General features: G+C 39.9%; 1 protein-coding gene, 2 long non-coding RNA genes and 1 other non-coding gene across 4 annotated transcripts in view; all 4 read right to left on the bottom strand.

Moving 5' to 3' along the window:
* Window positions 1-37,106: 37,106 nt before the first annotated feature.
* LOC112799422 (small nucleolar RNA R71) lies at window positions 37,107-37,210 on the bottom strand. Its single transcript, XR_003201004.1, has one exon. It is a non-coding gene; the product is annotated as a small nucleolar RNA R71 (small nucleolar RNA).
* A 23,141-nt stretch (window positions 37,211-60,351) lies between these two features.
* LOC112796979 (uncharacterized) lies at window positions 60,352-62,669 on the bottom strand. The gene is made up of 4 exons (XR_003199535.3): window positions 62,648-62,669; window positions 62,499-62,554; window positions 62,289-62,420; window positions 60,352-60,504 (listed from the first exon to the last, which is right to left on the bottom strand). It is a non-coding gene; the product is annotated as an uncharacterized lncRNA (long non-coding RNA).
* A 1,666-nt stretch (window positions 62,670-64,335) lies between these two features.
* Window positions 64,336-67,726, bottom strand: LOC140184168 (uncharacterized). The gene is made up of 7 exons (XM_072234463.1): window positions 67,325-67,726; window positions 66,973-67,171; window positions 66,628-66,774; window positions 66,062-66,546; window positions 65,704-65,772; window positions 65,173-65,580; window positions 64,336-64,863 (listed from the first exon to the last, which is right to left on the bottom strand). Exons 1-7 carry the CDS (start codon window positions 67,724-67,726, stop codon window positions 64,336-64,338), a joined length of 2,238 nt encoding a protein of 745 aa, XP_072090564.1.
* A 4,294-nt stretch (window positions 67,727-72,020) lies between these two features.
* Window positions 72,021-72,089, bottom strand: part of LOC112796978 (uncharacterized) — a 377-nt gene continuing 308 nt past the window's right edge. The window contains exon 3 of the long non-coding RNA XR_003199534.3: window positions 72,021-72,089. This exon is cut by the window's right edge and continues 57 nt beyond it. This is a non-coding gene — a long non-coding RNA (uncharacterized lncRNA).

The raw sequence follows: 72,089 nt of genomic DNA, 5'->3' as shown, positions 1-72,089 counted from the left end.
TAGAACGGACATGGTTGTCAATCACGCGCATTCATAAGTGAGAATGATAATGAGGGTAATCTGACTCATCGCATTCATCATGTTCTTGGGTACGAATGAATATCTTGGAATAAGAATAAGAGAGATTTGAATAAAAGAAGATAGAATTTCATTAATACTTGAGGTACAGCAGAGCTCCACACCCTTAATCTATGGTGTGCAGAAACTCCACCGTTGAAAATACATAAGCAAAGAGTTCAGGCATGGCCGACTGGCCAGCCTCTCTAACGTGATCAATGATCCCCTAAGATGAAGAATAAAACAAAACTGAGATCAAAGATGAGATCAAAGATGTCTAATACAATAGATAAATGTCCTATATATACTAGACTAGCTACTAGGGTTTACATGAGTAAGTAATTGATGCATAAATCCACTTCCGGGGCCCACTTGGTGTATGTTTGGGCTGAGCTTGATCATTCCACGAGCTAAGGCATTTCTTGGCGTCAAACTTCAGGTTATGACGTGTTTTGGGTGTTCAACTCCGGATAATGACGTTTTTCTGGCGTTTAACTCCAGACAGCAGCGTGTACTTGGCGTTCAACGCCAAGTTACGTCGTCATTCTTCGAATAAAGTATGGACTATTATATATTTCTGGAAAGCCCTGGATGTCTACTTTCCAACGCCGTTGAGAGCGCGCCAATTGGAGTTCTGTAGCTCCAGAAAATCCATTTCGAGTGCAGGGAGGTCAGATTCCAACAGCATCAGCAGTCCTTTTGTCAGCCTTCTTCAGAGTTTTGCTCAAATCCCTCAATTTCAGTCAGAATTTACCTGAAATCACAGAAAAACACACAAACTCATAGTAAAGTCCAGAAATGTGAATTTAGCATAAAAACTAATGAAAACATCCCTAAAAGTAGCTTAAACTTACTAAAAACTATATGAAAACAATGCCAAAAAGCGTATAAATTATCCGCTCATCACGGGGCGTTAGTGACAGACGCAAAAGAATCGATGGATTCTATTCCGGCCTGACCGAGAACCGACAGCTGAATTCCGCGTGCTGTGACAGAGCATATGCAATCGTTTCCACTGAGAGGATGGGAGGTAGCCATTGACAACGGTGAAACCCTACATAAGCTTGCCATGGAAAGGAGTAAGAAGGATTGGATGAAGACTGTAGGAAAGCAGAGAGACGGAAGGGAAGGCATCTTCATGCGCTTATCTGAAGTTCCTACCAATGAATTACATAAGTACCTCTATCTTTATCTTATTGTTATTTTCGTTCATCATCATATCAATTGAGTTTGCCTGACTAAGATTTACAAGATGACCATAGCTTGCTTCATACTAACAATCTCCGTGGGATCGACCCTTACTCGCGTAAGGTTTATTACATGGACGACCCAGTGCACTTGCTGGTTAGTTGTGCGAAGTTGTGTAATGCCATGGTATTGAACACCAAGTTTTTGGGGTTCATGACCGGGGATTATGAGAGTTGTGAAAAGTATTGTTCACAATTTCGCGCACCAGCGTCCCGAGAAGAAAAAGGCAAAAAGTCAAAAGAAAGTCATCAAAAAACCATCATCTCTATTGAAGAACAGTCATCAACCAGTATAGCAAAATCATCAATGAAGCAAATAAAGTTATCAAAAGAGCAACTTTTTTCGAAACAGCAGTTCGGAAATCAACCCTAAAAAGAAGCTAGTACCAGGAAAATCACCCAAAGCATACATAAGGACGAAAGAAGACCAGAAAATAGGCATCACAACAATAAACCAAGTACAAAAACTAAGGAAAATGTTCAAACCTTTTGAAACATACAAAATCAGAGCGTCATCAAAGAATCAAAAATAGAACCAACCTGGAAGAAGGAGAAAAGCTTTGAAAGGAAAAAGCTGAAGAGCAGAGCAGCAAGGATCGACCACGAAGCAGAAGCACCGGCGAATGCCAAAACATTACAGGAAGAAAAACAAAGAAAAGCAGAACAGGAAACTGCGAAAAAGAAGGGAAGTTACGGGAAAAGGAAAACCGTCTCTTGGATACAAAATTTGAAATAAAGGAAACCAAGAGAAAATAGGGGCATTAAAAACCAATTAATGAGGGCATTAAAACTCTAACACATTCCCAAGGCTAGGACGCTAATACAAAAGCGCACGCTCTCAGAGGAAGCGAAACGTTCCGCATTTGAAGGAACTCTGCAAAAGACGAAGTCGACAAAATGCTCGAGTTCGGCTCCATCCGAGAAGGTTCGAAGACCTAAAAACTAAGACTCTACCTCCAAAGGAAGACCGAGCTCGAGCAGGGGCACTGTTCATACCCGGGGTCAAGCTATCCGACCCGGGATGTTCTACAGACAAAGCGACCGACCTGTTCAGGTAAGGACAAACCGACCTCTTCTCAAAGAGCTCGGCCAAATAACAGGAAAGCCCAAAAAAGGGCCCAAATAGAGGAACACGCCCCAAATCCTACGGCAACCCAAGCCTACAAAGAGAAAGGCGGTTCCCCAGAAGATAAGATGACCTCACTCAAAGATAAGATAAAGATAAGATAACTAACTTATGTTATCTAAGAAGGTCATTCCACGCCATTATAAATACACTGGAGTACCCAGGTATAACTCATACTTTGATTCTACTCAATACCTGCTTAATACCCTTGCTAACTTAAGCATCGGAGTCCCTTGCAGGTACCCTCCACTCTCCGGGGACAAAGAAATCAGCACCTCCATCAAGTCCTACAAATCGGATACCTCTGTTCTGACCAGTACAGAAGATCTCGTCTGAGATCGACCTACAGTTTTAGGTAACCCTCGGAACACCTTCCGAACCTCCTCAATCCCAGTAGAAAACACAGGTAATATACAATGCAAGTAAAGCACAAGTAGAAGCATATAAGGAAAATAGTTCAGATAGCAAGTAAGCATGGTATTCAATTAGGCAAACCATTATAAGTAAACAAGTCATACAAACAGATAGAAAATGCATATGATGAATGCCTGCCCTACTGGCTGTGATATCACATTGTCGGTTCAACTGCCAACCCGACACATCTCAATGGAGATGTTGCCCTTCGGAATCATTTTATGGGAACCCCTAAGATATAGTTCCCGGATCACTATCCAGGTACTGGTGCCTGTACGCCCTAATTATTCGAAGGGATGCGAGCGGGATACTCTTTCCACAGCCCTCACATCTAAGCGCAAGCGGGACGAACCACCGCCCTTACGTGCAGGCGAGATTAACCACCATCCCTGCCGAGCGCATAGCATCTCATAATCAAAGTAAAAACAACATATCGGTGGTTTTAGAAAATATTTTGAGTATACATGGATCCATCATCTCAATCTGAGTCCCTTACTCATCTCAACCACTGCCCATTTATAACTCAGTTTCCAAATATCAAAATTTCATCATTCCTCATCTCATACATCACTCATCCTTTATATAACGTCAAACCATTCTCAGCATGCTAGAAACATAGGCCTCCATTTTCTAATTTATCATAAAATCATGTACTAGAACCCTTAAGTTATATCCCATATTCTAACACTCAAAACTAGGCCCAAAATTCTTAAAATGGTGTTATGGAAGCTTACAACCTTGTTGGAAAGGTAGAATAGTTGAAAACAAGTAAATTTGACAAACAGGGCATGTGCGGCCACACAGGGGCCTGTGCGTGCGCACGCCCATAAATATTAAAAATGGGTGCGTACGCATGGCAAAACTTACAAAATCTTTTCACTCGCACAACCTATGCCAGTGCCCCCAACAGAATGACCTTCCCAACGTGTGCGTTCGCACATGTTGCAATATTCCCTTAGATATGTGCGCGCACAAGCTGTACTAGCACGGCAAACAGAACGCACTTCCCTGCCTGTGCGTGTGCACAGGTGTATGCGTCCGCACAGGTCAAAATTTTCGCAGGGTGTGCGCCCGCTCAAAGGGGTGCGTCCGCACATATCAGAAATCATGAAATTCTGCAACTTTGTAGAATTTCAGATTTTTAACACCAACTTTGAATGATCATAACTTCCTTTACAAAATTCCAAATTTTGAAAACTTTATATCAATTTAAAGAGTTTTCAAAGATCTTTATTTCTAAACAAATTTAAATCAATTTCAAAAACCGAGACAAATGTTATGATCGAACAAAGTTCACCAAAAATCCAATTTTACCAAACTTCACAATTTACACCATTTCTTACCATACACAATCCAAGTCATATCAAAACCATTCAAAACCTCACCTTTGATCAAAATTAACCTGTTGTATCTTAATACACCAACATTACCACATTTTCATTCACATTTCATCATATTCAACATCAACACCAACATATCACACTTTTACAACCATAATGCCAAATCATCCAATTCAACATCACTTATATCATCATTATGCCTTTTTAAGTTACACAATCAATCATCATCATCAAATTACCATCATTCATCACCCTCAACCCAACAATCATTAATTCATCATAAATCACCACATATCATTATTCAATAACTCATCAACCATTTAAATTCAAACCTATCCTATGGGTCACTAGCCTATGTGTCCATGAATATTACATACTACATAGAGAAAACCGAAACCATACCTTGGTCGATCCCCAATATGCACTAAAACCTTAAATTGAGCCCAAGACAAGCTTTCAAGCACAATCTATACCACCAAGAATCTCCAACAAGCATCAATAAGCTCCAAACATCACTATAAACAAGCTATATGTACATAAACCATCATAAATCAACCTAGGTCTCATTATAATTAAAATTTCACAAGCGTTTCAATGCCTCTTACCTTTCCCAATAGTCTTAGAAGCCAAAATCAACATCAATCAAAGGCTAGAGTGTACCTAAACACCCAAAAATCACAAAACATCACTTAGCCAAAACCCTAAAAACTCGAAACTTTGAAGAGAGGAACTGGGAAAATTTCGTGATTACCTCAAGATTTTCTTGGATGGGTTTTGTAGAGCTCTTCACAAAGAATGCGTAGCCGCAAACGGTGCGGCGATCGGAGCTCTGTAGCTCAAGATATGAGCTTGAAAAGCTCTATGTGAATAGTGTTAATGGAGTCTCCCTTCTCCTTCTCTTCTCAGTTGGTGGTGTGTGTTAGTGAGTGTGTTATGGATGATGGGTTCACTTAATGAACCCTTTTATATGTTGGGCTTGGGCCCAACTTGGGTCCGGTCCAACCCGTAAGCGTTTTTAGCCCGTTTGGCCCAACTTCGAGCCAAACCTTTAAAATTAATGCCCAATTTTTCATATATAATACTTTTCTGTGGTTTTCGGCTGTTTTTACTTCTTCTCGCGCAGCACCGAGCAGACTTGAACCGGTTCAACTGGTTTGACTACCGATTCGTGGTTTTTCACGGGTTTTTGCAGAAAACACATTTTCTGAATCAGAAAAACCTATTGAGTCCAAAAATCATATTTAAATCCCCAAATTCTCATTCTAACTTTTTGGAATTTAATTTGGGCCATAAAATAATTTTATCTGTGAAAAATCTATTTCTTACAACTAAGGTTGGTGGAGACTTCTAAAGAAGAAGCTCAATTGATTTGGCTACAAGAGGTACAGTTTAAGTTTTATTTAAGTACCATGTAGTGTGATGAGAATTCCTAGGCTAGATGCCCCTAGGATTAAGTTTGGATTGTGTAAATGGTTGCTGCTAATAGCATAGTTGATATGTAATGTGAATTAATGATTGAGTTGAGGATTGTGTGGCCTTATATGTTTGGTGTGTTGAGAATTTGATAAATTGGATAATGAGTATCGATTTGTGAAATATGCATTTAAATTGTAAATTTGGGCTGGAGGCCGTGAATTTTGGGCCAGAGGCCGTGACTTTTGGGCCAGAGGCCAGAAAGAGGTAAGGAAGGTAAGTTTATGTGTGTATTGTGTGATGATATAAGTGATTGGATGGATTTTAGATATTGAATGTGTGAATATTTGGTGTGGTTATTGAATAATAAGGTTTGAGGAATTGAAATGTGGAGTTTGTTGGGTGAAATTGTATAGATGAGGTAGATTTGGTTTTGGTTGAGGTAAATTATGTGGTCATATATGTAATTATGAATATTGATGTTTTGATGGTATGATGCATGAGAGATATGCATGCTTGATATATGTTTGATGATTGGTTGAAGTTGAGTAGTGGATAAAACCATGTTGATGGTGAGAATGATATCGATTGTATATGTTGATGGTTGATTGGAAATGATATTATTGGAAATTGGGGTGAGGAGATATATATAATGTGATATTGTGTTTGAAATTGAGGTAATTGATTGAGATTAGTTAAAATGGTGGATTGGTGGCTTGTGTTTTGATAAAAGGGGTAATGTATGAGTTGAGGAGGCTAGAGGTTGGTTTTGGTATGTTTGGGTTGATTTCGAAAAGGGTTGGAAATTGGTTTGTTTTGAAAATGGCACTTTGTTGTTTTATATGAAAATGTGGTTTTTGGGCATCCTTTGACGGAGCAGAACTTGGACTCCGGATCCCCGATTTGTGCCAAATTTATTTAGAATTGAAATTGGATCCGGGATGTTTATACCGTTCGAAGAACGGGCGAAAAATGATTTATAACGGAGAAGTTATGCCCGTCGGAAGATTGGGGTTTGAAATTGGGAACTCTGTAGCTTTCAACTTAGAAAATTTTTTGGCAGAAACGCATATCCACACGTAGGCGAGGCCAACGCATACGCGTCATTTTCAAAATTATACCACCTACGCGTACGCGTGGGCGATGCGTACGCGTCGATGCACTGCACCAATTTTCCAGCATGCTACCTGAGAGTTGTGCGAGAAATGTGCCAGTTTTGTGCGTGGGGAACAAACCACACCCACGCGTACGCGTGGCTGACGCGTAGATGTCACTTGGCTGTTTTCCCATCCACGCGTGCGCGTGGGCGACGCATACGCGTCGATGGACTTTTTGGCGTTCCACGCGTGCGTGTGGGTGATGCGTAGGTGTGACCCGGTTTTCATTCCAAAGTTGATTTTTGGGTTTTCAAAGCAAAATTTCATACTTCTAAGCCTCTGATCTCACCCCTTGTGTATTAAATCATTATGATATGCCTAGCAATGAAGATGGAGCTAGGGGATGTGATAACTTGTGAATGGAGCAAGGGAAAAATTTATGATCAATGATGATCAAGGATGATTGTATGAGATATCGAGGATGGCGGTGGAAGTACGTTATGTGGCATGAGCCGAAGGGCTGTATATGTTGATAAATTGGCTAGTTTTGGATTGAACTGTGAGCCGAATGGCTGAGTTATTGTCGGGTTACGGCGGAGCCATTATTGATTATGGCTGAGTATAAATGCATATATGCTATTGAATGAAATGTGAATGTTGCACTTCCACTATCTGAGATACGAGTTTCCTTGGATGAAGGTAGTGGCTAGCCACCACGTGCTCCAGGTGGAGACCCGATACTCTGCTGACCCTATGTCGTAAGTATGGCCGAATACTGTGAAAGTTCCGGATAAGCTCGCCCCCGTGGATAAACACCAGTGTGGGTGTTGTATAGTTGCACACCAGTGTTGGTGTTGTATGATTATGATTATAATCATGATGATGATCGAGAATAACTCAAACTGGGGATGCACGACAGAGGGACAGTCCAATGGTTAGCTACCAGGATTTGTCGGGTTGGCTATATAACCGACAAATGATATCATCAGCCATAGGACATGCATACATCATTTGCATATGTTTGAATTGTTTGGGTTTTCCTACTTGTTTTGAATTGCTATATTACTTGATTATGTGCTACTTGTTCTACTTGTACCCTAATTGTGCATTACTTGTCTGTATTGCTTGTGTTTGTACAATTAAGAGGTCCCTCATGTTGCTGTCGGTGGATGCTGAGGGCTGTTCTTGATGAGATGAATTGATGATGTGATTGATTAACGATGATGATTATTGAATGAGATAATTTGAGGTACTTGGGTAGACGTAGTGAAGTGAATTCACTTGCTCTAGGTGAGGATATGATGTATTGTTATAGAATTCCTTAAACAGAATAACTGGTGATGGTTTTGTTTATGATTCTGATTCTAGTTAGTGGGAGAGTTAGAAATTTGGGAAGCATGAGACATACGAGTTAGATTTAGCTTTCCCTTATGACAGTTGTCTATTCATGGATTAGCGAGAACATAGGATGGATACTTGGTGAAAAGGAAGTTTAGGATGCTTAGTGAGTTTTTATTGCAGTGCATTGTATTTATTTGGCACCTTTACCGTACTGGGAACCCATGGGTCGAGGGTTCTCATTCCGTATATATCTCTTGTTTTTCAGATACAGGTCCAGGTGCTCAGAAGTGAGCTGTGGTTCATCTGAGAGACGGCAAAGATCTTTATATTCTCCAGTTTATATTTTGCCTAGAATTTCTCCACCTTTATTTTGAAGAACTTATATTATGTATTGAACTCTTTTGAACTTGTCTATAGAGGCTCTTATGTTTTGATTGGAAGAGATTAGGAGATTCTGTTGTCAACTACTATATACTGTACCCTAGCCGACCTAAACTTCGCGGGTCGTGACTAGTGGCTATTTACTTATCTTATATATCTCTATATTGCCCTTCTCTTGCTCTCCTTTATGTCTTTATCCTTATATTGCTTTCGACTTCACGCTTTATCTTTTAGTCGTTGAAACGTGAGTGATATGCCTTCGCAATTTTATTTTACTCCATTTTCAGGCTTCTCGATTAATACTCCTTTCGAAATTACCTATATTTATATAATAAAAATCTCGCTGAGAGTCGTACCACCGTAATATCTTTGACTTATGACTCGAGCATAAGGATTTGAGTATTAGGGTGTTACAACAAATGGATCACGTGCTTCTAGCTAGCATAAATATATAATATTAACTTCAGTCATGGAAACTTATACCCACAAATGTCTATAAGTTTCTAATCTTTACAAAACCCCTCCTTTTCAACATTCCCAAAAAATGAATAAACACAATACATCACCAAAAACTACAACAAACTCTCTCCCAAAAGAGTTAATCATTGAGATTTTGTGCCGAACTAATCCTCTTACTATTGGGAGGTGCAGACTGTTGTCAATAGAGTGGATGGAAACACTATCAACTTTTGAATTCTAATCGCAACATTATATGTTTCATTCAAAGAATGAATGCTCAATTCTAATTCAAGCTTCCTTTTTTCAATGGACAGGTCAGAAAAATTTGATGATTAGAGTCAACCCAAATAAAGGTAACATATTGTATTCACTCTTGCCACCAATATTAAGTCAGTCTCTAACCTTTAACATCATTGGAGTTGAAAATGGTAAAATTTATTTTTCATATAAGACGAACGAACATACACATTTTCTGTTGGTATTTAGTATATTAACTCGAAAAACCAAAGAGATTCCAATGTACAACAAATTTGATTCCGTAATCTCAATGAATAATATCTTAGCTTTTGTATATCTTCCAAGAGAGACTCAGTATTGTATTTTCCATGGTTTTAAAAAAATCCTAAAATGATAAACATATTCTATATAAGATATATTCTTCCGAAACTCTAGAATGGACAAGAATGCATGGTTCTCATGGTGTTATAGGAAAAATTAGTCTTTAATATCTCTCACTTGATAGTCATTTGTATTGGATCAATTGTTTAGCTGACCAATCCTAGTACCAGAGTCAATTGTGATTTTCTTGATTGTTAGGAGAGAATTCAATATTTTGCCTATACTGGTACAATTTCGATCACATTGTCATAAGATATTAACTTATCAGGAAAAGGTTTGTTTCATCTTTAACCCTGGAAGTGTAGATAACTGTCGTGTATCCATGTGGAGCATTGAACAAAGAATGAATGATACTTTCTCACGGAAGGGAAGACTCAAGTTACAAGGTGTAAAGATATGCAACCATCCTAGATTATTTATAGACAAAGATCTCATTACATTAACGGATGAGAGAATACATGCAGGAAGACCTTCCAATGAAATTGTACTGTCATGATTCAAATATTCTAAAGGATATTTAAGACACCATCTTCAATGTGGAGCATGGTGGCATCCGACTGAAGTCAATTTTATTAACCAACCTTGTCTAGAGCTATTCCCAGTTGAGCAGGATTGTAAAAAACAAATTATTTGTATTATTCCTTTCTACAGAAAATGAGTCAATCAAGTTGAACGCTTTTTTTGAAGTAATATTTCAAAAAAAGCTATTATTGTTGACCAAATTCCCTGTAATTTAATTTGTATAAGTCAATAAAAATAGTATTTCACCTTATATGAATAAAATATTCAAGGAAAGAATTCATATCATACCAGAAATGATAAGTATAAATATATCAATTAGAGAATTACAAGTAAAAATATTGTGAATGCAACATCTATTTTAATCAATAAGGGTTTTTTTAGGATTAAGTACGATTTGGTCCCTAACGTAGAGGCCAAAAATTTATTTCGTCCTCGGCCTTTTTTTCGATACAAAATGGTCCCGAAGGTTTCAGTTTTTTTTAAATCATCCTTTGGACATTTATACCCTCTCCCCTATCACAGTTTCATCATCTCTTCTCTTGCTCTATTTCTTCATCTTCTTCATCCATCCGTAGTGATTTCCATAAACTTGTTTTCAAGGTAATTCCTCAGATTTGAGTTGGGATCACATTCAAACTCGTTTACAAAACTTACAGATTATAAAAAATGGACAAGATACTTAAACAATAATCAATAAATTCAGCAACATCCAATATTCCATATTCAAGCCAAACCAGAAGTAGGAATTCACCCAATCAACAGAGTATGACATTCCAGCAACATCAACAAATCAGAATGTACATCAAGCAAAAAATTCAGATATTCATCAGACAACAATTTGAAAATAGATCTATGAGCAGAAAATTCTACAACAAATTTTGATTAAGTAAGACAAACAAGAAATCCAATTCACATAGAAGAAGAAGAAGAAGGATCGAATTTCGATTTACTAGTTCAACCAAAGTAGCTACAAGCAACGTCAACAGAAATTATAAATCAAGCCACAATTCAGTACGAGCGGTGGGGGTTGTGGAGCAGCAGCAAGAACGCGGGAAGCAATGACGAGTGGTGATGTGTGGAAAACGATCCAACACAAAACTCACCGGCAAGTGTACCGGGTCGCATCAAGTAATAATAACTCACATGAGTGAGGTCGATCCCACAGGGATTGAAGGATTGAGCAATTTTAGTTTAGTGGGTGATTTAGTCAAGCGAATCAAGCTTTGGTTGAGTGATTTGTGTTTAACAGGAAGTAAATGACAGTAAATGTAAAGGGGGAGGGGAGAAGTGCTGTAAATTGAAGAACAGAATTGTAAATGTGCAGAATCTTAAAGAGCAAGAAAGTAAATGACTGAAACTTAAAGTGCAAGAAACTTAAATTGCAGTAACTTAAATGGCAAGAAAGGTAAATGGCTTGAATATAAAAGGGAATTGAGGAATGGGATTGCAAGATCAAAACAAAGCAAAAGTAAATTGCAGCAAGAGATTGAGCAGAAAGTAAATTAGAGGCAAGAAGCATTCAAACAGAAATGAAATAAAACTCTGCAAAGGTTCACAGAAGAACCAAGAGTGAATTATGATCTCAGGATCCCAAGGGCTTAGGTAGCAGAGCCTAAAACCCAATTTCCTTCCCAGATCTGAATTATCTAAGCAATTGACAGAAGATTAAAGAAGAAGCAAGAGAAGAACAGAATTTGGATTGAATTATGCAGAAAATTTAATGCAAAGAGCTTGAATGGGAATTGGGACAGAATTTCCCCAATTTCACACACCCAATACTCAGAAAACAGAAGAGTAGAATTGCCCAAGGGAAATGAGGAAGAAGATCTGCCAATTCTTCCTTGATTCTCTTAGTGCTCGGTCAATTCTCTCAAGAAAGCTCAAAGGCAAAATTCCAAAGCTCAAAATGAAAGCAAAAATTCAAAAGCTTCAAGTAAAGGTAGCTAAAGGGTCCTAATTACATCAAACTAACTCCTATTTATACACTTTCTATTCTTGGATTTTGGGATTTGGATGGGCTTTTGGATTGGTGAAGAAATGAGTTCAAAATAATTTTTAATTTGAATTTTGGCCCAAAAACCACTTCCAGGAGGCTGCCCTGCCCTTGTAGAGGGCAGGGCAGAAAATTGATGCTTGGTGCTTGGAGTTGGTGCGGCCATGGTGCGTCTTGGTGCTGCGTGGTGCGCGTCTGGCATGAGATTGGTGCGCCAGAGGCTGCCCTGCCCGCGCCAAGGGCAGGGCGGGAAGGTTGGTGCGCTAGAACGTGAAGCTTGCGTGCGCTTGGTGCTGCCAGATGAGGAGTGCGCGCGTACGCGCGATGCACGTTGGTGCGTGGGACACTGCCCTGCCCGCGCCAAGGGCAGGGCAGGAACGGGTTGATGCGCCAGGGAGCGTTGAGCGCTCGGATGGTGCTGCCAGGGGGCGTTTGGTGCGTGCGGTTGGTGCTTCTTGATGCGCACACTCACCATTCTGCCCTGCCCGCGCCAAGGGCAGGGCAATGATCCTTCCTTCATGGCCCGTGTTCGAAACTGGGCGGAGGCATGCACGCTAATTATTTTCTTGGTTTCTTGGCACGCTAGTGTGTCTCAAGGCTTGGCTTCCTCATGGTTCTTGGTTCGAACCTTATGGCATGCATGGGAGCTATTTTTCCTTGGATTTCTTTCCTTGAGGTGCCCGATCCTGCTCTCCACAAGGGCAGGGCAGAGTTTGCTTCTCTTGGCTCCAAGGCACCATTTTGTGCTCTGCCCTTAGAGTGGGCAGGGCAGGGTTGCCTATGCTTGCTTGGTTACTTGATGCTGCCCTCCTGGAGAGCAGTCTGCCCTTGTGGAGGGCAAGGTTGCTTCTCCATTGTAATGCGGCACGCTTCCCTTTCCTTTGGCCACGCTTTCCTTTTCTTGTGTCACGCTTCTTAGGCCACGCTTTTCATTTTCTTTTCTTTTCTTCACCTAAAATAAACCAAACAACCACTCAAAGTATCACTAAATTCAAGAGGCTTATAAATCAATTAAAATGCAATTAAAATTAGCTTAAACCTCATGATTTAACATTAATTTCATGGTGGTTGCTTGATTTAGAGAAGTTGTGCATTTTTACTCCAAATCCTTTACTTAGGATGCAAGAAAGTGCATAAATGCTAACAAAACAAGTGAAATTAGCTTGAAAAATGGGTATATGATGACTTGTCATCACAACACCAAACTTAAACCTTGCTTGTCCCCAAGCAAGCATCAAAATGAAGAGAAAATGGAATGAATAAGACAAGTGTATATATCCTTATTTATGCAGATAGCAGAACTTGGTTTATGGAGCATTTATGCAGACAATGACACTCATTTATTGTTGCTGCTGCATAATACACATTTTGCATCAAAAGTTTGCTAGACTTGCTGTTATAAGACTCACTTTTCACTCAGTCCCTTGATAACTTTTCTTAGCTTACAAAGCTTAAACAAGCTTATTACTCTTTTATAGGTTGGGTGTCAAATGCTGCAGCATAGCCTTTGGCTTTATTTTCTTTTCTTTTGCTCAACATCCTTCCACCACAGACACTTAGCTCATTAATTCTTCCTAGGATCATTGATGCCCAGCATCTCTTTGGATCACTAAGTGCTTTGTATCTAAGTTGCTCTTTATTGTGGATTTTCAATTGGCCATCCCAAATCAGTTGATCTAAGTGACCGGGTTTCAAAATACCCCTTAGAATTTACTCATCCAAGCAGATCTCAATACAAGAACACCACAGACATTTGTCCTAAGGTTCAAGCCATTGGTGTCCAACCTTTATTCTTTGTTTTTCTTGCCATTTTGGCTTTTTCTTTCTTTTTCTTTCTGCTTTTTTGTTACCAAGGGTGTTTCATTCTTAATAGGAATCTCTACAACAGCAAGCTAACTTACAATTGGATGAAAATGATATTATGCAACACTTATTTCATGAGTTATGCATTTAATCAGACACATGTGCCACCACCAACTTTCATTCATACTTCAAGCAACATTGGATATTTTACTTTTTCAATTCAAACCAAACTCTTTTATTTAAGCAATTGGGAAACAAAGCAACAGATTTATCGTTTTTCTAGCTATTTATTAACTAACTAAAATGAAAAGCAAAGAACAGACAATGCATAAAGTAAAGGAAATAACTGATGGAGGCATATCATGTTTCAGACATGCATCTCCTTATGAGAGACATGAAAGAGGAAGTATGAAAGAACTTTGCCACCTTCTAATGGTCATGGCTGCTGCTTGATTCTCCCTTCTTCTTCTTTCTCTTCCCTGTCTTGGAGTAGTCTTGGATCTCTTCTCCAGGACATCTTCTAGCCCAAACAGAATCTATGAGTCCTTTGAGCCCAAAAGTTTCCAATGTGTTAAAGGTTGAATCAGTGTATTGACGAGATTTTGCTTGTTGCTTGGCTAGGAATTCAGGGCATTGCTCAAATGGCTTGATCTCAGGATTGAGTGTTGGCAAATTGTGGGTCAAGTACTCCAACCTTGCTTGCATGTTTTCATCATACTCCATTCTTTGTACGTGTCTGACTTCTCCCAAGGTATGATGAACATTCTTCCATTGATACAGGTTGTGACTATATTCCGATGCTTTAGCTTGACTGAAATACAGCTTATCATATGATTCCTTGAATTCTTTGTATTGCTCTTTCTGTCCTTCAAGGATTTGTGCTTGAAATTCTTGCTGCTGAGTCATCATTTGTTGTTGCCATCTCTCTTGTTTCTCCTCCATTTGATGCTGCCAGGCTTCTCGTGCTTCTTTATCTTTCAAAAACTGCTCCATGAACTCAGGATGGGGCTCTAGATATTTCTCTTGGCCCTCTTGATTTTGGCCTTGTTCGGCCTGCATAAGTTGATTTTGACCTTGTTGAGCCTGCATGAGCTGCTGAGATAATTCATCAATTGATCTTTGCAGTTGGCTCATATCAATGGCTTCATAAGCTTGATTTCGTCCTTCCTCTCTTTGTGATCTCCTTTGTCTAGGAGCTACTACCCCCTCTTGATCTTCTTCTTCATTAATTCCCTCCATGCTCTTCTTGGTAATCCATTTTCCTACCTTCACTTTTGTTGCGTCCTCATCTTCAAAGATGACATGAGCTCTGTTACATAGCCTTAGGATGGTGCTTGGATGCCCAAGGCCTTTTGATTTGCTTGTGCTATCTGCCATATCTTGAATGCTGTCAGCTATGAGTTGTGCAACATTGATCTCACCCCCATGCAAGATGCAGTGTGTCAAGAGAGCTCTTTTGATTGTAACCCAAGAGGCATTTCCAGTAGGAAGAATAGATCTCCTCACTATTTCAAACCATCCTTTAGCCACTGGGGTGAGATTTACCCTCCTTATATGACTTGGAATCCCCTTTGAATCTCTCTCCCAATCTGTATTTTCCATGCATATCCCTTGCAGGATCTCATCAGGGTTGTTTTCCCGTTGCAATCTAGCCTCATAGCTAAGCTCTGGATAGGTGATGGTTCTCAACTTGAGAGCTCTTGTGATAGCAGCAGGGCTAAAACTCACTTCAACCCCTCTAACATAGCTTGTGTAAGGAGCACTATTTTTGTTTTCTTTGGCAGCATTTGCATAGAACTCCTTGATCATTACTGCACTGATGTCAGTCAGAGGAGCACACAAGAGTTCCCACCTTCTTTCTCTAGTAATTTGCTTCATGATAGGGTAGTCTCCTTCCCTCAAATCAAAGCCTTTCTCATAAATGATACTCTTTGCCACCATGAACCTATGATATCTCCCTTCATGAAATTGGGATCTAAATTTGGTTGCATCAAAGGTTGGGGGTTCGGTTATCATAGGCTCTTTTCCCGGCCTTCTTTGTGAGCTTGAGGAGGCCATTAGAATTAAAGTGGAAAGAAGGAAGAAGTGAGAGTAGAAGAAGAGATATGTGTTGTATTTGGGGTGAACTTTGGTTCTGTTTAGATATGTGAGGAAAGGAAATTAAGTTGGTTTTGAAAGTGGAAGAGAATATGGTTTTAATGTGAAAATGGCTTGAATAAAGGAGAGTGTATGCCGTGTGAGTGCAACGGCTATTTATAGGTCATGTTTCCAAGCCTTTCAACAAAACCACAATGAATGAATGAGGAGGGGACCGTGAGTGTTCATGAAGGGCTGAGATTGGTTTGCTCATTCAAAGAATGCATGGGATGGACGGCTTGCATGCATGGTTGAGGCTTGACAAGGATTCACCTCCCATTGGTTGCATGTATTTAAGTGTCCAAGAATGCATGCATGCAGATTTTTTTCCCCATGAACGCGTTCTCCTAGGCACATGTGACCTCCCTCACATGGTTCCTCCTAGCCGTGGCCCTTCCTTGAGTTTTGTCTTAATCTTCTTCTCCTGCAAGAATCAAGATAGCTAGCCTTAGATCATTAATATGGCCGTTGGCAATTAATGTGCATTAAAAGAAATATTAATTGTTTATTATTATGAAAAATATTTTTGTGGTCAATTGTGTCCCTTAATTAAAGATGTCAGAGGTTGGTGAATACCAAACTTATCTTTTATTTAGGGGATGGCTTAAACCTTTCTCACAATTGATGCATTTTTAAAACAAATTGATGTATGATCCCTTGTCTGTATGGTTTTGAGTCCATGAATTAAAAATGATCCTCTGATTATGCAGACACCAAACTTAGTGTTTGGTCACATGCTTTATCAAAAGATTTATGCATATGCTCTGAAAGACAATCCTCTTCTCTGAACAATGAACTTGGGTGTGCCTTAAGGCACACCAAACTTAGAAGTTTGCCATATGCTTCAAAATGACATGTGCATTTGCCAGGCATGAAAATTCAAAACCATATTTTGAAGAGTCATAGCTTATTAAAGAAAAGACAGAAATCTTAAACCATGGGTTGCCTCCCATGAAGCGCTCTTTTATTGTCATTAGCTTGACATTAACCTCCCTTTAAGGTGGTTGATGTTGGTGATGTCTCAGCTTGTCACCTCTCACTGTCAGCTTTCTCTGAGTGCTTTGATGCTCAATTTCCATATGCTCAAGAGAAAGAATTTGGTTGACAGTGTAATAATCTTCTGCACCCTGCTGTTGGTATATTAATTGCACCTTATCACCCTTATAGAATCCTTCAGTTGGGATTTTCTTGTTCCTCCACCCTCTGTGAGCTTTCTTCTTATTCTTCGTCTTTTTCTTGCTTGTTGTTCTTCCTTTCTTGGCAGTTACTTGAGTGGTGATGCTTTCCTTTTTGTTGATCACCCCTGCTTCCTTGTGAATCCCATTTTCTTCTTGTATCTGTTTATTTATCTGTTCTTCCTCCTGTTCAGTTGATTGCTTTGGAAGGGGATCATTACTCATTTTGCTTGTTTCTTCACCCTTTTGTGCTTCTGGGAAGACTTTCAGGATGATGCTCTCCTCATGCATCCTGAGGGTTAATTCTCCTTGCTCTATGTCCACAATGGCTCTGGCAGTGGCCAAAAACGGTCGACCAAGTATTATAGAGTCATTTCCATTTTCTGAAGAATCTAGGATCACAAAATCTGCTGGATAGATGAACTTGCCAACCTTAACTAAAAGGTTCTCAATCAGCCCCTTAGGATAGATTATTGATTGATCCACCAATTCCAAAGTCATCTCTGTTGGTTTCATCTCCTCTATGCCAAGCTTTTTCACTAGAGAATATGGGATTAGATTTATGCTTGCTCCTAAATCGCACATCCCTTTGTCAATGAACAGGTTTCCAATGGTGCATGGTAGGAAGAAACCTCCAGGGTCCTCAAGCTTGGGAGGGAGTCCCTTTTTGATGAGTGCACTGCATTCTTCACTAAGCATCACCGTTTCCTTCTCATTCCAATTTCTTTTCTTGTTGATGAGCTCTTTTAGGAACTTAGCATACAAGGGCATTTGCTCCAAAGCCTCTGCTAAAGGTATGTTAATCTCCAACTTCTTGAAAGTCTCAAGAAATTTGTGGAAGTGCTGGTCCTTTGTTTCCTTGTGAAATCTTTGTGGGTAAGGCAGTGGTGGTGTTGAGCTCTTCACCACTTGCTGTTTTAGAATTGGTTCCTCCATGATTTGCTTGCCTTTCTTTAAATTCTGTGACGTGTTGTCTTCCTCTGTGACCTCTTCAGAAGCGCTCTTGCTTATCTTGTCTTGGTTGATGGTTTCATCATTCTTTGTTGGCTCAGTGTCATTCTCCATAAGCTTCTTTGTTGCTCCTTGGTCACCATCTGTCAACACCCTTCCGCTTCTTAGTTGCACAACCTTGCATTCTTCCTTTGGGTTGGGAATGGTGTCACTAGGTAGGGAACTTGATGGCTTCTCAACAGAGATCTTCTTAGAGATTTGTCCAATCTGCCTCTCTAGGTTCTTCATGGAGGCTTCTTGATTTTTGTTTGTCAATTCTTGGCTCTTCATTAGTTTCTCCATGAGTAACTCTAGATTGGTGATTCTCTGTGAATCTTGTGTGATGGGTTGGTTTTGGGGTGTTGATGGATGAGGATAAGTGTTTTGGTTAGTAGGGTGGTTATTGGTTGAGTATTGGTTAGAATTTGGGTAGTTGTTTTGTGGTTTTCTGTAGGAGTTTTGGTTAGTGTTTGGCTGAGGGTTATGGTTTGTGTTTTTCCAATTGTTTTGGCCAGTATTTCTTTGCCATGGTTGTTGGTTTTGAGTATGGTTGTCTCCCCATCTAAGATTAGGATGGTTCTTCCAAGATGGATTGTAGGTATCCCCATAGACTTCATTTGTTCCAGGATTTTGGTTGTGCATGTATTGGACTTGCTCTTGCTGTTGCTCTTCTTGAGTTTCTTCACTTTGCACCCAAGTGGTTGGAGGTTGGCTTGTGGTCACTGCTGCCACTTGCAAACCATCAATTCTCTTAGCCATTTGTTCAAATTGTTGTTGAATCTGCTGTTGCATCATCTTATTTTGAGCTAAGATTGAATCAACTCCTTCCAACTCCATGACTCCTCTTCTCTGTGATGGTTGGCGTTGTCTTTGATGAGCAAAGAAATATTGGTTGTTGGCCACCATCTCAATAAGGTTTTGAGCTTCCTCTGTGGTCTTCATGAGTTGTAAAGAGCCTCCGGCAGAGTGATCAAGAGCTTCTTGAGCTTTAAGAGTGAGTCCCTCATAGAAGTTTTGCAACTTATCCCACTCAGTGAACATCTCTGGTGGACACTTCCTCAATAGAGCCTTATATCTCTCACATGCTTCATATAAGTTCTCGGCCTCCATTTGAGTGAATGTTTGAACTTCTGTTTTCAACCTTAGAACTCTTTGAGGGGGGTAGAATTTGGCAAGAAACTTGCTCACTAAGTCATCCCAAGTGTTGATGCTTTCTTTTGGAAAGGTCTCTAGCCATTGAGTTGCTTTGTCCCTGAGAGAGAATGGGAAGAGTAGCAGCTTGTAGCTATCAGGGGGTACACCATTTGTCTTCACTGTGTCACAGATTCTCAAGAACGTGGACAAATGTTGGTTTGGATCTTCCAAAGGCCCTCCTCCAAAAGAACAATTGTTTTGCACTAGAGTGATGAGCTGTGGCTTGAGTTCAAAGTTGTTTGCATTGACATTGGGAGGAAGAATGCTACTCCCACAATGCTTGGCATTTGCAAATGTGTATGAAGCCAAGACTCTTCTCGGTTGGTTATTGTTAGTTCCTCCTCCTGGTTGACTAGTATCTCCTTCCATATCTTGGAATTCTTCCTCGGATTCTTCTTCTTCCCCAACAATGAACTTCCCTCTTTCAGCTCTTCTTATTCTCCGAAGAGTCCTTGGATCAATTTCAGAGATGATAGGAGAGGATCTCCCTATACCTGACATACAAACACACAGCAATAAACACACAAACCCAGAAAGCCAATGAAACTTCAATCTATAGCTAGAATGAAGGTTCAGTTAGTTTAAGCAAAAATTCAAACAGTTAGTGTGTTAGTGAGAGTTAGAATAACAAAAAAAGAAAAAGTGCTTAATCTAGACCTCCACTTCACTTAATCATTGTCAATCTATTTCAATCCCCGGCAACGGCGCCAAAAACTTGATGTGTGGAAAACGATCCAACACAAAACTCACCGGCAAGTGTACCGGGTCGCATCAAGTAATAATAACTCACATGAGTGAGGTCGATCCCACAGGGATTGAAGGATTGAGCAATTTTAGTTTAGTGGGTGATTTAGTCAAGCGAATCAAGCTTTGGTTGAGTGATTTGTGTTTAACAGGAAGTAAATGACAGTAAATGTAAAGGGGGAGGGGAGAAGTGCTGTAAATTGAAGAACAGAATTGTAAATGTGCAGAATCTTAAAGAGCAAGAAAGTAAATGACTGAAACTTAAAGTGCAAGAAACTTAAATTGCAGTAACTTAAATGGCAAGAAAGGTAAATGGCTTGAATATAAAAGGGAATTGAGGAATGGGATTGCAAGATCTAAACAAAGCAAAAGTAAATTGCAGCAAGAGATTGAGCAGAAAGTAAATTAGAGGCAAGAAGCATTCAAACAGAAATGAAATAAAACTCTGCAAAGGTTCACAGAAGAACCAAGAGTGAATTATGATCTCAGGATCCCAAGGGCTTAGGTAGCAGAGCCTAAAACCCAATTTCCTTCCCAGATCTGAATTATCTAAGCAATTGACAGAAGATTAAAGAAGAAGCAAGAGAAGAACAGAATTTGGATTGAATTATGCAGAAAATTTAATGCAAAGAGCTTGAATGGGAATTGGGACAGAATTTCCCCAATTTCACACACCCAATACTCAGAAAACAGAAGAGTAGAATTGCCCAAGGGAAATGAGGAAGAAGATCTGCCAATTCTTCCTTGATTCTCTTAGTGCTCGGTCAATTCTCTCAAGAAAGCTCAAAGGCAAAATTCCAAAGCTCAAAATGAAAGCAAAAATTCAAAAGCTTCAAGTAAAGGTAGCTAAAGGGTCCTAATTACATCAAACTAACTCCTATTTATACACTTTCTATTCTTGGATTTTGGGATTTGGATGGGCTTTTGGATTGGTGAAGAAATGAGTTCAAAATAATTTTTAATTTGAATTTTGGCCCAAAAACCACTTCCAGGAGGCTGCCCTGCCCTTGTAGAGGGCAGGGCAGAAAATTGATGCTTGGTGCTTGGAGTTGGTGCGGCCATGGTGCGTCTTGGTGCTGCGTGGTGCGCGTCTGGCATGAGATTGGTGCGCCAGAGGCTGCCCTGCCAGATGAGGAGTGCGCGCGTACGCGCCAGAACGTGAAGCTTGCGTGCGCTTGGTGCTGCCAGATGAGGAGTGCGCGCGTACGCGCGATGCACGTTGGTGCGTGGGACACTGCCCTGCCCGCGCCAAGGGCAGGGCAGGAACGGGTTGATGCGCCAGGGAGCGTTGAGCGCTCGGATGGTGCTGCCAGGGGGCGTTTGGTGCGTGCGGTTGGTGCTTCTTGATGCGCACACTCACCATTCTGCCCTGCCCGCGCCAAGGGCAGGGCAATGATCCTTCCTTCATGGCCCGTGTTCGAAACTGGGCGGAGGCATGCACGCTAATTATTTTCTTGGTTTCTTGGCACGCTAGTGTGTCTCAAGGCTTGGCTTCCTCATGGTTCTTGGTTCGAACCTTGTGGCATGCATGGGAGCTATTTTTCCTTGGATTTCTTTACTTGAGGTGCCCGATCCTGCTCTCCACAAGGGCAGGGCAGAGTTTGCTTCTCTTGGCTCCAAGGCACCATTTTGTGCTCTGCCCTTAGAGTGGGCAGGGCAGGGTTGCCTATGCTTGCTTGGTTACTTGATGCTGCCCTCCTGGAGAGCAGTCTGCCCTTGTGGAGGGCAAGGTTGCTTCTCCATTGTAATGCGGCACGCTTCCCTTTCCTTTGGCCACGCTTTCCTTTTCTTGTGTCACACTTCTTAGGCCACGCTTTTCATTTTCTTTTCTTTTCTTCACCTAAAATAAACCAAACAACCACTCAAAGTATCACTAAATTCAAGAGGCTTATAAATCAATTAAAATGCAATTAAAATTAGCTTAAACCTCATGATTTAACATTAATTTCATGGTGGTTGCTTGATTTAGAGAAGTTGTGCATTTTTACTCCAAATCCTTTACTTAGGATGCAAGAAAGTGCATAAATGCTAACAAAACAAGTGAAATTAGCTTGAAAAATGGGTATATGATGAATTGTCATCAAGTGGCAAGGGGAGCGGCGAGTAGGGAGGAACAATAACGAGTGGTGAGGGGCAAAGACTAGAAGCAGCAGCAAGAACCAGAAGCACTGTTGGCAGTAGCGGCAGTGAAAGACGCGAATCCCTCTCTCTCTCTCTTCGTGGTCACCGACGGTGCCTCAACGGCAGCAATGAGCGCAGTACGACGACTGATAAACCCCAATTTGTGGTTTATCTTGTGCTTAATTTAGGGGATTTTGTCAAATTTTCTCACATTTATTCAATGAAATAGCATGGTTTCGTAATTCTCCATTAATTTGTGCTTAAGTGTAAACATGCTTTTTAGGCCTTTAATTTTCTAGTTTTAATTCACCTTTGATTGCATTAAATGCCTTGATGTGTTTGTTAGTGAATTGAGGTTGAAAAGGCTAGGAATGGATCAAAAGAGTGAAGTGAAAAGCATGCAAGGTGGAGAATTCATGGAAAATAAAGGATTTGGAGTGCATACATCGACGCGCACGCATGGAGATGAAGTCGCCAGGCGACGCGTACGCGTGACATGACGTGTACACATGACCCATGCATACGCGTCGTAGCTCGCATGTGACCTCATTAAAGTGAAAATGCTGGGGGCGATTTCTGAGCTTCCCAAGCCCAAATCCAACAAATTTCAGAGACTATTTCATGCATAATTGAAGAGGGGTCAAGGGGGGAGCACTTAGATTAGTTATTGATGACACCCAATTGTACAAGTTGGGATTTCTCAAAATAGGACTAACGTTGCAAGTATAGACCCAAAACCAACAATCGATTGCCGACCAATTTGGAAATTCACAAGATGTGTCACAACTCAAAACCAATTTAAAAACCGAGAGTAATTGACTCCCGGGTCGTCTCCCAAGGAATCACCAAAGGAAAATGAGTGTGTGAATTCTGATTGTAGTGATCAAGGGTTGTCAATGAAGAAATAAACATATAAAGCAACAAAAGAACATGCAAAATTGCAATGATTGAACTAATGAAGAAATTAAAGAACCGACTATGTAATATAAATAAGTAAAGTATAAAAGAGATTAACATAGCAAGGTATGGAAAATTGAAAGCATAAAAAGGGGTCTTGGCTTGGAGTGAGCTAAGGGTCCTTTCCTTGTTGGAACCACAACTATGACAATTATGTCGGATTAGTCTCACTTGATCAACCCTCACATCGGAAGGTAAGTTAAATGAGCATAAGTGTTCTTAACCCATAAATCCTAAATTGCTTGTTAATTGCCTTAGCAACAACTTAGCATTAGTAGGAACAAGAACAATTAACAACCCAAAATTTGACACTAAATGTTGGACATTCTAACTCTAGGCACCCAAGTGCTCACTTTACCCAAGTCAAGAGACAAAAATTTAGCCTAAAATTATGTTTGACATTTTATCAAACACTTGGTGGGCAAAAAGCTTAAACATGAGAAAAATAAGAAAAGACTTGAAATTAAAAGCAACAATTGATCTCAATCAACAAGGATAGCATAAGAAAGCATAGAACAAACACCAAACATCAAACTCATCAACAAGAAAGTGAAATTGCAAAAGAGAAGCAAAATTGAACTATAACTTGAATAAGAAGAAAGAGTAAAGACAATATAACTATGAAGAGTAATAACAAGAGAATACTTACAATGAGATTAGCAAAATCCAATGATCAAAAATGGAAATGGCACTTGGAATGTAAAACCCTAATGAAACCCTACTAGAGAAGATGAGAAAACTTAGAGAAAACTAAATCTAAAAACCTTCTATTCTACTCCTCAAACTATACTAATGCTATGCTATGTTATCTCCTTCATTTCCCCCTCTAATATGAGCTAAAATACTTTAGAAATGAGCATCCAAAGCCCCCAAATCGTGAGTCACGTGCCTTTCTAATGAAGTCATGCGCGGACACCTGTGCGGGCGCACAGCCGTGTGTGTCCGCACACTCTGCGAAAATTTCCTCCTGTGCGTACGTATGAGTATCTGTGCACATGTACACTAGTCGATGCTTGGTGGGACGCGCGATGCGCTTGAATTAATCCACGCACTCTGCTTAGGCTCCTGTGCGGACGCACAAGAGGCTTTGCGCAGACACACATCTCTGAGCTCACCTCCTTTGATTCTTCATGTTTCCTCCACTTTGCAAGCTCTTCTTCCATTTTCTCCAACCCATTCCTACCTTATACACCTGAAATCACTCACAAACACATCAAGGCATCGAATGGAAGGCAAGTGGAGTAAAACTAGATCAAACTAAGCACAAAAGACCATATTTTCATAATCAAGGACAATTTGGGAGGAAAGTTCAAAAGCATGCTATTCAAGGGAATAAGTGTGAGTTTATGTGATAAAATCCATTCAAATCTAACAAAAAATCATCATCAATTATGGATCCATAAATTCCCCCACACTTAAACACTAGCATGTCCTCATACTAAACATACTCAAAGGAGATAGATGAAAAGGGAAAATGTCTTATGCTATATACTATTTAAATGCATGCAACTATCCTAAGGCTAATAGCCAATATGTTCTACGATGAGAGTTGGTAGAAACAAACCATGATATTCCAATCCATCACATGAAAGCTTAAGGGCCAATGTAAAGAGTTCATGCATTAAGATCAATGTCCAAAGAACTTAATTGAATTTTTCAAAATTACTCAATTAAACAACTTGCAAGAAGATACAATGTAAGGCGCAAGAACATAGAATTGATCAATCGAACCCTTCATCGGATGTCCACTCAATTCGCTCAGTGTTTAGGGTTTAACCACTCAATTCTCCTTTTATCATGCTTTTCAAAGATTTGTAAGTCATCTAACAATCAACTAGTATTTAATGCATGAATAACAAATATCATGAGGTCTTTAAAGGGATGTAATGGGGCTAGGGTTCAGGTAGGATGAAATATGGCTAAGTGGACTTAAAGAATTAGCTCTTTGATTAGCTTGAGTGACCACCTATTCCTTTATCACCTATATACACATAACAATATAACCTATCTACCCATTTCCTTTTCTTTTTCCATCTCACCTCACTCATGCATTTTCTTTTCAAACATGGCATATTCATCCTTTATTTAACTCTTTATTTCATACTTTGTTATGTACAAAAATTATATATATATATATATATATATATATATATATATATTTGAACTATGAATGCATATGTCTTCATTAATGAAATGCATGAGCATTACCTAATTGCCAAAAATTTCTCACAATAAGCTTATGCCTCCATCACCAATGTTTTCCAAAATTCCCCCCACACTTAGAATTTACACACTGGTCCACCCAAGCTAATCAAAGAGTAATTCAGGGACATCAATGGTTTTCCGCTTAAGGGGAGTAATGTGCTATCATCAGAACAAAAGGGGATTCATAGGCTCAAGGGGGTTCACAAAGGTGCATGCAAGGGTTGGCCGCATAGGTTATCATAAAAAAATGGCCTCAATCATGCTAAATGCATTCAAACACAAATACAGGACATACAGAATCATGCAAATCAATTATCACAATCAAAAAGGAGTTATAATCACACACAAGAATAACATCATGGTTGAAAAGATGCAACCATCTATTAAGGCTCAATACTCACAAGGTATGTTGTTCGAGCTCTTTTCCATGTTCTACAAACAATCTACTTCAAGCAAGTTGACAAACATAATATTTCCTTCAATTCAATAAATGGTACGTCCTAGAAAAAGGCTTCATGAAAATTCCTTGGTGTTTCACCAACTTATTCATTCTATCATGCAACATTCAAATACTAACTACTAAATATCCATAAATGATAAAGAAATTTTACAAGCAACCAAACAAGATAAAATAGACATAAAACTACTCAAAATAAAGAAAAATTACTACAAGAAACAATGCAAAATGCCTAGAAGAGAGAAATTTTACCCCCTTTAGAATCATCGATCCTTCACCACACTTAGTCTGTGCACGGTCCTCCGTGCATGCTTACGCTCCGGGAGGATGAAGAAGGGGCACCTTCAGCTGGTGGACTCAGAAGTGGCTTGGTCAACTGCATCATACTCCTCCCCAGCTATCTTGGATGAAGTTCTAGGAAGCGGGCCGGGGTCTCAAATTTCATGCTTGATTATTTTTCAACATCGAAATAGCACAAAACATAATAATAAAATAAAGGAAGAAAAAATAAAAAGTCATAACATATGCATTTGCACCAAATTCCACTTTCACAAATTTCCATGAGTACATAGCCTTTAACCACATTCCTTAGTTTTTTTCCTATGATAAAAAAAAATCACAACATTATAGAAAATTAGAAATTCACAAAACGTATATGGGAACAATAAACAAATAGTACAAGACAAATTGTACATATAAAGGCAAATAGAGAACATGCATAGTTTATTAGACAATGCACACATCAAGTCACTCTTAGTGGGATTCTATTTTAACATTATCAGGAAAGTATTTTACTCCCAAGAATATTAATAAAAAAAACCTAAATCTGAGTTGTAGATTGGTTCTCTATGTAGTGTATATAGAAAGAGTACAAAACTATCTAACCAAGAACAAGGATAAGTAGGTCACAACAAACCTTTTTTTAATCTGTCTTAGACTTTCACATAGCTTTTTGTTTTAACACATGCGTCTTCATAAATAAACACTTCTAATTCACAACTTTTAATAGAGATCATTCACCTGATACATATGCATTGATTTTATGCAAAGCACACAACTGTTTTGATTCTCCCTCTGTAATAGTTTGTAATTTTCCTTTACAAAAGAAGAAAATGAAACACATACAATGCTTAGTTTCACAACCTAAGCCTCCATCGATACAATGCCTTTTTTAGTCTTATTTCCAGAGATATGTCAACAATTTTGCTGAAGATTTCCAAGGATGGATTTATATAAAGCAAAACACGCAAGAAAACAGAGATACGCTATTGTTGTTGGGAAGAAGCAAAAATTATATCACCGAACACATGAAGGTTATATCAATTGTTTAATTTTACTATTAATCTGAGTATGGCATTATACTCTTCTTATTTGTGATGAGCGGATAATTTATACGCTTTTTGGCATTGTTTATAGGTAGTTTTTAGTAAGATAAAGCTACTTTTAGGGATGTTTTCATTAGTTTTTATGTTAAATTCACATTTATGGACTTTACTATGTGTTTGTGTGTTTTTTTGTGATTTTAGGTAATTTCTGGCTGAAATTTAGGGACTTGAGCAAAACTCTGAAAGGAGGTTGACAAAGGACTGCTAATGCTGTTGGATTCTGACCTCCCTGCACTCGAAATGGATTTTCTGGAGTTACAGAATTTCAAATGGCGCGCTCTCAACGGCGTTGGAAAGTAGACATCCAGAGCTTTCCAGCAATATATAATAGTCTATACTTTATTCGGGAATTGATGACGTAAAGTGGCGCTCAACGCCAAGTACATGCTGCTGTCTGGAGTCAAACGCCAGAAACACGTCACGACCCGGAGTTGAACGCCAGAAACACGCTATAACTCGGCGTTCAACTCCAATAAAAGCCTCAGCTCGTGGATAGATCAAGCTCAGCCCAAACATACACCAAGTGGGCCCTAGAAGTGGATTTATGCATCAATTACTTACTCCTGTAAACCCTAGTAGCTAGTTTATTATAAATAGGACTTTTTACTAGTGTATTAGATATCTCTGGACGCCTAGTCCTTAGACCATGGGGGCTGGCCTCTCAGCCATGCCTGAACCTTTCACTTATGTATTTTCAACGGTGGAGTTTCTACACACTATAGATTAAGGGTGTGGAGCTCTGTTGTACCTCAAGTTTCAATACAATTATTATTACTTTTTATTCAATTCTCTTTTATTCTTATTCCAAGATATACGTTGCACTTCAACTTGATGAATGTGATGATCCGTGACACTCATCATCATTCTCACCTATGAACGCGCGTGACTGACAACCACTTCCGTTCTACCTTAGGCCGGGTGCATATCTCTTAGATTCACCAATAGAATCTTCATGGTATAAGCTAGATAGATGGCGGCATTCATGGGAATCCAGAAAGTCTAACCTTGTCTATGGTATTCCGAGTAGGATTTCGGGAATCCGGAAAGTCTAACCTTGTCCGTGGTATTCCGAGTAGGATTCCGGTATTGAATGACTGTGACGAGCTTCAAACTCCTGAAGGCTGGGCGTTAGTGACAGACACAAAAGAATCAAGGGATTCTATTCCAACCTGATTGAGAACCGACAGATGATTAGCCGTGCTGTGACAGAGCATAGGACCATTTTCACTGAGAGGATGGGATGTAGCCATTGACAACGGTGATGCCCTACATACAGCTTGCCATGGAAAGGAGTAAGAAGGATTGGATGAATGTAATAAGAAAGTAGAAATACAAGAGGAGCACAGCATCTCTATACGCCTATCTGAAATTCCCACTATTGATTTACATAAGTATTTCTATCCTATTTTATTTTCTGTTTTTTATTAATTTTTGAACTTATCATAAACCAATTTAATCTGCCTGACTGAGATTTACAAGGTGACCATAGCTTGCTTCATACCAACAATCTCCGTGGGATCGACCCTTACTCACGTAAGGTATTACTTGGACGACCCAGTGCACTTGCTGGTTAGTTTAATGGAGTTGTGATCACACGTGCCATTACCAGGGATCATTGAAGATCCCAATTCATCATACCATGATCTCTTTGGTGTATTTTTGAAAGAGCCATTAAATAAATCTCATGCAAATACCAAGAGGGAGTACAACTTTAAGGATCACAATTTCGTCCACCAATTTGAATGTTACACTTTTTTGTTAGTTTCTACTTGTATATTTTCCCTTTTCTAATTATGTTTGAAATACATAAAGTGTTGGACATTGCATTGCAGAGAATCAAAGAACAGATTCCTCACAATGTCACACATTCAAAGAAGATTATTCCGTTGTTAGGCGACCTCTTGCTGAAATACAATCAGGCAAGTTGATCTTTAATGTCTAAGTAAAATAAGTCAATTATATTTAAGAAAAATATTTACACAAAAAGAATTAAAGTTTTAAGCACAAAATCTGTCTATCTTTTCCTATAAACTAAATATTATTAAGCAAAAGCATGACAAAGATTAGTAAACATCCATATGTGTCTTTCTTTTTTATTTATCTAATATGATTCTAGATATCATACCTGGTAATAAGTTTAATAAGTAATATACTTATTCATGCTATTAATTTGGCAGTAATGAATCCATGAAACTAAAAGGTAATACTTATATGTATGTATGCCTTTTATGACAGACAATTAAAATTGATAACAAAATATAATTTCATAAAATCAGTTTCAGTGCATCTCATTTGTGCCAAACACTGTGTAAGTCTAAAAACTGTTTTGTTTTCAAGGATGTACTACACGGGAGAGTATTGTTAGGGAAATAAACAAAAGTTCCCAAATTCAGAAAAATTCTGCCAGAAATCGTGACACTTCCCGACGAATAGATGTAACACCAAAACATGCAACTCAAACAGGAGAACATCTTCGGAAGACTTCCTCAGGAATTCAACCAGGTTTCTTCTTATTTTGGACTAAATTTAGTTACCCAATATCTAAAGTGTATACAATTAGCTTACTGGAAAAAATTCTTTAAACAATTTGGTCATTCTTGATTTGAGTTTTCGCAATATCATTATTTTATGACATATGTCAAAAGATGAAACTATTAGCTACTTATTATACACAAGGTTGTGTTAGTCAAAATAAGATCACTTAAATTACAAATACGGTAGTTGAAAATGAGATAGGTTCAAACGGATTCATTGTTCAACAAAGTATTAGTAATGTTATGCACAATATCCATCTAATCATAAAATGTAGGGACATTTGACTTGAACATAAATAGATATTTCAGATAGATAATGACAGTAGGTTTTCTAAGTTTGTGAGAATCCAACTAATAAGTGACTGATTCAATTGTTCAATTGTGTAACTGTGCTTCAACCGGAGTTCAACAGGTTTACTTAAATATAAAATAAAATTATTCAAAATTGAATATATAATTTCAAAGTTTTTAATTAAATTATTTCTAAATTAGTAAAATTTAATATCTCACAATTTCACAAAATAACTTGACTATAATTTATCAATAAAATATCACAGACAACTTTAAACATCTAAAAAACATTAACAAATTTTCAACCAAACCCACAACTTATGACAAATCATCAAGAACAAATTACATAAAGCAAAATAAAATGTCATCCATAAAAAATACACATTCAAATTCTTTAGAAGTTATTATGAAACAAATTATCTTAAAAAAAGGCTTCATGTGGTTATTGGCATCAATGTCTAATTGGATTTTTCATGATCAACAAAATTATTCCAAAAAATTTTAGAAATTTCCATCTACAGTCAACAAAATTATTCCAAAATTAAAAGAACAAAAGCAATGAAACAAGCAGCAACCAGATTCTATTATGTTAATCAACAAAGTTAATCAAAAGAAAATTATCACTACTATTGGCAATTACGACTAACAGAATCCAAAATCTTAAAACACCAATTCAGGATCATTATAATCAACCAAATAAAAAAAACAGATTGAGCTAGAGAATAAGTAAAGAGAGAGAGAATAACATAATCAAACTGTATGATTTTGACGGCAGCAGAGACAGACGGCGAATAGTCCACGACGATAGAAGTGTCCACGGCGACAGAGTAAGACATGATGGCACTTGGCCGTGAGCTTGATAGAAAGAGAGGGATCAATGTCAAAGACAGGCGAAGACAACTAGGACAGCGCCACGAGTCCAGCACGGCCGCTGAAGATGACTACAGATGTGGGCTTGACGACACCACGAGGACACAAACCACGACGGCAACACCAGCTCTGAGCAGACCATCTGGTAATGCGAGGCTAACGGATCCAGGCGAAGAGGGGTTGGCCGACAACAACGATGAAAGTTCTGGCCTTGACGACACAATAAGGACAGAGAGAGAGGGTATTCAGTTAGGGTTTTCCTTCTTAAGAGAGACAAAGAGGGGATGGGGGTATTCATTAAATTGACTTTTTTTAAAACTAGGTAGTTATTGAGGTTCTTATAATGGTAGCGTATTTTAATGGTTTTACAATGGCCGTTAATTGATATAATACAAAATCAATTAAACAAGAAAAAACTGTAATGCCACAAATTTTGTTATCATGTGTATTCTTGAATATTACATTATCTAAATTCAATGTTTACTGCCATTGTTTAAAAATTTTTCTAATTCGTTAGTTCTTAAATGAAATATGCTAAATGATCATTGACATTATCTACTCAGTCTTTAATTTCAATTGATAAGTCAACCTCTAATTTAGTGTATCTGTATTTAAGAAAATCTTTTATTTTAACAGCTTACGAATCACTATTAAATGGCAGGGAGGCTAGAAGATAGTTATAAATTCTCTCTATACACTTTTACTCCAATTGGCATGTAGAACAATAGATGTCTTTATTCATTAAGTTGTCTTTTTTTTAGTGGTTAGTTATTGAGGTTTCTATAATGATACTGTATTTTAGTAGTTTTATAATGGCCGTCAATTGATAAAATATAAAATCAATTGAACAAACAAATTCTAACGCCACAAATTTTGTTATTAGGTGTATTCTTGAAAATTACATCATTTAAATTCAATGCTCAGTGCCATTTTTAAAAACTTTTTCTAATTCGTTACTTCCAGAATAAAATAAGTTAAATAATCATTTACATTATGTACTCAGCCTTTAATTTTAATTGATAAATGCTACCTCTATTGTAGTGTATTTGTAATTAAGGAATTCTCCAATATTAATAGCTTACGAATCACTATTGAATGGCAAGGAGGCTAAGAGAGAGAATAAAATCTATCTATACACTTTTAACTCCAATTGGCATGTAGAATAATAGATGTCTTCAGTCATTATGTTGACTATTTTTAGGTGGTTTTATAATGCCCGTGAATTAATAAAATATAAAATCAATTGAACAAACAAATTGTAATGCCACAAATTTTGTTATCGGGTGTATTCCAAATTCAATGCTCAGTGTCATTTTGTAAAAAAAATTCTTGACTGTTAGCTCCTAAGTAAAATAAGTTAAATGATTATTTACATTATGTACTCAGTCTTTAATTTTAATTGATAAGTGCAACCTCTAATTCAGTGTATCTGTATTTAACAAATTCTCCAATTTTAACAGCTTAAGAATTACTGTTGAATGGTAGGCACGATAGAAGAGGACAATTCTAATTGTGACAATCACGATGAAACACATGAAGACCATGGTATGTTGTACATTTCATATAACCAAATTAATATCTAAAGAAGCACATGTAAAGCTTCATTTTCTAATAGGAAAGTCATCTAATTAACGCATAAATGTTTATTCATGTGTTTTAGAATATGCTGTTGTTATTACACGAGTTTGCTAAATTTTTATGTCTTTATTGTACAGTTGAAGAACCACATAATTTACAGCCGGACATTATCTTGCAAAATAAAAGAGAAGGTAGTACATTGAAATATGAATCATTCCTTTTAGAGCCTATTTAACATTCAAACTGATTTTTAAAAAGAACCCATATTGGCCATCTGCAAATCAGTTTGTTATCCAGATTTAGTTATTATATTTACTTGCAATCCACAATGGGAAGAAATCAAACATTATTGCAAAGAGACCAACTTGAAGCCTGAAGATAGACCCGATGTAATTTGCAGACTATTCAAAGCAAAGTTGGAGAAGCTCATCAAAGACATTCATAGAAATAGAATTTTGGTGTTTCCAAGGCAGGTAAAAAAAATATTATTATTTAATCATTTCAAAAAAAACTACAGTATGAACAAGTCAATTGATTAGTGCGTATAACAATCCTTTGTTGCAGTGATATATACCATCAAGTTTCAAAAACGTGGATTGTCACATGCACATATATTACTATTTCTTGTAGAAAAATATAAATATCCTTCTCCAAAAGATATTGACAAAATCATATCCGCTAAGATTCCAGATTGATGAGCGGATAATTTATACGCTTTTTGGTATTATTTTTAGATAGTTTTTAGTAGGATCTAGTTACTTTTAGGGAAGTTTTCATTAGTTTTTATGCTAAATTCATATTTCTGGACTTTACTATGAGTTTGTGTGTTTTTCTATGATTTCAGGTAATTTCTGGCTGAAATTGAGGGACCTGAGCAAAACTCTGATAAAAGGCTGACAAAGGACTGCTGATGCTGTTGGATTCTGACCTCCCTGCACTCGAAATGGATTTTCTGGAGCTACCGAACTCTAAATGATGTTCTCTTAATGGCGTTGGAAAGTAGACATCCAGAGCTTTCCAGAAATATATAATAGTCCACACTTTATTTGAGATTAGCTGACGCAAACTGGCACTCAACTCCAGTTCGATGTTGCATTCTGGAGTCAAATGCCAGAAATACGTCACGAACCAGAGTTGAACGCCAAAAACACGTTACAACTTGGCGTTCAACTCCAAAAGAAGCCTCTGCACGTGTAAAGCTCAAGCTCAGCCCAAGAACACACCAAGTTGGCCCCGGAAGTGGATTTCTGCATCAATTACTTACTTTTGTAAACCCTAGTAGCTAGTTTAGTATAAATAGGACATTTTACTATTGTACTAGGTGTCTCTGACCATTCGGTCTTTTGACCACATAACATCTTTGGTCTCAGTTTTAATCTATTATTCATCTTAGGAGACTATTGATCACGTTCATGGGGGCTGGCCATTCGGCCATGCCTGGACCACCACTTATGTATTTTCAACGGTGGAGTTTCTACACACCATAGATTAAGGGTATGGAGCTCTGCTGTACCTCGAGTTTTAATGCAATTACTACTATTTTCTATTCAATTTAGTTTGTTCCTATTCTAACATATTCGTTGCACTTCAACATGATGAATGTGATGATCCGTGACACTCATCATCATTCTCACCTATGAACGCGTGACTGACAACCACTTCCGTTCTACCTTAGACCGGGCGCATATCTCTTGGATTCCTTGATCAGAATCTTCATGGTATAAGCTAGAATTGATGGCGGCATTCATGAGAATCCGGAAAGTCTAAACCTTGTCTGTGGTATTCCGAGTAGGATTCAGGGATTGAATGACTGTGACGAGCTTCAAACTCGCGATTGTTGGGCGTGATGACAAGCGCAAAAGAATCAATGGATTCTATTTCGACATGATTGAGAACCGACAGATGATTAGCCGTGCTGTGACAGAGTATTTGGACCATTTTCATTGAGAGGATGGGATGTAGCCATTGACAACGGTGATGCCCTACATACAGCTTTCCATGGAAAGGAGTAAGAAGGATTGGATGAAGGCAGTAGGAAAGCAGAGATTCAAAAGGAGCACAGCATCTTCATACGCCTATCTGAAATTCTCACCATTGAATTACATGAGTAACTCTATCTTTATTTTATGTTTAATTATTATTATTATTCGAAAACTCTATACTTATTTATTATTCGCCTAACTGAGTTTTACAAGATGACCATAGCTTGCTTCATACCAACAATCTCCGTGGGATCGACCCTTACTCACGTAAGGTTTATTACTTGGACGACCCAGTGCACTTGCTGGTTAGTTGTGCGAAGTTGTGAAGAAAGTGCTGAGTTATAAACGTGCATACCAAGTTGAATGCCATTATTAGAGATCACAATTTTGTGCACCAAGTTTTTGGCGCCATTGCCGGGGATTGTTCAAGTTTGGACAACTGATGGTTCATCTTGTTGCTCAGATTAGGTAATTTTCTTTTCATTTATTTTCAAAAAAAATTTTCAAAAATCTTTCAAAAAATATTTTCCCTTTTGTTTTCGAAAATTATTCTAAATTTTTTAAGAATGAATTCTAGAGTTTCATGGAAGCATGTTGAAGCCTGGCTGGCTGTAAACCCATGTTTAATTCTTTTGTACTGAGGCTTCCAATCATCAGCATAGAGGCAAGTTAATTGAAATTTCAGCTGTTGCATGCCTGATTTATATCCTAAAGCTGACTGGCTATTAAGCCATGTCCAACCCTTGAATTGGAGCTTTAGGCTAACATTGAAAGATTCCTGGAATTCTTCTTAAAAAAATTTTTGAATTTTTTATTTTCTTTTTCCTATATGTTTTTCAAAAAAATAAAAAAAATACAAAAAAATCATAAAATCATAAAAACCAAAAATATTTTGTGATTCTTGTTTGACTCTTGTGCCATGTTTTAAGTTTGGTGTCAATTGCATATTCATTTTGTTCTTGCATTTTTCGAAAATTCATACATTCATAGTGTTCTTCATGATCTTCAAGTTGTTCTTGGTAAGTCTTCTTGTTTGATCTTTAAATTTTTTTTATGTCTTTTGTTGTTTTTCATGTGCATTTTTGCATTCATAGTGTTCTTGGTGTTCATCTTGACATTCATAGTGTTCTTGCATGCATCATGTGTTTTGATCCAAAATTTTCATGTTTTGGGTCATAATTGTATTTTTCTTTCTCATCATTAAAAATTCAAAAATAAAAAAAATATCTTTTTCTTATTTCTCTCAAAAATTTCGAAAATTTGAGTTGACTTAGTCAAAAATTTTCAATTTTAAATTTTCAATTTTAAGTCAAGTCAAATTTTCAATTTTAAAAATCTTATCTTTTCAAAACTTTTTCAAAAATTAATTCTTTTTTCATTTCTCTTACTATTTTTTTCGAAAATTTTTAATTTGAATTTTAAAATCTTTTTCTTATCTTTAATTCATGATTTTCGAAACTTAACTAACAAGTAATGTGATTGATTCAAAAATTTGAAGTGTTACTTTCTTGTTAAGAAAGGTTCAATCTTTAAATTCTAGAATCATATCTTTTAGTTTCTTGTTAGTCAAGTAATTGATTTTAATTTTAAAAATTAAATCTTTATTAACTATATCTTTTTAATCATATCTTTTCTATCATATCTTTTTCAAAATTTTATCCTTTTCAAAAATTTGATTTCAAAATATCTTCCAAACTTCTTATCTTTTCAAAATTAAATTTCAAACCTTTTTCAACTAACTATTTGACTTTTTGTTTATCCCTTATCTTTTTCAAAACCACCTAACAACTTTTCTCTTTCTAATTTTTGAAAATACCTCCCTCTTTTTCAAAAATTCTTTCTAATTAATTAATTGTTTTAATTTTTAATTTTAATTTTATTTCCCCTTTAATTTTCGAAAATCATTAACTCCTTTTCAAAATTTATTTTCGAAAACTTATCTCTCTCGTCTTATTTTATTTATTTCTTTATTTACTAACACTTCTCTTCATCTCAAGAATCTGAACATATCCTCACCCTTGTGTTTGGATTCTTCATTCTTCCTCACTCTTATTCCCTTTCTTCTTCTACTAACATAAATGAATCTCTATACTGTGACATAGAGGATTCCTCTTCCTTTTCTGTTCTCTTCTTTCTCATATGAGCAGGAACAAGAAAAAAGGCATTCTTGTTGAAGCTGATCCGGAACCTGAAAGGACTCTGAAGAGGAAACTAAGAGAAGTTAAATTACAATAATCCAGAGACAACCTTGCTGAAACTTTCGAACAAGAAAAGGAGATGGAAGCCGAACCCAACAACAATAATGCAAGGAGGATGCTTGGTGATTACACTACACCTACTTCCAAGTTTGATGGAAGAAGCATCTCAATCCCTGCCATTGGAGCAAACAATTTTGAGCTGAAACCTCAACTAGTTGCTCTAATGCAACAGAACTAAAAGTTTCATGGACTTCCATCAGAAGATCCCTACCAATTTTTAACTGAGTTCTTGCAGATCTGTGAGACTGTTAAGACTAATGGAGTAGATCCTGAAGTCTACAGGCTCATGCTTTTCCCTTTTGTTGTAAGAGACAGAGCTAGAACATGGTTGAACTCACAACCTAAGGATAGCCTGGACTCCTGGGATAAGCTGGTCACGGCCTTCTTGGCTAAGTTCTTTCCCCTTCAAAAGCTGAGCAAGCTCAGAGTGGATGTTCAGACCTTCAAACAAAAAGATGGTGAATCCCTCTATAAAGCTTGGGAAAGATACAAGCAGATGACCAAAAAGTGTCCTTCTGACATGTTTTCAGAGTGGACCATGGTAGATATATTCCATTATGGTCTATCTGAGTTCTCTAAGATGTAACACCCTACCATACAGAGTCTTATGCTTAAGTCATAATTCAGAGATGGCAAGGTATTACGACCTCTAAAATAAAAATTTAGTACGTATAGTAGTATGAATGATTGATTATAACTAGGAGCCTTTGTAGAAAAAGGGGTAAACAAAAACCGCAACTCAAAAGCGCAACACTCCGCTTGATAATGTAACGAACAAGGATAACCAACGCGAGATTATATATATACAAAGGAGTGTCAAAAACAGGAATATCAAGACTCAAAATCCGGCTGCGAAGATAACCGGTCCGAGCATAACAATATATACATATGATAAAATAAGGGAAACCCCAAAGGAAACCCAAAGAGACACAATTATATAAAACCTAATCTCCAAAATCTCCCATAAGAGGAGTCATTACAGTTTGTATTATTTAATGGAGATAAAAGTATCTAAGCAAAACATATAAACCAAAACATAGCCCCGAGAACAAAGGATCTTCGCAATATAGAAGTCTCCAGCATGCATCAGTGGGACACCTCACGTCCTGCATCTGAAAACCACAAAATCCGCATGGGTGAGAACCAGAGGTCCCCAGCATGGTAACAGCTTCCACATATATAATACATAATAATAGAGGAAAGCCGAAGGCAATCCTAGAACTTCCCCCAGATAATATCAAAGTTTATAAACAAGCTAAACCATAAAAGGGCATATGACTAAAGATCCTTCAGTCTAACTAATACTTCCCTTTCCAATTCCTTCAAACCTCCCAACCACCAGCAGGAGTATAATGTAGCAAACACAGTTATATCAAACAAGGAATATACAAATAGGAACAATTAAGGCATTTAGACAATTAGCAAGTAATATGCAGTCAAATAGGCAATCTCAAACAATTCATATAGTATGCATATGATGAATGCCTGTCCCTGGTGGCCGATGATATCATCTGTCGGTTACAGAGCCAACCCGACAAGTCCTGGCAGTTAACCATTGGACTGTCCCTCTGTCGTGTCTCCCCAACTCGAGTTATACTCAATATAAACTTGATCATAATCATGATCCATATCCATCACCTTCACTGGTGAATATTTATGGGGGTGAGCTCATCCGGGGCTTTCACAGTGCCCGGCCACCCTAACGACATAGGGTCAAAAGAGCTTCAAGTCTCAACCTGGAGCATGTGGTGGCTAGCCACAGCTTTCTCCCAGGGAAACTCTCATCTCCGATAATGGAAGTGCAACATTCACAATTCATTCAACAGCATATATATGCATTTATTCTTAGCCATAATCATGGCTCCGCCGTAACACGGCAATAATCCAGCCATCTGGCTCATGGTTAAATCCATAACCAGCCACCCGGCTCACGGTTAAATCCATAACCAGCTGTTTCATTATCAATCACAGCCTTTCGGCCATGGCATAACAAGCACTTCCACTACCATCCTCCGCCTCTCACATAATCATGCTTGATCCTCATTGATCATTCATTTTTTCCTTGCTTCACTCGCAAGTTACCACATTCACTAGCTCCTTTTCTAATAGCTAGGCATATCATAATGATTTAAGACATAAGTGGTGAGATCGGAGGCTTAGAAGTATGAGATTTGGCTTTTAAAACTCAAAAATCAACTTTGGGATGAAAACAGGGCCACGCATACGCGCACTCCACGCGCACGCGTGGATGGCCTCAAAAACTCATCGACGCGTAAGCGTCTTGCACGCTAACGCGTGGATTAAAAATTTACCAATCGGCGCGTACGCGTGGGTGTTCTCGTGCCCCAGGCACAACACTGGCACAGTTTTGGCATAACTCTCTGGAAAATGGCTGGGCATTGGGTGCAACACAATCGGCGCGCCCGCGCACATCACGCACACGCGTGGATGGCATTTTCGGGAAGAACGGCGCGCACGCGCCAAGTGCGCCCACGCGCAAGGGGTCATTCTGCTAAAAATTTTCTAAGTTAAAAGCTGCAGAATTCACCAATTTAAACCCCAATCTTCCAACGGACATAACTTTCTCATTTTAAATCATTTTTCACCCGTTCTTCGAACGGCATGGACTTCCTGGATCCAATTTCATTTCTAAACAGATTTGGCACAAAACGGAGATCTGTAGTCCAAGTTATGTCCCGTCAAAGTATGCCCAAAAACCATATTTTCATACAAAACCACAATATGCCATTTTCAAAACAAGCCATTTTCAACTCTTTTCAAAATCAATCAAAACATGCCAATTTCATCCCTTTTCTTTGAAATCAATCAATATATATCAAATTCAACATCAAGCCTCCTCAACTCACACATTGACACATTACCACAATTTACAAAATCACTATCTCATCATTTTAACCCACTTCACCCAAGTGGCTCAAACTCAAACATATTGACATATCATATACTCTTTCTCATGCCAATTCTCAACAACACCAATTCCAATAAATCATCATTGTACACAATCAATATCATACTCACCATCAACATGGTTCAACCCACAATTCAACCATAACCAATCATCAAGCATATATCACAACATGCATATTTCTCATACATCATACCACCAAGGCATCAATAATCATCATCACATATATGACCACATCATATATCTCAATCATTCAACAACATCAACCATTCAATGCCTATCTTAGGGCCTCTAGCCTAAGTATTTCCTACCACATTATATATTAGATACGGGAAACCGAAACCATACCTTAGCCGATTTTCCCAAGCTCCACCGGAGCACTTCCAAACCACTTATCCACAAGCTCTTAAGGCCTCAACACCTCCAAGAACAGATTTTTCACCACCAAACCCTTCCCAAGCTTTTTAAAATCACCAATTAAGCTCCAATGTCCACACACACACAACCTAAGCCACAACCATCATACCCATACACAACATCTCAAAACCCAAACATCATAAAATCACAAATCACACTAGGGTTGAGAATCTTACCACACCCAAGGTCCAAGGAGACAAGATTAACCTCCTCCTTCAAGAGAGTTGGGTCCTATAACATCAAAGAACCCAAAATCTCAACATTTTTGCTCATAAAACTCGAAAACAAGGCTGAAATTTCGAAGAGCAAAACGTGGCTTACCTCAAGATTAATTGTATGGGTTTTGTAGAGCTCTCCGCGGTGAACGCGTGGCCGCAAACGGAGCGGCGATCGGAGCTCTAGATCAAAAGTTATGGTGGTTTGAAGATCAAGTGAGAGAAAGAAGTTGAGAGAGAGTTCTTCCCTTCCTCTCCACCATTTCAGCGTGTTTGAGTGTGTTGTGAGGAGAGAGAGTGCTGAAAACTAGGGTTTTGGTTTAGTTTAGTTGGGTCAAGGGCCCACTTTGGGTCCGGTTGGCCCGGTTTGGCCCGTTCGGTCCAATCTTGGTCCGATTTCTATAAAATTGGTACCGAAATTCTTGTCTCAATCTCCTCTATCACATTTAGCCATAAAAATAACATTTTTGGCTTTCTAGAATAAATTCTCATTTATGGGTTAATTAGCCGTTAATTAACTGGGTTTTACATTCTACCCACCTAATTGGGAATTTTGCCCACAAAATTCAAATGCAAATACCTGAGAATAAATGCGGATAATCCGTTCGCATCTCCGACTCGAGTTCCCAAGTGTGTTCCTCAACACCGCCTCGACTCCATGCCACTTTGACTAATAAAACCTCTTTTCCACGCAACCGTTTGATACTAGTATCATCGATTCTGACCGGAGCCACTGGAAGCGTCAAATCTTCCCTTAACTGAACCGACTCAGGTTCCAACACATGGCTAGCATCAGGAGTGTACTTCCAAAGCTGCGACATGTGAAACACGTCGTGCAGATTCGAAAGATGAGGTGGTAGAGCCATCCGATACGCCACCGGTCCAATCCTCTCCAGGATCTGAAATGGACCAATGTATCGAGGATTCAACTTCTTTGCCTTAATCGCCCTACCTACTCCTGTAGTTGGAGTAACCTAAAGGAAAACATGGTCTCCTTCCTCAAATTCTAAGGGCTTTCACCTCTGATCGGCGTAACTCTTTTGACGACTCTGCACCGTAAGCATCCTATCTCAGATTTTCTTATCTTGTTCAGTAGTCTCAGCTATCATTTCCGGCCCTAACAAGCTTTTCTCTCCAGCTTCATACCAACATAGCGGAGATTGACATTTCCTCCCATACAAGGCCTCATACGGAGCCATTCCGATGCTCGCATGATAACTATTATTGTATGAAAACTCCACTAATGGCATATACCGATCCCAACTCGCCGGTTGGTCCAAAACACAAGCTCTCAACATATCCTCTAGTGTTTGGATTGTCTTCTTGGATTGACCATCTGTTTAAGGATGGTAAGCCGTACTCAAGCTTAATCGGGTTCCAAAAGCTTTCTGAAATGCACCCCAAAACCTTGAAGTGAAGCGAGGATCTCTATCAAAGATTGTAGTAGCAGGTACACCATGAAGTCTCACGATCTCCTTTATGTATAACCGTGCTAGCTCCTCAAGGGTGTAATTCATACGAATGGGTAAAAAGTGAGCTGACTTCGTCAGTCGGTCCACAATCACCCAAATAGCATCAAAACCAGCCCTAGTCCTTGGCAATCCTGACACAAATTCCATTGCAATACTTTCCCACTTCCATTGAGGAATCTCTAAGGGTTGCAACATCCCGGAAGGTCTTTGATGTTCAATCTTTACCCTTTTGACAAGTTAAGCACTTTGATACATATTTTGCCACATCATTCTTCAAACCCGGCCACCAAAATATCGCCTTTAAATCATGGTACATCTTAGTACTTCCCGAGTGAATGGAGAATCCACTTTTGTGTGCCTCCTTTAAAATATCTTGCCTCAAAGTGCCAACATCTGGCACAATGATCCTACCCTTGAATCTCCATAACCCATCTTTTTCTTTTGACACTCTCCATTGTTTTCCTTGCTCAATAGCCGGTAACACCATCCATAACGCTTTATCATTTTGATGAGCCTTTAAGAGTTCGGACTTAAAATCACTTGATATCTCTAATCGGCTCAAACATAAAGTTCCGGATACTTCTCGAGTACCAATTTTTAGACTCTCAAATCCCTTGAGCAACTTCTCCTCTTGAAGCATCATCTAGGCTGCATATAACGACTTCCGACTTAACGCATCCGCCACTACGTTCGCCTTTCCCGGATGGTAATACAACTCAAAGTCGTAGTCCTTTAACAATTCCATACACCTTCTCTGCCTCATATTAAGCTCTTTCTGATCAAAGAGGTACTTCAAGCTCTTATGATCAGAGAAAACTTGGAACTTAACCCCATAGAGGTAATGCCTCCACACTTTCAAGGCAAACACAACTGCAGCGAGTTCCAAATCGTGCGTAGGGTAACTAACTTCATGAGGTCTCAACTGTCGTGAGGCATACGCCACCACATTATGATGCTGCATCAGCACGCACCCTAGACCCTTCAATGAGGCATCACAATACACCTCAAATGGCCCATTCGGCTCGGGTAACACTAACACAGGTGCAGTGGTCAACTTTTTCTTCAACGTCTGAAAGCTCTCCTCGCACTCAGGAGTCCAAACAAACGGAGTGTCTTTGCGGGTCAACTTTGTCATTGGCAAAGCTATCTGTGAAAAGCCCTTGATAAACCTTCGGTAATAGCCAGCTAAACCCAGAAAACTCCTTATTTCTGTTATGGTGATTGGTTACTTCCAATCCATCACAGCCTCCACCTTAGTTGGATCTACGGCTATTCCCTTCTTACTCACCACATGGCCCAAAAACTTCACCTCACTTTTCCAAAATTCGCACTTAGACAGTTTTGCATAAAGTTTCTTCTCCATTAGAATCTGCAACACGATCCTCAAGTGTTCCGCATGCTCTTCTTCAGTCTTGGAATAAATCAGTATGTCATCAATGAAGACAACAACGAATTTATCCAAAAACGGACGGAAAACTCTATTCATGTAATCCATAAACACTGCAGGAGCGTTCGTCAACCCGAAAGACATTACAGTGTACTCGTAATGACCATAACGAGTCCTGAAAGCGGTCTTAGGGATATCCTCACACCTCACCCTTATCTGGTGATAAACGGATCACAAATCGATCTTGGAGAAAACTCCAGCTCCTTGTAACTGATCCATGAGATCATCAATTCTCGGCAATGGGTACTTATTCTTTATTGTAACCTTGTTCACCTGCCTGTAATCCACACAGAGCCGCATACTCCCATCCTTCTTCTTCACCAGTAACACTGGAGCACCCCACGGAGATACACTTGGGCGTATAAAATTCTTTCCCAACAATTCCTTTTTCCTTGGGAGTTGTTGTTGTTGGGCCTCCTGAAAGAACTTCCCCACTTGAAAGGTGGACCTCTAGGTGCAAAGCTCTTCCCTCGGTTCTGTGGGAATGGTCCCTTGTGATTTCCTCTCTCAGCGGCTGCCTTCTTCACACACTCTTCAGCAACCGTACACTTGTTTACCATCACAGAGAAAGTTCTGACCTCTATTGGTCCCTGAGCTCTATTTCTGTTGTTGCCATGATTGTTTATCCGTTGCCCAAGAGCTTCAGCAGTGGCTTGCATCGCAGCAGCCATATTTTCCAACATAGTCATAAGGTTCACCGGGTCATTAGGGTTATTCTCCGACGCACGAACATTAGTACGACCTCTACCACGGCATCTACCACGGCCTCTACCGCGTCCACGAGGCGCCATCTGGTTCCTATACACACCAAACAATCGATATTAAGTTGATCAGTCTCAATATCGGAAGTTTAGTGCTTCAAGTCCCAAATGCATGCTCATGAACGTTTATGCCAATTATATCAAGTAGATATACTAATATCACATAACACACATACAGAGAATGCACAGAAGCATAATCAGTCCATCCCTCAGGCTCTACAGGAACGAACTGCTCTGATACCATAATGTAACACCCTACCATACAGAGTCTTATGCTTAAGTCATAATTCAGAGATGGCAAGGTATTACGACCTCTAAAATAAAAATTTAGTACGTATAGTAGTATGAATGATTGATTATAACCAGGAGCCTTTGTAGAAAAAGGGGTAAACAAAAATCGCAACTCAAAAGCGCAACACTCAGCTCGATAATGTAACGAACAATGATAACCAACGCGAGATTATATATATACAAAGGAGTGTCAAAAACAGGAATATCAAGACTCAAAATCCGGCTGCGAAGATAACCGGTCCGAGCATAACAATATATACATATGATAAAATAAGGGAAACCCCAAAGGAAACCCAAAAAGACACAATTATATAAAACCTAATCTCCAAAATCTCCCATAAGAGGAGTCATTACAGTTTGTATTATTTAATGGAGATAAAAGTATCTAAGCAAAACATATAAACCAAAACATAGCCCCGAGAACAAAGGATCTTCGCAATATAGAAGTCTCCAGCATGCATCAGCGGGACACCTCACGTCCTGTATCTGAAAACCACAAAATCCGCATGGGTGAGAACCAGAGGTCCCCAGCATGGTAACAGCTTCCACATATATAATACATAATAATAGAGGAAAGCCGAAGGCAATCCTAGAACTTCCCCCAGATAATATCAAAGCTTATAAACAAGCTAAACCATAAAAGGGCATATGACTAAAGATCCTTCAGTCTAACTAATACTTCCCTTTCCAATTCCTTCAAACCTCCCAACCACCAGCAGGAGTATAATGTAGCAAACACAGTTATATCAAACAAGGAATATACAAATAGGAACAATTAAGGCATTTAGACAATTAGCAAGTAATGTGCAGTCAAATAGGCAATCTCAAACAATTCATATAGTATGCATATGATGAATGCCTATCCCTAGTGGCCGATGATATCATCTGTCGGTTATAGAGCCAACCCGACAAGTCCTGGCAGTTAGCCATTGGACTGTCCCTCTGTCGTGTCTCCCCAACTCGAGTTATACTCAATATAAACTTGATCATAATCATGATCCATATCCATCACCTTCACTGGTGAATATTTATGGGGGTGAGCTCATCCGGGGCTTTCACAATGCCCGGCCACCCTGACGACATAGGGTCAAAAGAGCTTCAAGTCTCAACCTGGAGCATGTGGTGGCTAGCCACAGCTTTCTCCCAGGGAAACTCTCATCTCCGATAATGGAAGTGCAACATTCACAATTCATTCAACAGCATATATATGCATTTATTCTTAGCCATAATCATGGCTCCGCCGTAACACGGCAATAATCCAGCCATCCGGCTCATGGTTAAATCCATAACCAGCCACCCGGCTCACGGTTAAATCCATAACCAGCCGTTTCATTATCAATCACAGCCTTTCGGCCCATGGCATAACAAGCACTTCCACCACCATCCTCCGCCTCTCACATAATCATGCTTGATCCTCATTGATCATTCATTTTTTCCTTGCTTCACTCGCAAGTTACCACATTCACTAGCTCCTTTTCTAATAGCTAGGCATATCATAATGATTTAAGACATAAGTGGTGAGATCGGAGGCTTAGAAGTATGAGATTTGGCTTTTAAAACTCAAAAATCAACTTTGGGATGAAAACAGGGCCACGCGTACGCGCACTCCACGCGCACGCGTGGATGGCCTGAAAAACTCATCGACGCGTAAGCGTCTTGCACGCTAACGCGTGGATTAAAAATTTGCCAATCGGCGCGTACGCGTGGGTGTTCTCGTGCCCCAGGCACAACACTGGCACAGTTCTGGCATAACTCTCTGGAAAATGGCTGGGCATTGGGTGCAGCACAATCGGCGCGCCCGCGCACATCACGCGCACGCGTGGATGGCATTTTCGGGAAGAACGGCGCGCACGCGCCAAGTGCGCCCACGCGCAAGGGGTCATTCTGCTAAAAATTTTCTAAGTTAAAAGCTGCAGAATTCACCAATTTAAACCCCAATCTTCCAACGGACATAACTTTCTCATTTTAAATCATTTTTCACCCGTTCTTCGAACGGCATGGACTTCCCGGATCCAATTTCATTTCTAAACAGATTTGGCACAAAACGGAGATCTGTAGTCCAAGTTATGTCCCGTCAAAGTATGCCCAAAAACCATATTTTCATACAAAACCACAATATGCCATTTTCAAAACAAGCCATTTTCAACTCTTTTCAAAATCAATCAAAACATGCCAATTTCATCCCTTTTCTTTGAAATCAATCAATATATATCAAATTCAACATCAAGCCTCCTCAACTCACACATTGACACATTACCACAATTTACAAAATCACTATCTCATCATTTTAACCCACTTCACCCAAGTGGCTCAAACTCAAACATATTGACATATCATATACTCTTTCTCATGCCAATTCTCAACAACACCAATTCCAATAAATCATCATTGTACACAATCAATATCATACTCACCATCAACATGGTTCAACCCACAATTCAACCATAACCAATCATCAAGCATATATCACAACATGCATATTTCTCATACATCATACCACCAAGGCATCAATAATCATCATCACATATATGACCACATCATATATCTCAATCATTCAACAACATCAACCATTCAATGCCTATCTTAGGGCCTCTAGCCTAAGTATTTCCTACCACATTATATATTAGATACGGGAAACCGAAACCATACCTTAGCCGATTTTCCCAAGCTCCACCGGAGTACTTCCAAACCACTTATCCACAAGCTCTTAAGGCCTCAACACCTCCAAGAACAGATTTTTCACCACAAAACCCTTCCCAAGCTTTTTAAAATCACCAATCAAGCTCCAATGTCCACACACACACAACCTAAGCCACAACCATCATACCCATACACAACATCTCAAAACCCAAACATCATAAAATCACAAATCACACTAGGGTTGAGAATCTTACCACACCCAAGGTCCAAGGAGACAAGATTAACCTCCTCCTTCAAGAGAGTTGGGTCCTATAACATCAAAGAACCCAAAATCTCAACATTTTTGCTCATAAAACTCGAAAACAAGGCTGAAATTTCGAAGAGCAAAACGTGGCTTACCTCAAGATTAATTGTATGGGTTTTGTAGAGCTCTCCGCGGTGAACGCGTGGCCGCAAACGGAGCGGCGATCGGAGCTCTAGATCAAAAGTTATGGTGGTTTGAAGATCAAGTGAGAGAAAGAAGTTGAGAGAGAGTTCTTCCCTTCCTCTCCACCATTTCAGCGTGTTTGAGTGTGTTGTGAGGAGAGAGAGTACTGAAAACTTGGGTTTTGGTTTAGTTTAGTTGGGTCAAGGGCCCACTTTGGGTCCGGTTGGCCCGGTTTGGCCCGTTCGGTCCAATCTTGGTCCGATTTCTATAAAATTGGTACCGAAATTCTTGTCTCAATCTCCTCTATCACATTTAGCCATAAAAATAACATTTTTGGCTTTCTAGAATAAATTCTCATTTATGGGTTAATTAGCCGTTAATTAACTGGGTTTTACATTCTACCCACCTAATTGGGAATTTTGCCCACACAAGTGTGTTCCTCAAGACCGCCTCGACTCCATGCCACTTTGACTAATGAAACCTCTTTTCCACGCAACCGTTTGATACTAGTATCATCGATTCTGACCGGAGCCACTGGAAGCGTCAAATCTTCCCTTAACTGAACCGACTCAGGTTCCAACACATGGCTAGCATCAGGAGTGTACTTCCAAAGCTGCGACATGTGAAACACGTCGTGCAGATTCGAAAGATGAGGTGGTAGAGCCATCCGATACGCCACCGGTCCAATCCTCTCCAGGATCTGAAATGGACCAATGTATCGAGGATTCAACTTCTTTGCCTTAATCGCCCTACCTACTCCTGTAGTTGGAGTAACCTTAAGGAAAACATGGTCTCCTTCCTCAAATTCTAAGGGCTTTCACCTCTGATCGGCGTAACTTTTTTGACGACTCTGCACCGTAAGCATCCTATCTCAGATTTTCTTGACTTGTTCAGTAGTCTCAGCTATCATTTCCGGCCCTAACAAGCTTTTCTCTCCAGCTTCATACCAACATAGCGGAGATTGACATTTCCTCCCATACAAGGCCTCATACGGAGCCATTCCGATGCTCGCATGATAACTATTATTGTATGAAAACTCCACTAATGGCATATACCGATCCCAACTCGCCGGTTGGTCCAAAACACAAGCTCTCAACATATCCTCTAGTGTTTGGATTGTCTTCTTGGATTGACCATCTGTTTGAGGATGGTAAGCCGTGCTCAAGCTTAATCGGGTTCCAAAAGCTTTCTGAAATGCACCCCAAAACCTTGAAGTGAAGCGAGGATCTCTATCAGAGATTGTAGTAGCAGGTACACCATGAAGTCTCACGATCTCCTTTATGTATAACCGTGCTAGCTCCTCAAGGGTGTAATTCATACGAATGGGTAAAAAGTGAGCTGACTTCGTCAGTCGGTCCACAATCACCCAAATATCATCAAAACCAGCCCTAGTCCTTGGCAATCCTGACACAAATTCCATTGCAATACTTTCCCACTTCCATTGTGGAATCTCTAAGGGTTGCAACATCCCGGAAGGTCTTTGATGTTCAATCTTTACCCTTTTGACAAGTTAAGCACTTTGATACATATTCTGCCACATCATTCTTCATACCCGGCCACCAAAATATCGCCTTTAACTCATGGTACATCTTAGTACTTCCCGAGTGAATGGAGAATCCACTTTTGTGTGCCTCCTTTAAAATATCTTGCCTCAAAGTGCCAACATCTGGCACAATGATCCTACCTTTGAATCTCCATAACCCATCTTTTTCTTTTGACACTCTCCATTGTTTTCCTTGCTCAATAGCCGGTAACACCTTCCATAACGCTTCATCATTTTGATGAGCCTTTAAGAGTTCGGACTTAAAATCACTTGATATCTCTAATCGGCTCAAACACAAAGTTCCGGATACTTCTCGAGTACCAATTTTTAGACTCTCAAATCCCTTGAGCAGCTTCTCCTCTTGAAGCATCATCCAGGCCGCATATAACGACTTCCGACTTAACGCATCCGCCACTACGTTTGCCTTTCCCAGATGGTAATGCAACTCAAAGTCGTAGTCCTTTAACAATTCCATCCACCTTCTCTGCCTCATATTAAGCTCTTTCTGATCAAAGAGGTACTTCAAGCTCTTATGATCAGAGAAAACTTGGAATTTAACCCCATAGAGGTAATGCCTCCACACCTTCAAGGCAAACACAGCCGCAGCGAGTTCCAAATCGTGCGTAGGGTAACTAACTTCATGAGGTCTTAACTGTCGTGAGGCATACGCCACCACATTATGATGCTGCATCAGCACGCACCCTAGACCCTTCAATGAGGCATCACAATACACCTCAAATGGCTCATTCGGCTCGGGTAACACTAACACAGGTGCAATGGTCAACTTTTTCTTCAACGTCTGAAAGCTCTCCTCGCACTCAGGAGTCCAAACAAACGGAGTGTCTTTGCGGGTCAACTTTGTCATTGGCAAAGCTATCTGTGAAAAGCCCTTGATAAACCTTCGGTAATAGCCAGCTAAACCCAGAAAACTCCTTATTTCTGTTACGGTGGTTGGTTACTTCCAATCCATCACAGCCTCCACCTTAGTTGGATCTACGGCTATTCCCTTCTTACTCACCACATGGCCCAAAAACTTCACCTCACTTTTCCAAAATTCGCACTTAGACAGTTTTGCATAAAGTTTCTTCTCCTTTAGAATCTGCAACACGATCCTCAAGTGTTCCGCATGCTCTTCTTCAGTCTTGGAATAAATCAGTATGTCATCAATGAAGACAACAACGAATTTATCCAAAAACGGACGGAAAACTCTATTCATGTAATCCATAAACACTGCAGGAGCGTTCGTCAACCCGAAAGACATTACAGTGTACTCGTAATGACCATAACGAGTTCTGAAAGCGGTCTTAGGGATATCCTCACACCTCACCCTTATCTGGTGATAAACGGATCACAAATCGATCTTGGAGAAAACTCCAGCTCCTTGTAACTGATCCTTGAGATCATCAATTCTCGGCAATGGGTACTTATTCTTTATTGTAACCTTGTTCACCTGCCTGTAATCCACACAGAGTCACATACTCCCATCCTTCTTCTTCACCAGTAACACTGGAGCACCCCACGGAGATACACTTGGGCGTATAAAATTCTTTCCCAACAATTCCTCTAACTGAGACTTTAGCTCATTCATCTCTAACGGTGACATCCTATAAGGAGCACTTGAGATTGGTCCCACCCCGGGCACCAATTCAATAGCAAACTCAACCTCTTGGTTAGGTGGAAACTCATCAATATCATCAGGAAACACTTCCGGAAACTCACACACAACCGGAATCTGCTCCAACCTTTGATCATCACCCGAAACACCCGCAGTTAACAACAGGATACCCTGACATTCGATTCCAGAACAGTTCACCATCATCGAATTCAAGTAATAATTATTTACCACGACCGGCCCTTCTGTATCTTCCGACATAAAGTACACCGACTTTGTAGAACAATCAAGCAGGACATGGTTCTTAGATAACCAGTCCAATCCCAAGATAAGATCAAGACCAGTCATTGGCAAGCAGATTAAATTATGAACAAAAGCACGCTGCTTGAACCTAAAGGAAACTTCTGGGCATCCTAGCCTAGTTACTGTGGCTTCATGGGTAGCATTATACACCTTTAGGTCATAACCTAATGTTATGATCTTCAATCCTAACTCATGGGCTTTCTCAAATGCAATGAATGAATGCGATGCTCCCGAATCAAATAAAGCATTTAAAGTTTGACCAGCTATTTCACAGTTACCTCGAATAAGTGTCTCAGATCCCTCAGCTCCTACAGCTGAAGTGGTGAACACCCGATCAGTCAGTTGTGCTTTCCCAGCACCTTGTTTCTGCTTCTCTGGACAGTTTGGGACCTTATGTCCCGCCTTACTACAGTAATAGCACAAACCCCATCCGGCCATACACGGGGCTCCCGGATGGTGACTTCCACACCTAGCACAAGCTTGCTCATGCTGTGGTTGCTTCCCAAACCTTTTTCCTTGGGAGTTGTTGTTGTTGGGCCTCCTGAAAGAACTTCCCCACTTGAAAGGTGGACCTCTAGGTGCAAAGCTCTTCCCTCGGTTCTGTGGGAATGGTCCCTTGTGATTTCCTCTCTCAGCGGCTGCCTTCTTCACACACTCTTCAGCAACCGTACACTTGTTTACCATCACAGAGAAAGTTCTGACCTCTATTGGTCCCTGAGCTCTATTTCTGTTGTTGCCATGATTGTTTATCCGTTGCCCAAGAGCTTCAGCAGTGGCTTGCATCGCAGCAGCCATATTTTCCAACATAGTCATAAGGTTCACCGGGTCATTAGGGTTATTCTCCGACGCACGAACATTAGTACGACCTCTACCACGGCATCTACCACGGCCTCTACCGCGTCCACGAGGCGCCATCTGGTTCCTATACACACCAAACAATCGATATTAAGTTGATCAGTCTCAATATCGGAAGTTTAGTGCTTCAAGTCCCAAATGCATGCTCATGAACGTTTATGCCAATTATATCAAGTAGATATACTAATATCACATAACACACATACAGAGAATGCACAGAAGCATAATCAGTCCATCCCTCAGGCTCTACAGGAACGAACTGCTCTGATACCATAATGTAACACCCTACCATACAGAGTCTTATGCTTAAGTCATAATTCAGAGATGGCAAGGTATTACGACCTCTAAAATAAAAATTTAGTACGTATAGTAGTATGAATGATTGATTATAACCAGGAGCCTTTGTAGAAAAAGGGGTAAACAAAAATCGCAACTCAAAAGCGCAACACTCAGCTCGATAATGTAACGAACAAGGATAACCAACGCGAGATTATATATATACAAAGGAGTGTCAAAAACAGGAATATCAAGACTCAAAATCTGGCTGCGAAGATAACCGGTCCGAGCATAACAATATATACATATGATAAAATAAGGGAAACCCCAAAGGAAACCCAAAGAGACACAATTATATAAAACCTAATCTCCAAAATCTCCCATAAGAGGAGTCATTACAGTTTGTATTATTTAATGGAGATAAAAGTATCTAAGCAAAACTTATAAACCAAAACATAGCCCCGAGAACAAAGGATCTTCGTAATATAGAAGTCTCCAGCATGCATCAGCGGGACACCTCACGTCCTGCATCTGAAAACCACAAAATCCGCATGGGTGAGAACCAGAGGTCCCCAGCATGGTAACAGCTTCCACATATATAATACATAATAATAGAGGAAAGCCGAAGGCAATCCTAGAACTTCCCCCAGATAATATCAAAGCTTATAAACAAGCTAAACCATAAAAGGGCATATGACTAAAGATCCTTCAGTCTAACTAATACTTCCCTTTCCAATTCCTTCAAACCTCCCAACCACCAGCATGAGTATAATGTAGCAAACACAGTTATATCAAACAAGGAATATACAAATAGGAACAATTAAGGCATTTAGACAATTAGCAAGTAATATGCAGTCAAATAGGCAATCTCAAACAATTCATATAGTATGCATATGATGAATGCCTATCCCTAGTGGCCGATGATATCATCTGTCGGTTACAGAGCCAACCCGACAAGTCCTGGCAGTTAGCCATTGGACTGTCCCTCTGTCGTGTCTCCCCAACTCGAGTTATACTCAATATAAACTTGATCATAATCATGATCCATATCCATCACCTTCACTGGTGAATATTTATGGGGGTGAGCTCATCCGGGGCTTTCACAGTGCCCGGCCACCCTGACGACATAGGGTCAAAAGAGCTTCAAGTCTCAACCTGGAGCATGTGGTGGCTAGCCACAGCTTTCTCCCAGGGAAACTCTCATCTCCGATAATGGAAGTGCAACATTCACAATTCATTCAACAGCATATATATGCATTTATTCTTAGCCATAATCATGGCTCCGCCGTAACACGGCAATAATCCAGCCATCCGGCTCATGGTTAAATCCATAACCAGCCACCCAGCTCACGGTTAAATCCATAACCAGCCGTTTCATTATCAATCACAGCCTTTCGGCCCATGGCATAACAAGCACTTCCACCACCATCCTCCGCCTCTCACATAATCATGCTTGATCCTCATTGATCATTCATTTTTTCCTTGCTTCACTCGCAAGTTACCACATTCACTAGCTCCTTTTCTAATAGCTAGGCATATCATAATGATTTAAGACATAAGTGGTGAGATCGGAGGCTTAGAAGTATGAGATTTGGCTTTTAAAACTCAAAAATCAACTTTGGGATGAAAACAGGGCCACGCGTACGCGCACTCCACGCGCACGCGTGGATGGCCTGAAAAACTCATCGACGCGTAAGCGTCTTGCACGCTAACGCGTGGATTAAAAATTTGCCAATCGGCGCGTACGCGTGGGTGTTCTCGTGCCCCAGGCACAACACTGGCACAGTTCTGGCATAACTCTCTGGAAAATGGCTGGGCATTGGGTGCAGCACAATCGGCGCGCCCGCGCACATCACGCGCACGCGTGGATGGCATTTTCGGGAAGAACGGCGCGCACGCGCCAAGTGCGCCCACGCGCAAGGGGTCATTCTGCTAAAAATTTTCTAAGTTAAAAGCTGCAGAATTCACCAATTTAAACCCCAATCTTCCAACGGACATAACTTTCTCATTTTAAATCATTTTTCACCCGTTCTTCGAACGGCATGGACTTCCCGGATCCAATTTCATTTCTAAACAGATTTGGCACAAAACAGAGATCTGTAGTCCAAGTTATGTCCCGTCAAAGTATGCCCAAAAACTATATTTTCATACAAAACCACAATATGCTATTTTCAAAACAAGCCATTTTCAACTCTTTTCAAAATCAATCAAAACATGCCAATTTCATCCCTTTTCTTTGAAATCAATCAATATATATCAAATTCAACATCAAGCCTCCTCAACTCACACATTGACACATTACCACAATTTACAAAATCACTATCTCATCATTTTAACCCACTTCACCCAAGTGGCTCAAACTCAAACATATTGACATATCATATACTCTTTCTCATGCCAATTCTCAACAACACCAATTCCAATAAATCATCATTGTACACAATCAATATCATACTCACCATCAACATGGTTCAACCCACAATTCAACCATAACCAATCATCAAGCATATATCACAACATGCATATTTCTCATACATCATACCACCAAGGCATCAATAATCATCATCACATATATGACCACATCATATATCTCAATCATTCAACAACATCAACCATTCAATGCCTATCTTAGGGCCTCTAGCCTAAGTATTTCCTACCACATTACATATTAGATACGGGAAACCGAAACCATACCTTAGCCGATTTTCCGAAGCTCCACCGGAGCACTTCCAAACCACTTATCCACAAGCTCTTAAGGCCTCAACACCTCCAAGAACAGATTTTTCACCACCAAACCCTTCCCAAGCTTTTTAAAATCACCAATCAAGCTCCAATGTCCACACACACACAACCTAAGCCACAACCATCATACCCATACACAACATCTCAAAACCCAAACATCATAAAATCACAAATCACACTAGGATTGAGAATCTTACCACACCCAAGGTCCAAGGAGACAAGATTAAGCTCCTCCTTCAAGAGAGTTGGGTCCTATAATATCAAAGAACCCAAAATCTCAACATTTTTGCTCATAAAACTCGAAAACAAGGCTGGAATTTCGAAGAGCAAAACGTGGCTTACCTCAAGATTAATTGTATGGGTTTTGTAGAGCTCTCCGCGGTGAACGCGTGGCCGCAAACGGAGCGGCGATCGGAGCTCTAGATCAAAAGTTATGGTGGTTTGAAGATCAAGTGAGAGAAAGAAGTTGAGAGAGAGTTCTTCCCTTCCTCTCCACCATTTCAGCGTGTTTGAGTGTGTTGTGAGGAGAGAGAGTGCTGAAAACTAGGGTTTTGGTTTAGTTAAGTTGGGCCAAGGGCCCACTTTGGGTCCTGTTGGCCTGGTTTGGCCCGTTCGGTCCAATCTTGGTCCGATTTCTATAAAATTGGTACCGAAATTCTCGTCTCAATCTCCTCTATCACATTTAGCCATAAAAATAACATTTTTGGCTTTCTAGAATAAATTCTCATTTATGGGTTAATTAGCCGTTAATTAACCGGGTTTTACATAAGATGTCACTGGACCATTCTGCAGGTGGATCCATTCACCTAAAGAAAATGCCTGCAGAGGCTCAAGAACTTATTGACATGGTTGCAAATAACCAGTTCATGTACACTTCTGAGAGGAATTCTGTGAATAATGGGATGCCTCAAAGGAAGAGAGTTCTTTAAATTGATGCTCTGAATGCCATATTGGCTTAGAACAAAATGTTGACTAAGCAAGTCAACATGATTTCTTAAAGTCTGAATGGATGGCAAAATGCATCCAACAATACTAAAGATGCATCTTCTGAAGTTGAAGCTTATGATCCTGAGAACCCTGCAATAGCAGATGTAAATTACATGGGTGAACCTTATGGAAACACCTATAATTCATCATGGAGAAATCATCCAAATTTCTCATGGAAGGATCAACAAATGCCTCAACAAGGCTTTAATAATGGTGGAAGAAATAGGCTCAGCAATATCAAGCCTTATCCATCATCTTCTTAACAACAGATAAAGAATTCTGAGCAAAGCACCTCTAAATTAGCAAACTTAGTCTCTGATCTATCTAAGGCTACTTTAAGTTTCATGAGTGATACAAGGTCCTCCATCAGAAATTTGGAGGCACAAGTGGGCCAGCTAAGTAAGAAAGTCACTGAAACTCTTCCTAGTACTCTCCCAAGCAATACTAAAGAGAATCCAAAAAGAGAGTGCAAGGCCATTGACATAATCAACATGGCCGAACCTAGGGAGGAAGGAGAGGACGTGAATCCCAATGAGGAAGACCTCATGGGACATCTCTCAGTCAAGAAGGAGTCCCCTATTGAGGACCTAAAGGAATCTGAGGCTTATATAGAGACCATAGAGATTCCATTAAACCTCCTTCTACCATTCATGAGCTCTGAAGACTATTCTTCCTCTGAAGAGGATGAAGATGTAACTGGAGAGCAAGTTGCTCAATATCTAGGAGCCATGATGAAGCTGAATGCCAAATTGTTTGGTAATGAGACTTGGGAAGGTGAACCTCCCTTGCTAATCAGTGAACTAGATACATGGGTTCAGCAAACCTTACCTCAAAAGAGACAAGATCCTGGCAAATTCTTAATACCCTGTACCATAGGCACCATGACCTTTGAAAAGGCTCTGTGTGACCTAGGGTCAAGCATAAATCTTATGCCACTCTCTGTAATGGAAAAGCTGGGATCATTGAGGTACAGCCTGCCATATTTTCATTACAAATAGCAGATAAGTCAGTAAGACAGGCGTATGGATTGGTAGAGGACGTGTTAGTAAAGGTTGAAGGCCTTTACATCCCTACTGATTTCATAATCTTAGACACTAGGAAGGAGGAGGATGAATGCATCATCCTTGGAAGACCTTTCATAGCCACAACAGGAGCTGTGATAGATGTTAACAGAGGAGAATTAGTCCTTCAATTGAATGGGGACTACCTTGTGTTTAAAACCCAAGGGTGTTCTTCTGTAACAATGGAGAGGAAGCATGAAAAGCTTCTCTCAGTAAAAAGTCAAACAAAGTCCCCACAATTAAACTCTAAGTTTGGTGTTGGGAGGCCACAACCAAACTCTAAGTTTGGTATTGAATCCCCACATCCAAACTTTATGTTTGGTGTTGGGAATCTACAACATTGACCTGATCACCTGTGAGGCTCCATGAGAGCCCACTGTCAAGCTAGTGACATTAAAGAACCGCTTATTGGGAGGCAACCCAATTTTTATTTATCTATTTTTATTTTTATTTTTATTGTTCTTTTATGTTTTATTAGGTTCATGATCATGTGGAGTCACAAAATAAATACTAAAATTAAAAACAGAATAAAAAATAGCAGAAGAAAAAGCACACCCTGGAGGAAGGGCTTATTGGCGTTTAAACGCCAGTAAGGAGCATCTGGCTGGCGTTCAACGCCAGAACAGAGCATGGATCTTGCGTTGAACGCTAGAAACAAGCAACATCTAGCGTTTAAACACCAAGAATACACACTTAGGAAAGCTGGCGCTGAACGCCAGAAACAAGCATGGAACTGGCGTTCAACGCCAGAAACATGCTACAAATGGGCGTTGAATGCCCAAAACAAGCATGAAGTTGGCGTTCAACGCCAGAAACAAGCATCAATCTGGCGTTAAACGCCAGGATTGCATGCAAAGGGAATTTTACACGCCTCATTGGTGCAGGGATGATAATCCTTGACACCTCAGGATCTGTGGACCCCACAGGATCATCTCAGGATCTGTGGACCCCACAGGATCCCTACCTACCTCAACTCACCTTCTCTCCTCTTCACACAATCCAATAACACTCTTCCCCAAAACCCTTCACCAATCACCTCAATCTCTCTTCCCCATCACCTCTTCACCACTCACATCCAATCTCTCTTCCCCATAAACCCCACCAACCTTCAAAATTCAAAATCCCTTTCCCACCCAAACCCACCCAATATGGCCAAACCTTAACCCCTCTCCCTCCACTATATAAACCCCTCCATTCTTCTTCATTTTCACACAACACAACCCTCTTTTCTCCTCCTTGGCGGAAACACAACCCTCTCTCCCTCTCCTCCATATATTCTTCTTCTTCATCTAATCTTTCTTCTCTTGATCGAGGGCGAGCAATATTCTAAGTTTGGTGTGGTAAAAGCATAGCTTTTTTTGTTTTTCCATAACCACCTATGGCACCTAAGACCGGAGAAACAACTAGAAAAGGGAAAGGGAAGACAAAAGCTTCCACCTCCGAGTTGTGGGAGATGGAGAGATTCATCTCTAAAGCCCATCAAGACCACTTCTATGATGTTGTGGCCAAGAAGAAGGTGATCCCTGAGGTCCCTTTCAAACTCAAGAAAAATGAGTATCTGAAGATCTGACATGAGATCCAAAGAAGAAGTTGGGAAGTTCTGACTAACCCCATTCAACAAGTCAGAATCTTAATGTTTCAGGAGTTCTATGCCAATGCATGGATCACTAGGAACCATGATCAAAGTGTGAACCTGAATCCAAAGAACCATCTTACAATGGTTCGGGGGAAATGCTTAGATTTTAGTCCGGAAAATGTAAGGTTGGCGTTCAACTTGCCCATGATGCAAGGAGATGCACGCCCCTACACAAGAAGGGTCAACTTTGATCAAAGGTTGGACCAAGTCCTTATGGACATATGTGTTGAAGGAGCTCAATGGAAAAAAGACTCCAAAGGCAAGCCGGTTCAATTAAGAAGACTGGACCTCAAACCTGTAGCTAGAGGATGGTTGGAGTTTATCCAACGCTCCATCATCCCCACTAGCAACCGATCTGAAGTTACTGTGGATCGGACCATCATGATCCATAGCATCATGATTGGAGAGGAAGTAGAAGTTCATGAAGTCATCTCCCTTGAATTCTGCAAAATAGCCGAAAAGTCCTCCACCATGGCAAGGCTAGCTTTTCCTCATCTTATTTGCCATCTATGCTACTTAGTTGGAGTTATCATAGAAGGAGACATCCTCATTGAAGAGGACAAGCCCATCACTAAGAAGAGGATGGAGCAAACAAGAGAGCCCATGCATGGATCTCAAGAGACGCATGAGGAGGCTCATCACCAAGAAATCCCGGAGATACCTCAAGAGATGCACTTTCCTCCCAACAATTATTGGGAGCAACTCAACACTTCTCTAGAAGATTTGAGTTACAATGTGGATCAATTAAGGGTGGAACATCAAGAACACTCCATCATTCTCCATGAAATTAGAGAAGATCATAGAGCAATGAGGGAGGGGCAACAAAGGCATGGAAGAGACATAGAAGAGCTCAAGGACATCATTGGTTCTTCAAGAAGAAAGCGCCACCATCACTAAGGTGGACTCATTCCTTGTTCTTATTTCTCTGTTTTTTGGTTTTTATGCTATATGTTTGTTTATGTTTTGTGTCTCTACTTCATGATCATTAGTATGTAGTAACTATGTCTTAAGACTATAAATAATTCCATGAATCCTTCACCTCTCTTAAATGAAAAATGTTTTAATTCAAAAGAACAAGAAGTACATGAGTTTCGAATTTATCCTTGAATTTTGTTTAATTATATTAATGTGGTGACAATACTTTTTGCTTTCTGAATGAATGCTTGAACAGTGCATATTTTTTATCTTGTTGTTTATGAATGTTAAAATTGTTGGCTCTAGAAAGAATGATGAACAAAGAGAAATGCTATTGATAATCTGAAACATCATGAAATTGATTCTTGAAGCAAGAAAAAGCAGTGAATAGCAAAAGCTTGTGAAAAAAATGGCGAAAAAAATAGAAGGAAAAAGAAAAAGCAAGCAGAAAAAGCCAATAGCCCTTAAAACCAAAAGGCAAGGATAAAAAGGATCCAAGGCTTTGAGCATCAATGGATAGGAGGGCCCAAGGAAATAAAATCCAGGCCTAAGCGGCTAAATCAAGCTGTCCCTAACCATGTGCTAGTGGCATGCAAGTCCAAGTGAAAAGCTTGAGACTGAGTGGTTAAAGTCGTGATCCAAAGCAAAAAGAGTGTGCTTAAGAGCTCTAGACACCTCTAATTAGGGACTTTAGCAAAGCTGAGTCACAATCTGAAAAGGTTTACCCAGTCATGTGTCTGTGGCATTTATGTATCTGGTGGTAATACTGTAACACCCTAATTAGCCTAAGCCTTACCTCGCGTCGTAAAGCCAAGGTTAATCAGAGATTACGACAGTTCTAAACTCAAACATAATATATATATATATATATATATATATATATATATATATATATATATATATATATATATATAGAATAGTATAATCTAGAAGCCCGATGAAAGATATAGCTCAAAAACAGAATTTCGAAGCACAAACGTACTAACGGAGCTACTAGCTTAAGGCATAAGAAACAGAGAAGATATAACAAAAGATAAGTATATAATATCATAGGGAACTAGTCACGACTCGCGGAGTTTAAGCCGGCTAGCCATATACTGATATACAAAACCATACAGTGAAAACAACTTATACAAGTTTTGTTCTCTCAAATACATGCCTCTAGGCAAAACAAAATACAAAAGGAGAGATGTATAAACAAAATAAACCAAAAAGAACTCAAAATGACCCAAGATTCTCCGCTCCTGTCACCAACCAAAGCAACTCACCGAGATGGGTTGCGACCTGCATCTGAAAAATACAACAACAATATGGTATGAGAACCGGAGGTTCTCAGTATGGTAACAGTTCCCAGTGATATAGGATATAAGACCCCGGGATGCCAAGGGCAATCCTAAGCTTCATATCCATCACAAGATTCAACTTAAAGCATTATAAAACATTTAAGCATAATATACCAACTTGACTTAAATAAACCAGGTTATCTATCTTAAGGAATTTCTATTCTAACCAAACACCGCTGTCCCACAGCCTTCACCAACCGATCCTCCATGCGATTCCATCGCCACCGCCTTCCGAACCTCCTCAATCCCAGCAGAAAACACAGATAATGTTCAAAGCAAGTAAAGCACAAGTAGTAGCATATATGGCAAATAATTCAGATAGCAAGTAAGCATGTTATTCAATTAGGCAAATCATTACAAGTAGACAAAGCATACAAGCAAATAGGAAATGCATATGATGAATGCCTGCCCTACTGGCTATGATATCACATTGTCGGTTCAACTGCCAACCCGACACATCTCCATGGAGACGTCGCCATTCGGATTTCTTATATGGGAACCCCCGAGATATAGTGCTCGGATCACTATCCAGGTACCGGCGCCTGCTCGCCCTATAGATCCGAAGGGATGCGAGCGGGATATTCTTGCCTCAGACCTCACATCTCAACGTAAGCGAGATTAACCACCGTCTTTACGCCGCTGCCGCTACCTCGACAGGCGAGATTAACCACTGTCCCCGCCAGGTGCATAGCGTCTCAAAATATCATGTAAAAAATATTATTTCAGTGGTTTTCAAAAGTATTTTCAGCATACATATATCCATCACTTAAATCCGAGTCTCTGACTCATCTCAACACTGTCCCTTTATAACTCAGTTTCCAAATACCAAAAGTCTATCATTTCTCATCTCATATACCAATCATCCTTCACCTAACGTCAAACCATTCTCAGCACGCCAGAAACCTAGGCCTCCGTTTTCTAATTTACCTTAAAATCATGTACTAGAGCCCTTAATTTATATCCCATGTTCTAATACTCAAAACTAGGCCCAAATGTCTTAAAATGGTGTTATAGAAGCTTACAACCTTGTTAAAAAGGCAAAATAGTTGAAAACAAATAAATTTTTGAGAAACAAGACGTGTGCACCCGCACAATTCAGAAATCATGAAACTCTACAACTTTGCAAAATTTCAGATTTTTAACACCAACTTTGAATGATCGTAACTTCCTCTACAAAATTCCAATTTTCACAATCTTTATACTGATTCAAAGAGTTTTCAAAGATCTTTAATTCTAAACAATTTTCAATCAATTTCGAAAACCGAGGCAAAAGTTATGATCGAACAAAGTTCACCAAAAAATCAATTTTTCCAACTTCACAATTACCACCCTATCTCACCATGCCCATACCAAATCATACCAAACCATCCAAAGCTCCATTTTTCATCAAAATGTACCTGTTATAGCATAATACATCAACCTCACCACATTTTCCTCGTCATTTCATTATTCTCAATTCCAACATTAACTATATAACACATATGATCAAAATCACCATCAAACCCACCATTTCTTAACTCATAACACTACAATCATCATAAGAACCAACTCCCAATCCATACAATCATTCAACATCATCATATCATTATAATTCATCACAATCAACTCAGCATTCATCAATTCATCAATATTTAGCACACCAACCATCATTTTAGTTCAACCTATCCTATTGGTCACTAGCCTATGTGTCCATGAATATTATATACTACATAGAGGAAACCGAAACCATACCTTGGCCGATTCCCTTTATGCACCCAAACTCAAAATGAGCACCAACAAGCTTCCAACCACAATCCAAGCTTTCAAATCCACTCCAACAAGCACAAATAAGTTCCAAAAGCTCCCAAAGCCACAATAATCAAACTATATACATATAAATCACCACAAATCAACCTAGGGTTCAACATAAGCATAATCTCACAAGGGTTTAAGAGCTTTTACCTTTCCCAACAGATTTGATAACACAAATCCAAAGCTAAGCAAGGATTAGAGCAAACCTAAACATCCAAAATCACAAAAACCCATTTAACCCAAAACTCTAATAAAACCCGAAATTTTGAAGAGCAGAACTGGAGGGATTTCGTGATTACCTTGAGGGTTTCTTGGGTGGGTTTTATAAAGCTCTTCACAAGGAACGCGTAGCCGCAAACGGTGCGGCGATCGGAGCTCCGTAGCTCAAGATATGAGCTTGGGAAGTTTGAAGAGAATAGTAACAATGGTGGAAAGCTCTCACCTCTCTCCTCACTTCAGCTGCTGTTGTGTTTAGGTTATGAGGGTGAAAGTGGCTGAAATGGGTTCATTTAAGTGTATTTATATGTTGGGCTTGGGCCCAACTTGGGTCCGGTCCAACCCGTTAGCGTTTTTAGCCCGTTTGGCCTAACTTCGGGCCAAATCTTTAAAATTAAAGCCCGGTTTTCCATTTCTAATGTTTTTCTAAGGTTTTTGATGGTTTTCACTTTTCTCATGCGGTACCAGGCAGACTTGAACCGATTCAACCAGTTCAATTGCCGGTTCACAATTTTTCACGGTTTTTCGTAGAAAGCACATTTTCTGACTCAAAGACCCACTGAGTCCAAAAATCACCTTTAAATCCTCAAATTCTCTCTCTAACCTTTCGGAATCTAATTTGGGCAATTAATTCACTTAATTAACCGGTTGATTCATTGCGGTTCTTACATTCTCCCCACCAAATAAGAAATTTTGTCCTCAAAATTTGAATTACCTGAGAAAAGCTCGGGATAATCTTTTCGCATCTCAGAATCCAATTCCCAAGTGTGCTCTTCTACTCCTGCTCGCTTCCAAGCAACTTTAACCAATGGGACATCCTTTCCTCGCAGCTTCTTCATACTAGTGTCATCGAGCCTCACTGGTGTCACTTGGAGAGTCAAGTTCTCTTTCAACTTGACCGATTCAGGCTCCAACACATGAGCCGCATCCGACGTGTATTTACGGAGCTGTGACACGTGGAATACGTCATGCAAGTTAGACAGATGAGGTGGCAAAGCTACTTGATATGCCACCGGCCCGAATCTCTTCAAAACTTCAAACGGTCCTATATATCTTGGGTTCAACTTCTTGGTCTTGATTGCTCTTCCAATCCCAGTTGTCGGTGTAACCTTAAGGAATACGTGTTCTCCCACTTCAAACTCTAAGGGTTTCCTTCTCTGATCCGCATAACTCTTCTATCGACTTTGGGCAGTTAAAATCCTTGCACGAATCTTCTTAATGTTCTCAGTAGTCTTTGCTATCAAATCTGGACCCAAAACACTTACTTCTCCAATTTCATACCAACAAAGTGGAGACTGACACTTTCGTCCATACAAAGCCTCATACGGAGCCATCCCAATGCTTGCATGAAAGCGTTGTTATATGCGAACTCCACCAATGGCATGTAACGATCCCAACTCCCGGGTTTATCCAACACACATGCTCTCAGCATATCTTCCAACGTTTGAATAGTTCTTTCCGATTGTCCATCTGTTTGTGGATGATACGTCGTACTAAGACATAGCTTCGTACCAAAAGCTCTTTGGAAAGCTCCCCAAAACCTTGATGTGAATTGGGGATCACGGTCCGATACTATGCTTGACGGCACACCATGCAACCTCACTATCTCCTTGATGTATAATCTTGCCAATTCCTCCATAGAACAGTTTAGTCGGATAGGCAGAAAATGAGCGGATTTGGTTAAGCGATCTATGATCACCCAAATCGCATCAAACCCCGACCTAGTCCTCGGTAAACCGGTAACAAAATCCATAGCAATTCCTTCCCACTTTCACTGAGGAATCTCAAGTGGTTGTAGCATTCCTGACGGTTTTTGATGCTCTATCTTCACTTTCTGGCAAGTCAAACATTTGGATACCACTGTAGCTACATCACCCTTCATCCCTGGCCACCAGAACATCTTCTTCAAGTCATAATACATCTTCGTGCTCCCGGGATGAATAGAAAACCCATTGTTGTGAGCCTCCAACAGCAAGTCTCGCCTCAAACTCCCAACATCTGGTATGCAAATCCTTCCCTTGTATCTCCATAACCCTTCCTCATCCTTAGTGAATTCTTCGCGTCTCTTATCACCAACTGGTTGAAACAATTGCTGAAACTTCTGCTCATCTTGCTGAGCCCTTTGTATTTCTGATTTAAACGTGCTTGAAATCTGTAACTGATTCAAACAAGCTCTTCCGGCAACTTCACTAATATCCAGCTTAAGATCTACAAACTTATCTACTAGTTCTTCTTCTTTGATTCTCATCCAAGCAATTGTTAAAGATTTCCGACTCAAAGCATCTGCTACCACATTCGCCTTTCCAGGGTGATAACTCAACTCGAAATCATAATCTTTAAGCAACTCCATCCACCTTCTCTGGCGCATATTTAGCTCTTTCTGATCAAAGATGTACTTGAGACTCTTATGATCAGAAAAGACGCTAAACCTTACTCCGTATAAGTGGTGTCTCCAAATCTTCAATGCAAATACAATCGTCGCTAATTCCAAGTCATGAGTGGGGTAATTCACCTCATGCGGTCTTAGCTGACGCGATGCGTAAGCCACCACATTCCGGTGTTGGATCAACACGCAACCTAAACCCTTCAAAGAAGCATCACAATATACCTCAAACGGTTCACGCGGTTCTGGTAGGATTAGAACAGGTGCTGAAGTTAATCTCTGCTTTAACGTTTGAAAACTTTCTTCACACTCCGACGTCCACTCGAACGGCACTTCTTTCCTTGTCAACTTTGTCATTGGTAGCGTAATCCGGGAAAATCCTTCGATAAATCTTCGGTAATATCCGGCTAAACCCAAAAAGCTTCTGACTTCCGTCACAGTCGTCGGTCTTTCCCATTCCATCACTGCTTCTACTTTAGAAGGATCTACAGCTATCCCTCCCTTACTCACCACGTGGCCTAAGAACTTTACTTCCTCCTTCCAGAACTCGCACTTTGACAACTTAGCGTACAACTTTCGCTCCTTTAAGATTTGCAGTACAATCCTCAAGTGTTCCTCATGCTCCTTTACCGTCTTAGAGTAAACTAAGATGTCATCTATGAAAACCACCACGAATTTGTCCAAAAAGGGACGAAACACTCTGTTCATGTAATCCATGAAAACAGCAGGTGCATTCGTTAACCCAAAAGACATTACCACAAACTCGTAGTGTCCATAGCGAGTTCTAAAGGCAGTCTTAGGGATATCATCTTCCTTCACTCTTATCTGGTGGTAACCGGATCTCAAATCAATCTTGGAAAATACTCCAGCTCCTTGCAATTGATCCATCAAGTCATCTATCCTTGGCAGCGGGTGCTTGTTCTTTACTGTCACTTTATTTAACTGTCGGTAATCCACACAAACGCATCCCTCCATCTTTCTTCTTCACCAATAAAACTGGCGCTCCCCACGGTGATACACTCGGTCGAATGAACCTCTTATTCAGAAGCTCTTCCAACTGAGTCTTTAGCTCTGCCAGCTCTATAGGAGCCATTCTATACGGTGCAATTGATACTGGTCCGGCTCCCGGCACTAATTCAATCGTAAACTCAATTTCCCTTTGAGGTGGAAACTCGGGGATATCTTCCGGGAACACTTCTGGAAAATCTCTAACCACCGGAATTTGATCTAAGTTCTGGGCATCGCCCAACGCATTGACAGCCAACAGAATATAACCCTGACACTCCTCCCCACTATAATGCACCATTACAGAGTTCAGGTAATACCCTATAGCTACCACTGCTCCATTTTCTCCTTCCGGCATAAACCGAATTGTCCGTTCAAAGCAATCCAACAAAATTCGGTTCTTCGACAACCAATCAAACCCTAAAATCATCTCCAGCCCCACCATTGGTAAACAGATCAAATCGTGTACAAAGTCTCTACCCTCAAGCTTGAAACCTACTTGTCTACAGCTTGACCTAGTCATAATTGTTTGATGCGGAGTATGTACATGTAGATCAAAAGGTAACTCTGATACTTTCAAGCCTAATTCCTCAACTTTAGCAAATGAAATAAACGAATGCAAAGCTCCAGTATCATATAATGCAACTGAGGATTTATCACCAATTAGACATATACCTTTCATCAAAGGATCCACCTTGGAAGCATCCTTGGCATTCACAGCAAAGACTCGACCTTGATGCTGACTCTGGCCCGCATTCTGATTCCTCCCACGAGGGCAATCCCTCGCAATGTGGCCAGGTAACCCACACTTGAAGCAACCACCTAAACCAATCTTACATGAGTCATAAGGGTGAAAACGTCCACAATGATCACAAGCTAAATCCGGATAACTCTTACTCTGATTTCCTCTTCCTTTAGCATACTGAAACTGATTCTGATTGTTCTTTCTGAAGCCCCCTTAGCCTTGAGGAGTATATCCCCCTCTTTTGAAGCTTTGTCCTCTAGGATGAAAATACTTGCCACGCCCACGACTAGAGCTCCCTCCATGAGTGTCCTTAGATGCCGCCACTGTCTTGGCATACTCCTCCACTACCCTTGCTTTGTTCACCAAGTCGGAGAAGACACGGATCTCCATAGGAGCCACAGCAGTCATAATGTTGTCCTTCAAGCCCCTTTGGTACTTAATGCACCTCCAGCTCTCGAAAGTCTCCGGGTCACCCTGACATACCCGAGAAAACCTACAAAGCTCTTCGAACTTGTTGGTGTACTCTGCCACAGACATGGAACCTTGCTTCAGCTGCATTAGCTCCATCTCCTTTGCTTCCCTTGCAGACTCAGGAAAGTATTTCTTATAGAAAGCCATTTGGAACACCTCCCATGGAATGTCGGCGTTCTGAAGCTGTAGCAAACGACACTCAGCTTGCCACCATGGCTGGGCCTCTCCCGCTAGCTGATAAGCGGCAAACTCTACATATTGATTGAGAGGAACATGCTGCGCCTGTAAAGCACGCTCTATAGCCTGGAACCAGTGGTCCGCTTCAATAGGATCTGTGGATCCTCGGAAAATTGGCGGATGAACCTTGAGGAACGTTGCCAGGGTCATCGGAACTCCTCCTGTGTTATCGCCGTTACCTTCAGCATTATCATTGGTATTCCCTTCGCCATTCCCATTTCCGTTGCCATTCCCATTCGGTTGGCCCAATCTCTGCACTGCTTGCAGAGTCGCAGCAGCATTAGCTTCCATGGCGTTAACGAGATTCGCCATCGCCGCCATGAATTCAGCGTGATTGTCAGCTGGTTGCTCATTCCTACTTCCTCGTGTACGCGTTCGACCTCGCCTGCGAGTAGCCATGTAGGATTCCTGTCCACACCAAACAATAGATATAAAGTCTAGTGCTTCAATTAACCCAAACAGGCACTCACAAACAAGCATGCTATGAATATATCAAATAGATAACCTAATAGCATCAAAGAAAAGACACACAGAGTATGCAATGAAGCACAATCGGTCCATCCCTCAGGCTCACGAGGACGAACTGCTCTGATACCACTAAATATAACACCCTAATTAGCCTAAGCCTTACCTCGCGTCGTAAAGCCAAGGTTAATCAGAGATTACGACAGTTCTAAACTCAAACATAATATATATATATATATATATATATATATATATATATATATATATATAGAAAGAATATTATAATCTAGAAGCCCGATGAAAGATATAGCTCAAAAACAGAATTTCGAAGCACAAACGTACTAACGGAGCTACTAGCTTAAGGCATAAGAAACAGAGAAGATATAACAAAAGATAAGTATATAATATCATAGGGAACTAGTCACGACTCGCGGAGTTTAAGCCGGCTAGCCATATACTGATATACAAAACCATACAGTGAAAACAACTTATACAAGTTTTGTTCTCTCAAATACATGCCTCTAGGCAAAACAAAATACAAAAGGAGAGATGTATAAACAAAATAAACCAAAAAGAACTCAAAATGACCCAAGATTCTCCGCTCCTGTCACCAACCAAAGCAACTCACCGAGATGGGTTGCGACCTGCATCTGAAAAATACAACAACAATATGGTATGAGAACCGGAGGTTCTCAGTATGGTAACAGTTCCCAATGATATAGGATATAAGACCCCGGGATGCCAAGGGCAATCCTAAGCTTCATATCCATCACAAGATTCAACTTAAAGCATTATAAAACATTTAAGCATAATATACCAACTTGAGTTAAATAAACCAGGTTATCTATTGATGAGCGGATAATTTGTATACTTTTTGGCATTGTTTTTAGTATGTTTTTGATATAATCTAGTTAGTTTTTAGTATATTTTTATTAGTTTTTAGTTAGAATTCACTTTTCTGGACTTTACTATGAGTTTGTGTGTTTTTCTGTGATTTCAGGTATTTTCTGGCTGAAATTGAGGGACCTGAGTAAAAATCTGATTCAGAGACCAAAAAGGACTGCAGATGCTGTTGGATTCTGACCTCCCTGCACTCGAAGCGGATTTTCTGGAGCTACAGAAGCCCAATTGGCGCGCTCTCAACGACGTTGGAAAGTAGACATCCTGGGCTTTCCAGCAATATATGATAGTCCATACTTTGCCCAAGATTTGATGGCCCAACCCGGCGTTCAAAGTCACCTCAAGAAATCCCAGCGTTAAACGCTGGAACTGGCACCCAAATGGGAGTTAAACGCCCAAACTGGCACCAAAGCTGGCGTTTAACTCCAAGAAGAGTCTCTACACGAAATTTGCTTCATTGCTCAGCCCAAGCACACACCAAGTGGGCCCGGAAGAGGATTTTTATGTCATTTACTCATTTCTGTACACCTTAGGCTACTAGTTTCTTATAAGTAGGACCTTTTACTATTGTATTAGAGAGCTTTTGATCACTTTTAGATCTTAAGTAGACTTTGGTAGCTATCTTCATTGTATGCTATCTTAGTTCCTTGGGAGGCTGGCCATTCGGCCATGCCTAGACCTTATGCTTATGTATTTTCAACGGTGGAGTTTCTACACACCATAGATTAAGGTGTGGAGCTCTGCTGTACCTCGAGTATTAATGCAATTACTATTGTTCTTCCATTCAATTCCGCTTGTTCTTTATCCAAGATATCACTTGTTCTTCAACTTGATGAAGGTGATGATTGACGCCCATCACCATTCTCACTCATGAACAAAGTGACTGACAACCACTCTTGTTCTACTAGCATTCGAGGCTCTAGTGAATATCTCTTGGATTCCTGATTGCACGATGCATGGTTGATCGCCTGACAACCGAGTGCTCGCCTGACAAACGAGCCAACCATTCCGTGAGATCAGAGTCTTCGTGGTATAGGCAAGAACTGATGGCGGCATTCAAGAGAATCCGGAAGGTCTAACCTTGTCTGTGGTATTCTGAGTAGGATTCAATGACTGAATGACTGTGACGTGCTTCAAACCTGTAACTTACTGGGCGTTAGTGACAGACGCAAAAGAATCACTGGATTCTATTCCAGTAGGGGAGGGAACCACACCGGTGATTGGCAGCACTGTGACAGAGTGTGTGCATTAGCTTTCACTGCGAGGATGGGAGGTAGCTGCTGACAACAGTGAGACCCTACACGAGTTTGCCATGGAAAGGAGGAAGAAGGATTGGATGAAGGCAGTAGGAAAGCAGAGAGACGGAAGGGAAGGCATCTTCATATGCTTATCTGAAGTTCCTACCAATGAATTACATAAGTATCTCTATCTTTACCTTTATGTTATTTTCGTTTATCACCATCATTACCATTTGAGTTTGCCTGACTAAGATTTACAAGATGACCATAGCTTGCTTCAATACTAACAATCTCCGTGGGATCGACCCTTACTCACGTAAGGTTTATTACTTGGACGACCCAGTGCACTTGCTGGTTAGTTGTGCGAAGTTGTGTAATGCCATGGTATTGAGCCACCAAGTTCTTGGAGCCATTACCGGGGATTATGAGAGTTGTGAAAAAGTATAGTTCACAATTTCGCGCACCATCTATCTTAAGGAATTTCTATTCTAACCAAACACCGCTGTCCCACAGCCTTCACCAACCGATCCTCCATGCGATTCCATCGCCACCGCCTTCCGAACCTCCTCAATCCCAGCAGAAAACACAGATAATGTTCAAAGCAAGTAAAGCACAAGTAGTAGCATATATGGCAAATAATTCAGATAGCAAGTAAGCATGTTATTCAATTAGGCAAATCATTACAAGTAGACAAAGCATACAAGCAAATAGGAAATGCATATGATGAAGACGTCGCCATGGAGACGTCGCCCTTCGGATTTCTTATATGGGAACCCCCGAGATATAGTGCCCGGATCACTATCCAGGTACCGGCGCCTGCTCGCCCTATAGATCCGAAGGGATGCGAGCGGGATATTCTTGCCTCAGACCTCACATCTCAACGTAAGCGGGATTAACCACCGTCCTTACGCCGCCGCCGCTACCTCGACAGGCGGGATTAACCACCGTCCCCGCCAGGTGCATAGCATCTCAAAATATCATGTAAAAAATATTATTTCAGTGGTTTTCAAAAGTATTTTCAGCATACATATATCCATCACTTAAATCCGAGTCTCCGACTCATCTCAACCACTGTCCCTTTATAACTCAGTTTCCAAATACCAAAAGTCTATCATTTCTCATCTCATATACCAATCATCCTTCACCTAACGTCAAACCATTCTCAGCACGCCAGAAACCTAGGCCTCCGTTTTCTAATTTACCTTAAAATCATGTACTAGAGCCCTTAATTTATATCCCATGTTCTAATACTCAAAACTAGGCCCAAATGTCTTAAAATGGTGTTATAGAAGCTTACAACCTTGTTAAAAAGGCAAAATAGTTGAAAACAAATAAATTTTTGAGAAACAAGACGTGTGCACCCGCACAATTCAGAAATCATGAAACTCTACAACTTTGCAAAATTTCAGATTTTTAACACCAACTTTGAATGATCGTAACTTCCTTTACAAAATTCCAATTTTCACAATCTTTATACTGATTCAAAGATTTTTCAAAGATCTTTAATTCTAAACAATTTTCAATCAATTTCGAAAACCGAGGCAAAAGTTATGATCGAACAAAGTTCACCAAAAAATCAATTTTTCCAACTTCACAATTACCACCCTATCTCACCATGCCCATACCAAATCATACCAAACCATCCAAAGCTCCATTTTTCATCAAAATGTACCTGTTATAGCATAATACATCAACCTCACCACATTTTCCTCCTCATTTCATTATTCTCAATTCCAACATTAACTATATAACACATATGATCAAAATCACCATCAAACCCACCATTTCTTAACTCATAACACTACAATAATCATAAGAACCAACTCCCAATCCATACAATCATTCAACATCATCATATCATTATAATTCATCACAATCAACTCAGCATTCATCAATTCATCAATATTTAGCACACTAACCATCATTTTAGTTCAACCTATCCTATTGGTCACTAGCCTATGTGTCCATGAATATTATATACTACATAGAGGAAATCGAAACCATACCTTGGCCAATTCCCTTTATGCACCCAAACTCAAAATGAGCACCAACAAGCTTCCAACCACAATCCAAGCTTTCAA

The sequence above is a fragment of the Arachis hypogaea genome, chromosome 4 (assembly GCF_003086295.3).
Source record: "Arachis hypogaea cultivar Tifrunner chromosome 4, arahy.Tifrunner.gnm2.J5K5, whole genome shotgun sequence".
Lineage (NCBI taxonomy): Eukaryota > Viridiplantae > Streptophyta > Magnoliopsida > Fabales > Fabaceae > Arachis > Arachis hypogaea.
The sequence above is the reverse complement of the archived record's forward strand: the minus strand, read 5'-3'. Positions and strand labels throughout refer to the sequence as shown.

Excerpts from the sequence above, each read along its gene's own strand:
- LOC140184168 (XM_072234463.1), bottom strand. The coding sequence starts at position 67,726 with ATGGCGGCGATGGCGAATCTCGTTAACGCCATGGAAGCTAATGCTGCT. Across the intron at positions 65,581-65,703 it reads ATGGACACTACGAGTTTGTG|ACGGTAAAGGAGCATGAGGA; the intron begins GTAATGTCTTTT and ends GTTTACTCTAAG. Across the intron at positions 64,864-65,172 it reads AACCGCGTGAACCGTTTGAG|GCGAATGTGGTAGCAGATGC; the intron begins GTATATTGTGAT and ends CACCCTGGAAAG.